Source organism: Pollachius pollachius, assembly GCF_949987615.1.
Source record: "Pollachius pollachius genome assembly, chromosome: 7".
NCBI classification, from domain to species: Eukaryota; Metazoa; Chordata; class Actinopteri; order Gadiformes; family Gadidae; genus Pollachius; species Pollachius pollachius.
Window position 1 is genome coordinate 17648238 of NC_136940.1, and position 72089 is coordinate 17720326.

A 72089-nucleotide genomic window follows, 5' to 3' on the forward strand; every position below is an offset into this window, starting at 1 on the left:
ATAAATAACGTGATCACCAGAGGCACTAGACAATACAGAACAACAATGCATTCCCAAGAAGATCACAATGAGCACAATGAGTTCCGTTGAACGAGGGGGGATCTATATATTTACATTTTCTGTCTGCTTGCCATGCTCCAATTAAAGATCACATGTGTTATTAACAGTATTATGTCCAATCTAACGTGAACTAGCATAGTTTGGCTCGCTGGGTGGTGGCAGTGGAAGGGATTTTTGGAGTGTCAACTTACGATTCTTAAAGGGGATATACATATTATGAAAACAACACTTTTCCTGGGATTCAGGGTGTTGTTCTGGGTCTCTGTTGCTTCTACACGCATACAAACTTTGAAATAAGTCTGTACCTCATTTTTTGAGTGAGATATGCATTTCTGAAAGCACCCCGCCTACAGTTACCAAACGAGCGAGTCAGTTTCGGCGCCCCCTCCTACGTAGGAAGGGGGCACAGTTGAATATTACCTCCCACTTCCCCACCCCCCTCCAATCAGAGCATAGCTTTTCAAGATTTTGTGGACCAGTGGACGAGCGCTGGGCGGAGATGTTCGCGCATTTCAGAAGCAGGGATATGCCGCCGGGGAAGCCCAGCAGCTTACCTCCGGGAGTACAATCCCTTTCTCCGCCGGAGCTGCCGGACTGCCACCGAAGCTTCGGCGCCAGTCCGGAGGAGGAGACATGGAGGAGAAAGGGATTGTACTCTGGGGGAGCTCGGCGGCAGTCCAGCAGTTCAGCTCCAAGAGCACAATCCGTTTCTCCTCCATGTTGCGGTTCAATATAGGTTCCAGAGAGTCAAGGCCAAAGTTCCTTTCCCCCAATTCCTCTCAACCATGGCCGAGATATCCCCCACTACAAGTCTTTACTTGAGTACCAGAGACGTCAGACGCAGTCTTTATGATTCATAATATCATCCGAGGCGCACATAGCTTTTTGCCGTGATATAAGATATTATATTATATAAACCCCTATGTATTACATTATATTATTATTATATATAACAGCTTCAAAAACATGTTTTCCAGAACTCAAATACTATGTTTACTTGTTTGGAAAACACCATAATATGCATCCTTTAAGAGAAATAAAGAGAGCTGCAGTCTGGCCAGCATCTTTAATATGTAGATCATTTTACTCTGTTACCCCTCTGCGGGGAACTTCAAACGTAAAGAATTTCCAATCTCTTTTGCAAGGGTGGCCTGGCCAACAAGTATGGGATAATGTAAAGAACGCCGGTCATTATGGGGAAAATTAGCCTCGACTGAAGGGGCTTATTTTCAATAATGACCGGCATGCTATACATTATCATGCTTATTCCACGGCTACTTGCCAAAACTAAAAAATACCTTCACACAGTGTTTTTACAATTTAATTTATTTTTCATAGTGTTCATCAGCAGAGTAATAGTTTGCCAAGGACATTGACGTCGCTTAGCAACCGAATATGCTGGGGTTGATAAGTTACTGGACTACTTATGGAGCGATACGAAAGACGCGAATCAGAGGCAAAATATCCACTTTCCTTGACGTATGCTAAGAAAGAGTAAATTATCACAAAATAATTGAACACCAGAAGTCGGGAAGGTCGATGCAAGTGAACGGAGCATTCTACAGCATTGAGAAGAGCCGTGTAATAAGGGTAATAAACAACCACAAAAAATATAACAGACCATAGCACATTTAGCGGTACAAGTAAGACATTGAACTCGTTGTCGTTGGTACACCAACAGCATTGGGGTTTCAAACCTGGGAAACCCTGACCCTCCTCCAAAGAGACCCAGGAATCCACCTCTCTCCTCTCCTTTTAGCCCTCAAAACCCACCTTTTTCTAATGTTGCTTTCAACAGCTACCTCCGCTCCCCTCTCTGGGTGACCACGGCCCAGTGGTTCAAGTCAAGAGGTTTCGACTCCTCCTGCACGATGGCTTGAATAGTACAGAGGAGGAGTCCAGCAAATCGAACTCAAACGATCCCCCGGCCCAAGGCTTGGCTGACCTAGCGTTTAAGTACGGAGAACACTGGTTTATATCCCTATATAATGTTTATCGACTTGCAATTTCCTCTCTCCTTAACCTGCGCGCCAATCGCCAGCAGAGATGTATCGAGTTCACGATCCGTGTGTGCATACCTGCCTGGGGGTGTAGGGGGATGGGGGTAGGGGGGTCCGCTGTTATATCACGTGCATATTTGACTCCTTTTGACCTGCTGGCAGCTCTGGGAGGCACGCAGCGCTAATCACATAATTGCAATATTTTTTGTATTTTTTTTGTATTTTCTTTGCTTCTTTTTATGACCTTGTCCCATCCGCACCAGCCTCAAATCTTGGAGGGAATTGGCCGAGGTCCAAGCGTACTCAATGACCCCTTTCCTAGGGGCTACACATTAGGACATTGTGGTTAGTGCTGCTGGGGCCCTCTGTCTCTGTCTTTGCATGGTTTTTATAGTCCCGGCGTGGCAGGAGTGTTTAATGTTGGGGGCAGGCATTGTGGGTACACAGTACAGCGACCCAATGTGAACAGGGGAAAAGGGGAAGTAAAAGTGCAAAGTCTGTCAGAGTTATTATGGAGCCATTGTGAAACATTGGTTAGTTAGTGGTTATTGGGTTGTTGCGATGCCCGTTTGCCGTGAAGACTGCACTACAGAAAAGTTTAACCAATTTAAAAAGGACATTTATTGATGCATTTATTTGAAATGATTAGCAAATTATTGACTTTAAATGTATTTATTCATTTTAAACATTCCCCACCACCGTTCTCATACATACAAGACCTGCATCCTGTACAAATACATACACCTGATCAGACATACATACCTAACATTCATGCATACATCAAACATACATCAGAGTTCTTTCAGAGGGACATTTCTGTCTTGTATTATATTCTAAACACATCAGGGGTCATGACATCTCCAAGAAAAGAGCATCTTTTGAGAAATCTTTACACACTGAGCTTATATGTGCCACACCAGGCAGGTACATCCCTGCATTTCTTTGCATGTTTTATTCAACATAGAAAGTGTGGTCTTCAAAGCAGTGATCGGTCTGTGCAATTATAAAAAATAAACATTCAAAGAGGTACATGAATGAAAGCACTCTGATATATGTCAAAAAACCTCATCTCAACAACCTTTCTCCCTCTCTCACTTTATATTTTGATTATACAGACATATATATGTATATGTATATATATATATATATATATATATATATATATATATATATATATATATATATATATATATATATGAGTCATATACAGTGGTCGAGTTGTAAAAAAAAGCCAGGGGGATAGTGGATTTTAACTTTTAGAGACAGATCATTTGTGCTGATGACAGCGCATATGGTGGGAGACCAACGGTGTGATTATTATTATTATTATTATTATTATTATTATTATTATTATTATTATTATTATTATTATTATTATTATTATATATTTTATCCCCAAAAACGCAGCTGATCAGACGCATCACACGATTCGGAGTCATGCAACCCATCGGCAGAGGAGGGAGACTAGCGTTGCTCACGGGTTGGAATGAAAGGGAGAAAAGGGGACAGAGTTGCCTGCGGAAGTGATGTCTGAGATGCAGAGACAGCTTCACGCTACCAGTGTCTGTCTCGTACGGTGTGGAATGAGAGCTCGTAAAGGCACTATTGCGCAAGCACGCAGGCGCGCAGCAAGCGTGCCTGCGTGCTTGTGCACTAGCATACTGCCCGAGAATGCAGTATCGCTGTCAAATCTGTCCCTGGGAAAAGTAATGTTGCGCCGAATTGAAAAAGGAAACCGCTATAATGAAATAGCGGTAATATTTCCACATTAATTGAGAAAATAACAGGGGATGGGAAGGGGGGATGGCTGTTTCAGAAGGGGGATGATTTTGATAATTTTAATTCCAAAGGGGGATGCCATCCCCCCTCATCCCCACTCATCTTGAGTGCTGGTCATATATATATATATATATATATATATATATATATATATATATATATATATGTATATATTCTTCTATAATATCACTTTGTCTGACAAGAGAGCCCTGCTGTAGCTGGCTTTCGTACCTTGCAGTGTTTCTTTTTTTTTTCACTTATTGTTGCTTGGAATGTTCCAGGAAAGCCTGATAAATGTCAGATTTCAGGAATCGAGGATAACAGTCATTTTCCATCAGTGCGTATATGAGCTTCTGCGCTCTGTCGAAGGAGTGCAATCCCGGCTCAGAGATATTCTCCCGTATGCTTTTTCTGGTCAGGTAGTCGATATTTATCTGCGTTTGACAACAGGAAAACAACATTTGAGTTCCACACATTCGTTTGGTATTGTGTAGTTCAAGTTATTGTTCGGTATGCCTCCATTTTTTAAATATACATCAGTCAGTTTTTCTTTTAAACGGAAAGGGAGAGAGAGAGAGAGCGAGAGAGAGCGAGAGAGAGAGAGAGAGAGAGAGAGAATGAAAGCAAGAATGAGAATGCACAGATATTCAGATAGTACACAACTCTGGATGCAGAGGGAAGAGGGCTTAGAGATAAAAATGCATAGGGAGATATAGAGAGTGAGTGACAGACAGATAGAGAGAGGGAAGGAAGTTCCCTCTCTGTGGGGAAGAAGAGAACAGGCGGAGCACCCACTCCATGAGGATCAAAGTGTGTCGACAGCACACCCGAGGCGACCATCGAGTCACACAGAGGCAGGAAGTTACAGGTCTTACAACACAGCCACCCGCATCTCAGTTCAAACCAATAAACAAACACACTGCCACAATAACTACCAGCCACGCTGTCTGTTTACTGCAATAGTTCCTTGAACAGATGGGAATAGAGCCTTTCTTGATCCATGCTCATCTAAAATATCATGAACATTGCTCCGCAGAGCACCGTCTCCCTTTAGCCCGTGGCTTGCCTGTCTGGGCGCATCGACCTGCACAAACTCAGCGAAGATCCTCCGTGCCGTGGCGGCCATTTTGTGGGGGCTGGGGCTCCTCTTGTAGTCCTCGCAGGCCAGCCAGAAGAGCAGGTTCTCCTCACTGTACTCGCTCCTCAGGAAGTCCTCAAATACCAAACGACCTGCTAGACACACAATCACACACACACACACACACACACACACACACACACACACACACACACACACACACACACACACACACACACACGCACGCACTCACACACACACACACACACACACACACACACACACACACACACACACACACACACACACACACACACACACACACACACACACAGTACCCATACACCCAGGACACACAAACACACAATGCAATATTTTTTTACTTCAGCCTTTCCTTTCTTCAAGAGGGTCAAAGGTATTCTTTCGAAAATAATTGGTTCTGTGTATAATAATAAGATATTTTGATATTTAAGAAAATAATTACATATTGTGCTGAGCAAACTCACAAAGTAGAAATCTTTGAGTAGCGGTACTGATGGGCATACATCTTAGACATTGTTCTGTTTTCTAAATGTAAAACCTAATTTCGAAGATCGTTCACTCTGTAAAGGTGTTATTGTCTATACAGACTCCAACACAGGTGAATACACATGAATCATACTGGAGACGGTTACAAAACATTTACATTTTGGTTTCCCCAAATAGATCCTTCAATAGAACCTGCACAACAACGCAAAATATAATGTAAATTAATATCCGTCTTCAATATATGCTTCAATTCAAACAGCATGTTTGTAATAATTGACATTTACATTTTTTTGCCTTTCTTTTCTGCCCCCATAAATGCTCTGCCTATTTATCAGACTACTCCTGGAGCACCCAACTGCGGTGCAGGTGCGAGGTGCTTTCCGCTGGCTTGTGTGTTTCTTTATGTTGAACTGCTGGATTCGCGCAGCATTGTTTTGTTTTTCCTCAAATTGCCTCACATGAATCACAGCTGGTGGGAGTGACAATAATGCAAAAAAGAAAAAAAGAAACAATGTCCTGTGGCAACAACTCTGTTTTGTTTTCTCCATTTGAACAATTCACAATTCACTGGCTTCATTTCCCTGTGTACAGTGACAGACAGGGCCAGCTGGTCGAAATCAGCTGAGATCATACTGCTTTTTAGGCGGCAAACACACACTAACACCCAAACACACACACACCGACACACGCACCCCATTGAACAAAAGCGTGCACGCACACAACCAAACACACAGTCTATTATTCAACCGATGCTCATCTATTTATCATTCATGTCGCCGCGTTTCCTGGAGGAAATATGGCAGGCGAGCAGAGAATTCGAGCGATTGCTTGAGACCTGAAAAAAGAAACAGCCATAAAAATTGGCAATCATCTCGATTCATTCCTGTAAAGTGATGACAGTAAAGAGGTGCATATGCAGGGCGAGGGACAGATCGGAGATACGAGGTGTCGCGGTAAAAAAAAAGAGAAAAGAGAGGGGATAGAGAGAGAGGGGGCCTTTCTAGCCTCTTTAATCATGTTCAAATGGGGCCCTGAGACTCGGTCAGGTGCAGCCATCAGTGAGCGGTGAGCTGGCCTTCTGTAAATGAGCCGGCAACGCCCGGAATCGCTCACTGGATCTATCGCCCTTGCAGCGCTCCTATTAGCCTGGTCCCCCCCATATCCTCCCCCCCCCCCCCCCCCCCCATCTCTCTCTCTACATCCTTCACATATATCTCTTCCCCTGGAATGGATTTTGATGAGGTTGACAGCTGGATACGTGGCCTCCATATCCACCGTTGAAGTGATGAGTCGGGGGCCCCGGAGCCAAGCTGCGCGCCGGGGAGGAAGGAGCTGTGGAGGATCACACGATGGATACCCAGAGGAGCAGGAGGAGGAGGTAGAGGGGAGCAGGGTTGGAGAGAATGGGGAGAAAGAAGGGATGAGAGAGAGGGAGAGAGAAGAGGAGAGAGGTGTAAATCCATTAGCTGCCTCACCTTTACTCTCCAGGAGACGGTCGAGGGACTCGCTCCACGACAGGGCTTCGCCGACCGCAGCCCTACGGAGGAGCAGTTCCATACCTCGCTCCGACGTCTTCGCCTCACGGACGCCAGCGTCTGCTTCACGTGAGGGGGAGCAGGGAGGTTAGAGTCAGTTTAGGGTTTGTTTAGGGCCAAGGGTTAGGGGGTTCAGGGTGAAGGGTCAAGGGGTGTAGGGTGAAGGGTTTGGGGTAAAGGGTTTGGGGGTTCAGGGTGAAGGGTAAAGGGGTGTAGGGTGAAGGGTTAAGGGATGTAGGGTGAAGGGTTAAGGGATGTAGGGTGAAGGGAAAAGGGGTGTAGGGTGAAGAATTTAGAGGTACCGGGTGAGGAGTTCTGGGTTAAAGGGTTAAGGAGTGTAGGGTGAAGGGGAGTAGGGTGAAGGGTTACGGGGTGTAGGGTTAAGGGGTGTAGAGTGAAGGTTTAGGAGTGTAGGGTGAAGTGTTAAGGGGTGTAGGGTGAAGGGTTAAGGGGTTCAGGGTAAAGGGTTTAGGAGTGTAGGGTGAAGGGTGTAGAGGTACAGGGTGAGGAGTACAGGATTGAAGGGTTAAGGGGTGTAGGGTGAACGGGTGTAGGGTGAAGGGTTAAGGGGTTTAGGGTGGAGAGTTACAAGGTGTAGAGTGAAGCATTTAGGGTGGAGAGTTACGGGGTGTAGAGTGAAGCATTTAGGGTGGAGAGTTACAGGGTGTATGGTTGAAGGGTTAAGGGGTTCAGGGTGAAGGGTTAAGGGGTGTAGGGTGAAGGGTTAAGGGGTGTATGGTGAAGGGTTTAGGGGTGCAGGGCGAAGAGTTAAGGTGGTGTAGGGTGAAGGGTTAAGGGGTTCAGATTGAAGGGGTGTAGGGATATTATGTAATGTATGTGTGTGTATATATATATATATATATATATATATATATTGTCTTGAAGTAATTTGAGAATTAATTGATAAGCATCACGTTTAAAAAACAATACCCCTTGCGTTTTACTTGAATGTATTGGAGGCCAATGGCCCAGATCTTAAACCTAACCACATTTTTTAAAAGATTGGCTCCGTTTTTATCAAAGCCAGTGCCAAGTGAACCGTGGTGCTAACAGTCTCAGGCATGACTCAGGTGTTCCATTGGGATCCCATTGTTGAGAACATAAAAGTGGTTCTCAGGCAGAGGTCTGCAGAAGAGGTATCTGGTTTTTCCAGACTCTGAGCTAATGGCAATGCTACTTGCATGTACATGTCTCGGAAGCTATATAAAAAAATCGTCCATGCACATTTGTGTAAGAGGGTAGGTTCTGGCCTCCTTGAATAGAGATGCCGGCTAATGCCAGTATTCTGGTCCAAAACACAAGACTCTTACTGGGGTTACTTCAACAAATCCATGTCTTTCAAATAGTGGAGAATTCATAAAAGAATAAGAACAAAACAAAGCCCTTAACAACGTGAACTTTTCAACAGTGCAGTGTGTGACTGCCAGTTTCTGTTTAAAGTGGTTTACTATAAAGAAGTCTGTTAGAAATATAAACACAATAAAAATAAATACACCCTAGAAGAAAGGGTGACATCCACTCGCATCTTCAATGTTTTTTTGGGGGATGGGGACGTTTTATCGTAAAAATCTCGGAGAGAATTCCAACCGTTTCATGTTAGAGACCTGTTTTGAAGAGAGAGAGAGAGAGAGAGAGAGAGAGAGAGAGAGAGAGAGAGAGAGAGAGCGGACATGCATTGAGACATACGGGGAAATAGAAGGGGCAAAAGCAAAGAAATATAGTAAGATCACAAGGTCCCCCATCAAACCTCTCCCTCAGCAACATGGAGACAAGGAACAGCCCTTAAAAATGAAAAAAAGAGAACATCTCTGGAACAAGGCGCCTGACTTGTAAGATCAGAGGGAATTGCAATGGAAAAGGCTGTAGTAATAAGGGGAAGTGGAACATTCGCAAAGTTTAGCAGCGCCAGCAAACTACTTTGTCCAAAGTCTTGTATGTGTGAATGGCAATTAGAGAGCTGTTACTTACAACATCGGTTTTCTTTAACCAAAAAAATGAAAGAATTAAAGTAAAAAGCTGGATAGGATGTATTCCCGTCTGATAGAACTAAGTTGCTGTGGAGATCCTAATGCGTGCTCAGCAACCCTTGATAGAACCGTGGATATTTTCTTGTTGTCAGCCTTGGCTTGTGCCTCTGTGCCTCTTCAACATACCGCTCCAGGCTGTATACAAGCCCATGCATGTTAACCGTTCCAGCTATGGGCAGGCCCTGTGTTTCGAAAGGTTTTCACCCTTCTTTGTGTGTGTGTGTGTGTGTGTGTGTGTGTGTGTATTCCAGACAACAATGGCTCCTACTTTCTGTCTGTAAACAACAAGGTTAGTTTGCTTAATTGTGTCTATCTCACAATGTCGAAGACATTAGCTTCTTTAACGTTACCTTCGATTCCCTTTCTAAACAAATTCTGGTCTCACATATTTCAGCTCAGATGAATGGGTATTTTTTCATGATTCAATGTTCCTGTGCAAGAAGGACATAAACCTTGGCAAAGCTTGAAACGTTATATATACTTTACACACACTTTATATATGTATATATATATATATATATATATATATATATATATATATATATATATATATATATATATATATGTATATATATATATATAAAGTGTGTGTAAAGTTTAACCGCGGCATAGGGGAGGCTGAGGTCACACAGTTTGTACACAATGGATTCTTCTTAATCTTTTGTTTGCCACAGTCCGAGCTGACGTTTATATCCTTGCGATGAAGCAATGGTATAATATTTTTTCTCTCTCTGTGTTGTTGTCTGTAATTTACAGACCCTAGGCCCCCCCAACCCCTATACTTAAAGACAGACGGCCGTGAGAAAATGGTGAAGCTTTGCGACCCAGTTCACTGCTACCAAAATGTAGACCTGTCTCGCTTTAGGGAGGCTACCACCAGAGGGGGGAAGGATAGAGCACGGCTGTCAAATGAGGGGGGAGGGAGAGAGTGTCCTTATCTGACACAGGGCCAGGCAGAGAGAGAGAGTGAGAGAGTGAGAGGGAGTGAGAGAGAGATAAGTTTGGGAGGGAGGGATAAAAAGATAGGGACAGAAATTATGTAAAAAAAAAGGTGAGAGAGAGATGGGGCTATGAAAATGATTGATGAGAGAGCTGAACATCGAAGCAGTGATTCAAGACAGAGAGGAGAGACAGAGCGAGAGAGAGAGAGAGAGAGAGAGAGAGAGAGAGAGAGAGAGCGAGAGAGAGAGAGAGAGAGAGAGAGAGAGAGACAGAGAGAGAGAGATTGAGAGAGAGAGGGAGGAAGGGAGAGAAGGAGAGGGGGAGAGAAGGAGAGAAAGACTCAGTTAGAGAGTCAGTTAGAGAGAGGGTTAGAGAGGGGAAGGGAGAGACAGACAGAGAGGTGGGGCAGGGTTATAAAGGGCAGTGCTGGGGGCAATCAGAATAGAAGAGGACTCGACTTTTGACTCCTGATTGGGAAGTCCTCCATAGGGGCACATCACTGAGGGCCCTGATGAAAAATACAAACAAAAGCAAAACAAGAACAGGTGTCTCGCAACAACAAACACACATAAAAAAAATAAAAGGAATAAGCGATTTGCATTTGTAATGACCTCAGTTGAGAAGCAGACGGTATGATTCAACATATAAATAAATAAATGAATGAAATGAAAAGCCTGTCTGTTGTGAACTCCTGCTAGTGTTTATCCCCCAACCTGGCGGGCCCCTAACCAATCAGCAGCCCCGCTGCTGGCCTGCCTGCTGTCATGGTGAAGCTCTCTGATCCCCGCTGGGCATGCTGATGAGCCCTTCTCCACCCGGCGCCGCCCGGCACACCACGCACACCACACCACCCGTCTGGGCTGTCTTTCACATGGAATAAGACATGGTTCTATGAAGCAAAATATCACATTATTTAAATGTTTTCCACCATTATTTTTGATACCGTAATTGTATTTGTGTTAATATCATCATTATGACCATGATCATTATTACTACAATACTGAGATTGATGCTAATTTTTCGCATATTAAAAATAATTATATAACTACCTGTGGTGCACTTTCCCAATATAAGTCATACACGATCTGATCATCACGAGTCATCGATGATCATTTTCACATTTAAAGCTTAAACTCAGTGAGGTCGGAGCACTGCTAAAATAGCTTTTTCAAACATCAAATACAGCCTAATGAATCAATTGTATTGTGAGCTATTTCATCTGACACCTTTGAATCACTACCATGTGTCTTCTAAAAAGAATTGTTCTGAATAGTAAGGTATTATCATAATTGGAATAGCTATGATGTCCAAGTTGTGGGAATACAGCTTGAGGGTCTTAGTTCTGAATATAAATGTTCACATTTATTTTTCCATATTGCTCATGCTTGCATGATGCGTGGGCCTCCTCTTCAGGGCTCTTATTTCAGAGCTCTAATGCATTAGGGAGAACAGCAGTTTGCACGCCAGTCCGATACGGGCAGCTTCATAGTTGCAATGAACCGCGATTTTGAGTTGGCAATAATATGATGAGTAGAGGGCCATGGGAGGGCAGACTTGGCACAAGTATTTATGAAACAGCTCTCTGTCAAAGAAGTGGCTGACACCCACACAAGCACACACACACACACGCACACACACACACACTTTGTCATTCCTCATAAAGCCGGTGACTTGACATTGGCCATGAATCACGCTTGACAGTGATTGAACCATATCGCATTTGTTGACCCTTTGCTCGTCTTAGATGCTTTGAGAAGCCAAACACGCTCCTACGCAGCTGTCCTTGTGCTTGTGTAGAAGGCATAGGGGTGGAGGAGGGCCCATCATTTGCTTGTTTGACTTTAATGACTGTACGCATTGTATTGAAAGCCCTGATGTTCATTGTTCACTCTTTCAAATAAAGCCACATAACCGCTATTTCCCATGTCTGACAAATCTGATTTGAGATTAATGTCTAGCTTGATTCGCTTCACATTTCACTTTCTTTCGGTTTATATTTGTTTCAACCAATCATGTGGGGGGGATCTATAAGAGCGTAATTGGAGAACAAAAACTGTGCCAGCAGAAGTAAACTGTAAAGAATTGTCTGTTAAGGTATCAAATTAACCTTGGTAGGAATACACTTTTTAAAATCCCTATCTGCAAACCTCATTCACTCACGAAAACTAGATTTCTTTAGCAGAATATCTCCATAACAAAACAGGAAACAAGGTATAACTCTGCCACTTGCTATTCTTGGTTTCTGGCCCAGGCTCTGTGTCATCACCCCCCTGGGGTTCTGTTGTAATAGAGTGGGAACTGCTGGATCCAAGATTACCTTTCTAACTAGTGTAATTCTTAACAGGTAAACTACACTCAATCTGTCTTTATGATGAATATGGTTGTTGATGTACATGCATCCTTCCTGATAGGTTTGTTAACAAAACAGAATAAAGGATTGTTATTTTGCAAAACACCATGACTAGCTCAAGAAATGTTACAGGGAATCATGAATGATCTAAAATGTTTAATGTATTCATTATTTGAGGCGTCTCTCCTACTCAGTAGTTACCTCCATATCATGCATTCGTGGCAGTTCCCCCACCATCTATACATATCCACAATATCCAACACAGCAAACGCTGTCATTCCATGTCAGATGCAACCGCTGGTCTATTGGTTTCTTGACTCCTTAATATTGTATGTCTTTCATATGTCTGTTCTCCACTGTGGATTGTCTTCTCGCTATTGTTCCCACTGCACCATCCAGTCTTGCACCCACTCCCACCCATGTCATATACACGTCTAGTTCCATCTCCCACCCACTGCATTTTCACATCCATACATGTTATTTTTATTTCTTCCTTTACAAACAAAAGAATGTGATGGATTGCTTTTTTTTTTCATCAATGCAACGCATTATCATGTTGCACTGTAAAGACAAGTTTGATTTTCAATTTGAGGCAACACTCGCATGGATTGACGCAGAACTAAGAACGTTACAGCCATTTTTCAATGGGTTGAAACTATCGACAGGTTGGCAAGTGACCATTTGCTGTTAGGGAGGGGTGAAAAACATGCTCTGGCTTACAATATACTCATAAATATCATTGACTTCTAATGGAAGAGAAACAAATTGAATACCACAGAGCATACTTATCCACAACCTCCTGGAACATCGCATGCCTTATTTTGTTAAATATTTACAGCACTCGGTTTGGAAACTAACATGTTGACATTGAGACATGTTAAGGTGTTTCATGACCTGAAATTGGATTTTCTCCTCATTAAATCCAACTAATTGCCTAAGGCACTTATACAAATCGGTGTAAATGCCAATTACAAGTACAATGTGAGTATGCACAATAAAGTAAAAAGTAAATTGTGTATGAATGCAAAATCAATATTACATTACCAGCTAACAACATTACGACCATGACATTACAACCTGAGCATTATTTTGCCGCAGTGATTACTGCAAAACAAATCTTTGTGTACACAGACAGCCACACACACACACACACACACACACACACACTTGTATACATCTCGTTATACGCTAAAAACTATTTGAGCGGAAAATGTGAATGATGATGTATGATGATTATAATTCCCCAACATCATATCTGTATTATTTGTTATTCCAAACCTTCGCCACTAATATTCCTATCACATAAATCTAATCCGATCCACCTCCCCTCCCGTCCCTCGCTGTCTCTGGCGCTGATTAGCAAGGCAGAGTGAGGAGGAGGAGGAGGAGGAGGAGGAGGAGGAGGAGGAGGAGGAAGAGGTTGAAGTTGATTAGCTTTTCCTCACCCACCCAATGACCTCCATTGACCCAGGCCCCATTAATGATGTTGCCTTGTACATAATTGCACACAATCCACTGCACTTTTTACACATTTTTGGTCCAACACATTGCCTGTATGTTCTGATCCCTCCGAAGACATTCGATACATTGCCAGTAAAACTAAAAGAGATGGAATAGGAGTAGCAAGTGTTTTAATGACAATGTGACAACATTGTGCGTGTTATGTGTGGTGCTTTTGCATACCGCGGTGTCTACAGGGGTCATGTGGATTTTCCGGGTTGTAAAGCAAATGCTCCATTTATTACAATGTAAAATTTAGTCCGGACTAAAATATATACTTTTTAAATATAAGATATTCAATACATTTAATAAATAAAATAAATGTACAATGATACAATGTTTCCCTGTGTCGTCTGTTTTCTTTCAGGTTGTCATGCTTTTAATTTTGCAATTCTAAAAAAACAACCATATAGCTTCTTTTTTTTTTACAGTATGTACTGTCTGTATCCACTAAGGGGAGCTGTGTCTCTGTGTCTGTTCTCTCTCTCTCCCACTCTCTGTTTGCCTCTCTCTCTCTCTGTTACTGGTCCTTTGCTCTCTGGCACACAGTATAATATGCGGGGGGCTTTTGGGCCGTTGTTGCTCGTGTTAAAAGCTCAGCTGGGAAGTCAGTGTCCCTTGGACTGGTGCTCCATAGCCTTAGTTTTTTTGGCTCAGGAGCTGAAGTTTGGACTAACCATCTGGGTTAGGCTCGGCCTGCTGAGGCTCTTGTTTTGGATGAGCATGTGTGGGGCTTGATGGGAGCTTGCGTAGAGTGTTCGCATGTGTGTGTGTGTGTATTTGTATGCTGTCGGTCTGTTTGAGTGTAAATGCCTGCCACACTTGTACGATGCAATTCTTAATTTGATGTGTATCAGGATATAGGCTTACATCCCATACCTATGTGTTTTTGTGTGTGTGTGCGAGGGCGTGTGTGTGAGCATGTGTGTGTGTGTGTGTGTGTGTGCTTGACCAGTGCCCTATATGCATCCATATAATAACTATGTATTTGTGTTTCCGGCCTTGTCATTTTCTGTGTACACAGCGTAAATGCGAGTGTCCCCTTTTAGAGCTGATGCACTCGGATGTTTATGTAAACATGGACATGATGCGGCACACATACATACATTTATAGTGAACCGATGGGTTAGTAATCTAATGGAACGGACGTAGGGGAGAAAGCCTGAAAAAAATTCACACAACACATACAAATAACGCATTGCAACATTCATTGTCAGAGGCATACTAACACAATGCAGTTAATAAGGGATGTATTAGCCGACTTAAGAACACGATAGCATCATGTGTCTTCGCCGGTCAATGCCGTGCCCTGCAGCCCACCCACTCTAAGACTCTAAACCACTGAAATGTCCATGCATTACTGCTGCATTGGGCAGCTGTTTCCCGTGTGACTTGTGCCAGTGGTGCTGCAGCAGCAGCAGCCCATCATTTATGTGGGCTTTAGAGGTTCCAGAGGCCAGGCAGACCTTTAGCCCGGTCTGCTCATAATTGACCGGGGCCGGGGTCATTACGGCAGCTGCTGTTGTAAATCCTCCCTACGGCAGCAGCAAGCGGACACTTAAAGCCCTCCTTAGTGCACCCGGGTGGGATGCGGCCGCATGGCTGGAAATACGTCTCGCAGCTTGCATTATGGGCAAACATAATGGGTGGCTGGTTCGGCAGCCTGCTATGTCTTCCTTTTGTTTTTTTGTTTTTTTCACGAGAGAATGGAGCTGTGTCTTTTTTTTCAACTTTGTTGAGAACTGGTGAAAATCAATCTATGGTTCTGTTTCTTTGCCTGAAAACCGCCAACCCCACCGTTGGGATTAAATCAATTCTGCCATCTTGGTTTTCCAGGTGAATAAAAAGGTAAACCTTGTTGTTGTTCTTGGAAGTCCATCAAGGCTTCTTGGGTCTTGCTGAGATGGGGTGCCAAATGTTTGTTTTTCATGGCAACAGCAAACAAGCTTCCTCTACTTCCTGTCTTCATGATGGCCAGACATCAGAAAGAACATCTGTTAGAACCTAGAAAAAAGCAAATATCTTGATTTTGCTATAAACCTTGCCTCACACTGCCTCAATGCTACCATAATATTACAACTGGAGGGAATATTTTGCTGAGCAACAAAGGAATAACAAATCCATACTGTCATGGCATCACATTTAAACAAGACCGAATCCATCCATTACGCAAAATGTTCCCCTAATAAATGTCTTTGTGTTGAGTGACAAAGGGCTTGGAGAATTTTCTTTAGAAAATATATTGTGTTGAAATCATTTGAAAGGATGAATTCTGAAGACCAAAAGAAACAGGACTACTCAGGAGCTTGTGCGAGCTGTTGAAAAAAGGTGAGGTCTACAGCACCAGTTGTAAACGTCTCCCTCTTAACTGACAATACTTGAGAGCAGGAGGAAAGTTTCCTTTGGTTCATTTGGGGCTGTCGGCAACAAGAAATAACAGGGAATTACACCTCGGCCTTGGGCTTTAGGTTGAGAAAAACGTCTTTCCAGCAAGTCGTCCGTTTTGGTTTATTAAAGACACGCGCACAAAATCATTCATGTGCACACACACACTCACAGACTGATGCACCAGCACACACGCACACATGCACGTAGACACACACACAAGCGCAGAGACACTTACATACACACACACACACACACACACACACACACACACATTCACACGCACACACACACACACACACACACACACACACACACACACACACACACCCCCCCCCCCCCCCATACACACACACAGCTCTGCTCATTACCTGTCTACAGCAGCTAATGATCTTTCACATTCTCAGCAACAAAGAGAGGGCCATTACTGCAGACAGAATGATGTAGACCTTGACACAAAACAAAGGGTTCGCATGGGTTGTGTACACCAATAACCCACCCACCCCCTTCTGCACACACAAACACACACGTACGCACGCACACACGCACACACACACACACACACACACACACACACACACACACACACACACACACACACACACACACACACGCTAACACACCATCTAACAAACCCATCAACTGATATAACCCAATGGCCGCTCGTCATTACGGAATAGAATTCTAACGCAGAGAGACGAAGAGAGAGAGACACAGTGAGAGTGAGAAAGAGAGAGGGAGAGGTAGAGAAAAACAGAGAGTGAGAGAGGCCGAGTAAGATGAAAAACAGAGGGAAAGAAAAAAACAGGGTTCTGGAGCGACAGACAAAGAGAAAGAGATAGCAGACATATGAAGGGACAAGGAGATAAAGAGACGTCGTTTGACATTTTGTCGTCAGACAAAAGGACAGGACGCCTTGTGATACCTTGTCCCTTCCTGCCCCCCCAACAGCCGCACCCCTCCACCCTTCACTACAACATGAAATCAAAAAAAGGTAAATACAATAAAGAAAACTGTCAGTTTGCTGAAGCATCCTAATGAGGATAGAGACAATGGGGAGACGATGGCGAGAGCAGAAAGAGAGAGTGAAGGTGAAAGGAAGAGAGAGCCTTGCCTGTTTTCGGTAAACAACTGAGGATCTCTTATTTTCTTCTTCCCAGCCTTGAAAATGCAGATCGAGAGTAGATAATTACCCCCTGATTGAGGATTCATAAACGATTATGCTTTTGTTTTCTCGTTAATGATGCAAATTACGACTAATTGCCTCACGTTAATTGATGCTGCTAGTTGTTCGGAGCTGTGCAGTGAATACAATTAATTGGGTGTTTATCTAGCCATGCCATGGGTAATAATAATATAGATGTAGTCTTATAGTTTATATGGGAAGTATATTAATTCACAACCCTATGACTTTGATCGACGTGCAGGAAAAATAGGCTTAATTGTGTGTCAGGGAGATTAATTTAATTACCAGGCACATGAGTAATATACGTTCCCAGTGGAAAAGCCCTAGTGGACACATGAGGGTCTCAAAGATCCTTCTCAGAAAGCACTTCTCTCAACACTTTTCCGGACAAGCCCACTTCACTTAAATAAATAAATATAAGTGTATTTCGAAAACAAAACACGCTGTCTTATCTGACATAAAATTTCCATCACAGACTCCAGTGAATCATGTCGCAATTTAGTGCTGGTCCCTCGGACGCTTCCCGAAACAATTTAACTTCATGACTTCATGAAGGCAATACAAAAAACCCTGTTATGCTAAAAGACACTTAAGACACACAGCAACTTTGTCGGTGCAGGAACCCTTAAGACAGTGATAGATGCCATCTGAAATGGCGGCCATGTTTTGGCTTGACGGCAGCAACATCTGCCTTCCGGTCTCCCGGGGCGTAGCCGACTGAAACCCCTGTGCAGCGCGGCTTCTGATGATCGTCATTACAATTTATAAGGTCAATGAAATAATCAGCTCAGTCAAATGACTTTGATTGCATTCTCTCACTCAGATGGCACGCTTGTTTCCATCCTCCACAGGCGTTATGGAGTGCAAATGGAGTTGTTTTGTATGTGGGAGGCATGATTGATTATACAGCGCCGTTATGTCTGAACCCATTCCGCCCCCCCCCCCCCACGCCCCCTATCCCTTCCCTGCCCCTCGCTTCATAGTGTAATTTCCAGCGAAGAGCTGCTACACAACCATCTGGAACCAGTACAGAGAGAACCAAAATGCCCCGACCCATCTGGTGTAGGCTGGAGCATTGTGGACCAGTGGTCATGGGAAGCAAACCAAGCGACCACATGACAAAGTCCAAACACCAGAGTGCTCCAACTTATCATCCTCCGAATGAGCTTGGACCCAAAGAAAATTCCAATTAGCTGTTCAATCAAACGTCAAGTTGCATGTGAGCCACGGACATACTTGCCGCGGGTAATGGCGTGGTGGGTGGTCCTCACTGCAAGAGGGAGTGCACATGACTAAACAGGCTTTAACTAATGTTGCGATATTCATGCCCTGCTCCTGCTGCCTCATCCGATGTGTGGACGATCCCCACCTGTCTCCCCTTGCATGACACTGACCGCGACCACGGTCCCAATATACTGTCATCAGTTTGTGCATTATAAACAAATCCACAAATATAATTTGAATAGTATTTTTTCATTCAAAGTTAATCCAGCAATACAATGTAACTAGTATTTTATTTTTTTTCGTTGTAAAATAAACCACTGAGAATACATTTGGCAGTTTTCACAAGTGGCCATTTATGACAAACCACAACTTGCACAAGCCTCAATCAGCTGAGCAAGAAAGCGCGCCCCACTCTGTGTTATCTGGGATTTTCGAAGCCATAATTAAAAACCAAGTGAAAGAAAACAAAAGACTAACTTTCTTTGGTATGAGTACAATGCAGTGGGGCCCATGGTAATGGAGGTCACGCTAAAGAATGCCAATCTCCCAATAGTGAAACATATTGAAAGTACAGATTGATGGCCATTAAAAAATTGAATGGCCTGACCTCCCATTAATTTGTAAAAATGTCTTTACTGATTTAGTTTTAAGAATGATTGGACTTGTTGATTAATGAAGGAGAAGCATGCATGCATAATTCAATTTGTATTTGGTATACTAGTAACGACAAACAACACATTTTCAAGAGTATTTTGTTTTGCAGACAGTAACCATGACAATCAAGTAAAATACACACCTTGTTATGTAATTGCTATAATCATATCATCGTCATATTCTTCTTCTATTCAGCAAAGAACGACAGAAAACCTCTGCAGCATATTATTTTCCTCTCCAAGATAATTTGCCCACACCGTAACATTATTATAGTAAGTCAGTTTGGTTAAAAAAGACTATGTGAATGTATTGGGTTTTACACTAGCCACTCAAATACCAAAACGCATGCATTGATTTTCTCCCACTTTCCTCTGAACTACTTCATATGACGGTGGTATGATCGACATTTTGTTAACTCTTGAGCAACGCATCTGTATGTTGTATCAGTGGGAAAACTGGTGCTGGTAGCGAGAAACGCACGTGGTTTAACAAATGCTAGCTGCACGCTGGCAACCCTAATGATGATCCCTTTTGGCTCAATAGGGACAGCACACAAGCAACGAGTCCCTGCAACCCACTGGGTTGAACTTATACTGTTAACTTATACTGAAACAAGTATGCTGAGCCAAGGGTCTCCGTCGCTCATCCAGACTAAACAGAAACAACACGAGACAACAGCAACAGAGCTGTTACCGTTTAGACCCTACTACGTTGGCGGTCCGAAGGCACACTTCAGCGTCACCTCCTTCATTGCACCACAGTTTCGTCAGCGGTCGCGTTGTTCTTCTGTTCGGTCGCTTCTTGATTTGTTTATTTGTCAGGGCATTATGTCTGTTTAAGCGTTTGAACCCCCAGGCAGGAAAGCATGAATATTTCAATGGGACTCGTCGCCTCCTTAATGTTTCCCCAGACATTTGAAGGGAACAGCTCTTTGTTGTTTTCTCTCTTCTGCTCTTCTGCTTTTCAAGGGTAAAGGACTTTTGTGGGGTTGTGTGGCACTATTTATAACCACAAGTGGGGGGAAGAAATACAGTGTCCTGTGTGTGTCCATGACATGCCTGGTATAGCCTGTGTATGTGTGTGTGTGTGTGTGTGTGTGTGTGTGTGTGTGTGTGTGTGTGTCTGTGTGTGTGTGTGTGTGTGTGTGTGTGTGTGTGTGTATGTGCGTGCGTGCGTGTGCATGTTGTGTGTGTGTGTGTGTGTGTGTGTGTGTGTGTGTGTGTGTGTGTGTGTGTGTGTGTGTGTGTGTGTGTGTGTGTGTGCGTGTGTGTGTGTGTGCGTGCGTGTGCGTGTGTGTGCACGCAATTGCAACAATGTTTGTGGCTGTACTTGTGTGCTGGAGCCAGAGACAGAAGGTCCGCATGTGTGGGTTTATATCTACATTTAAATGTGTCACAGTGTGTGTGTGTGTGTGTGTGTGTGTGTGTGTGTGTGTGTGTGTGTGTGTGTGTGTATTCACGTTTGTAATAGAGTAAGTGAAAGTGTGTGTGTGTGTGTGCATGCATGCGTGTGCTTGTGTGTGTGTATGTGTGTGTGAATGTAATTGCCCGTATTTGTGCATGCAAGTGTCAGAGTGCGCCTGGTATGTGTGTGCTGTGTGTGTGTGTGGGTGTGACTTTCGTCTTTCCTCTGTGGATCTACTGGGAGTTATGGGATGTTACACATGGCTAACAAGGCTCACATTGAGCACAATACATGCTCAAGCATGTCCTGTAGGAGATCCGACCGTGGGATTGATTCCTCATTTAGGCCATTCACAGCTAAATGGAAGGATAATTAAAGAGAAAGGAGAAATGAATCAAGGCCAATCATATTCCTGGAAAGGGAAAAGAGAAGGTGTGAGAAACAGAGAGAGGTAGAAACAGATACAGACAGAGATAGAGGCATAGAGACAGAGAGAGAGATATGCTACTGATGCAGCTGTGGACTATGGATTCTGGATTGGACTGTGCTCATATGTCAATACTGTACTCAAATGCCCTACGGCAAGGACGCAATCGTAGAATACAACGTGCAATAAACATTCTGTGTCAAACGTTGATTCATTGTTGTTTTTCATTATATTGTCCCTGCTTTACAAGACTGTGTCAATGCATTCTAGAAGAGCAAGCAATATGTGTGAATGTGTATGAGAGAGAGAGAGAGAGAGAGAGAGAGAGAGAGAGAGAGAGAGAGAGAGAGAGAGAGAGAGAGAGAGAGAGAGTGTGTGTGTGTGTGTGTGGGGGGGACACAAACAGACAGACAGATAGACAGACAGACAGACAGACAGACAGACTGAGTTGTTGGAGAAGCAGAGCCCCCCCTTCCTCCTCTCTGCCGGCTGGAGAATGTGTGGCACATCTCTCCTAATGGCATGCATCAATGGTGCGCCAGCAGGAGAGCGCGGCGGCAGGCTTACTTGCCTGCCAAGCGTCGCTCTGAACACAGCCCCTCTCACCCTAAATGACAGAGTAGGAGAATAAGTCCTCAGAACTAGGATTAGAAGGGGAGCTAGCTCAACACTATGGCACGGGGGGAACACATATAAACAAATGCATCCCACCGGAGTTGGTGTTATGCAAACACACCACAAAACACACGCACACGCACGCACGCACGAGCGCATACACACCCCAAGCGAAATGTCAATTATTCTCAAATGTGTTTTCTGATAGACTTAGCGTCGTCGAAACGAGTGTTAATGCTAATGTTATACTCTTGGCCTTCTCTATCGGCCATTGTTTGAACAGTAACGTGCCGGGTTAGATTCGCCAACCTTCTAGCAGAACCGTTGGGACTCCAAAGAAAAAAAAGACAACAGAGGAGGAAAACAGAGGCAAGCACTTGACACTTCTCACTCCTGGAATGGTCCAGGACCGCCAGCCTGAATCACGACTGACAGTCTTAGTTAGCCACTCCTTATTTTTCCAATCAGCAAAGCCATTATGGAGCGAAGTCTCGCAAACCCCACTCACACAACTACATGTACACGCATATACAAACACACATGCCCAGACACACACAGGCAAAAACAAACAAGCACACATACACAAACACACACACACACACACACACACACACACACACACACACACACACACACACACACACACACACACACACACACACACATACACACACACACAGATGCCAACATGCACATACACACACACACACACTCAAATACACACACAAAAACACACACACACACACAAGTGTTGTGTTCAGCCCTTCACTGGAAAGCGATTTCTTAGGTCCCTGGGCAACTCTTGCTTACACTTGCCATGCTGTCTTCAATTATCAAGCTCTCTCTCTCTCTCTCTCTCTCTCTCTCTCTCTCTGGTTTAGATCAGAGCAACTGTGAGTGTTTCAGATGCCAGATTGCCATATAGCCCACACCTACGTGCCCGTTAGATTGATCTTCTCTCTTCTCCATGTACACGGTTGAAATACAAATCATGGGATCACAGTATCAGGTTGTGATTAAGGTGCAGGTAATCATTTCCCTGTTTCTGTGTATGCCATTCAAAGTGAAAGAAGAAAAAAGGCTTCTATTGTCGTTGTTGTACTATGAATCTATCCAGGCCTAGCGCCAGCAAGGTTATAGCCCCAATAGTTGTTATTTATTTTAATTTGTTGGCCCTTCGGTTACAGCTTTATGAATAAAACAATAAGAGCAAAAACAACAAACTTATTGTCCGGGAAACATGTCACTATCGCTAAGGGCTCATTCACAACAAATCAGGCGTTGCGGCGATTACCGCAATCTGCTGCAGCAACGTGGGAAGGTCACTTCATGGCCCATTTGTGTGACGTCATGTTGTGAACTTAAACCGCTCCTTCACGGCGGGAAATTAACAGCTCTGGAAAAGACTACACGGCTGCCATCATTCTCTCTTCGATTTACACAGTTGCTTGTTTAACAGGGGACGGCTACAATGCTAACGTTACATGGTATACAAAGTTCTTCCTCTTCCCGTGGGTGTCTTCCAGCAACGCAAGCCGGCCATGTGTTTTTTTTTAAACCCCATGCGACCCCCACACCACAACTTAAATGCAATGTGAATCGGCACTTAGGCTGTCTAGCTGTTTGTTGTGTGTATGCGACGGTGAATCACTGTATCGCCGCTCCTATATTGCAATTATTACAGTAAACGACGCATCGATCATTCTATTTCCCAGACTTCCCACACCAAGGTTCTCAAGTCATCGTCGCTTCCCTCTGGAGGTCCTGAGACACCAGGCTTTTGGTTTGCCATCGGTGAGTGTCTGTGGCCGTAGTTATTATGGTGTGTCCCGCACTGTTAGCAATATTTGGCACTAGTCGGAACCTTGTCTGCGTTTTTTCGACCAATTCAGCATGTTGAATTGGGGACGAGGCCGTCGGTGGAGAGTTATTTCCTCTCACTCACATTATGTATGTGCTTGTTGGCCGTTGGCTGAAGTCTTTGCGTTGTGTACAAGTGCAATTTTTTGGTCTAGACACAGGTGACGCAAGACAACGCAACAGTCAGGCTTTGTAGCGGCTTGTTCTCTGACGTTGGTTTAGTGTGTCAGGGCCTTTTAAGTTGATTGGGGCAGGAAAACAGCAAAACGAAGAAGGACGAGAATACTCAAAGGCAACTTTCTTTACATGTTAACTTAGCATTTAACACAATAATTGCAGACTAAATGAGACATAGACGGACAGACATTGTAGTTCAGGTAGAGGTATTTGAAAAATATACTGCTATGCTAGTGTACTGAATAGAGGTGCATGAATAATATGTTTATGTTTTGTTTTATCACTCCACTAGTATGGTCTTTTGTCACATTTCTTTGATTTTGAAACAGTAGCCCTATGTTATTGTTATTAAAGAGCAATCAAACTGCTTTACACATGGTACTATATCCAATGAGTGTGAACATAGTAGTCTGTTGCATTTTATCACTGTCAAATAAGACCCTATTTTACAGAAAACAGGTGTGAAATCCAATGTGTTTGACGTTCTTCTCTCAATCGAAGGAAGGTAACGGTCTCTTTTTATGCAATAAAAATACTCCCCTTCAGTTACCTCATCCTGGCACTGGGCATGGCTCTGTCTGTCTGTCTGTCTGTCTGTCTGTCTGTCTGTCTGTCTGTCTGTCTGTCTGTCTGTCTGTCTGTCTGTCTGTCTGTCTGTCTGTCTGTCTGTCTGTCTATCTAACTGTCACTATCTATCTGTCTGTCACTATTTATCCTAACTCTATCTACCTCCCTATCTATATATCACTCTCTTTCACTTTCTAAAACCCTATGTATACACATCACTCCATCTATCTTTCCAGCTTTCTATCAATTAATCCATCACTATCTATCATTCAGTCTATCTACCTCTGTATCAATCTAAAGATCACTCTATCTATATATATCTCTCAAACTATCACTCACTCTCTCATTATCTATATAACACTATCTATCTATCTATCTATCTATCTATCTATCTATCTATCTATCTATCTATCTATCTATCTATCTATCTATCTATCTATCTCTCTCTCTCTCTCTCTCTCTCTCTCTCTCTCTCTCTCTCTCTCTCTCTCTCTCTCTCTCTCTCTCTCTCTCTCTCTCTCTATCATTGTAGAGATTCAGGATTGCAATGTCTGTAATCGTAACCACTGACTTTCGTGATGGATTTCTGTTACTCAAGGATATATCTAGATCAGTGGTTCCCAACCTTGGTGTACCACTAAATTCTCTCGCAGACCCGTATGCAAATGTTAAACATAGAAAATGACTACGCATGTAGTGTCTGGGAAAAGAGTGTCAGCACCCCCTCTATACACAATTATTATTGCAAAAAGGCAATGGCAAGTATATAACAGTGTAAGAAAATGTCAGTAACACTGCTTCAGTATTTATCTAGCAAACACAAATTAGCACAAATTAATGGAAAACATAACAAATCCCAATATGATGGGATTTGCAAAACCGTACTGTTAAATCTGTTAAATAGTAAACCATAATACTATTTAATTTACTGAAAACATTTATTAGTACCCCAACGCACCTCCAGTGGTACCCGCATGTACCTCCAGCCATACCCTTGCGTACCTCATGTGGTACCCCAACGTACCTCCAGCAGTACCCCAATGTACCTCAGCTGCTGTACCCCAACGTACGTCCAGTGGTACCCCAATGTACCCCAGCTGCTGTACCCTTACGTACCTCCAGCAGTACCCCAACGTAACTCCAGCCATACCCTCGCGTACCATATGCAGTATCCCAACGTACCCCAGCTGTAGTACCCCAACGTACGTCCAGCAGTACCCCAATGTACCCCAGCTGCTGTACCCTTGCGTACCTCCAGCAGTACCTTCATGTACCACCAGCAGTACCCTCGCCTACCTCCAGTGGTACCCTTGCCTACCTCCAGTGCTACCCTCTCCTACCTCCAGCGCAATCCTCTCCTACCTCCAGCAGTACCCTCACATACCAACGGGGGCATACGAACCACGGGTTGAAAACACTGAACTAGAAGGCTGCTGTCATCGCCATGGTGTCGAATCTGAAAATGAATTGGCCATCGATTTCACACCTGCTGTTTGAATTGGAGCAAATCTCTCTCTCTTAATGCCTTCCCCTAACGCACGCACACACTCACACAAATGCACGCACACGCAAAAAAGCATGCACACACATATTCCACTCACAGCCTCCTTCTTCTCCATTGACCCGGAGAAGGGGGCCGGAAGCAGTGGTTATCCATTACAACACGCTGAGCTCAGAAAGGCAGAACAAGAGCAGAGACCGACGAAATGAATGCCAATGTCAGAATTGTTACTTTATGTGTGTGTGTTTGCATTGGGGTGTGTTTGTGTGTGTGTGTGTGTGTGTGTGTGTGTGTGTGTCCATGCATATGCATGCATACATGTGTGTGGTTGTGCGAGTGTGTGTCCGTGTGGTAGCGTTTATGTGATGTGTGTGTGTGTGTGTGTTTGTCCGCCCATGCACGTGCACATGTGGAGCAGGCACCAGCAATAAACATTGAAATGCTCTGATATTTATCACAGCCGGCGCGTAATGAAGCCCTCCCTCTCGGGGCCATAGAAACACCAAATACTATATAATGTGATATTTCCCCATTTCGACACACCCACACACATTTCATTCATGACACTCCCTGCGTTGTGCCCTCAGAATCAACCAGTGCGCTCCCACGGGTTCCCAGGCCGTCCGCCACCAACCGGCACCACTGCTGCAACACCACACCACAACCAACACAACCAGCCCTATGGAAGCTAGGGACATGGCGGCTGGGCTGCACCTGAAACACACACACACACACACACACACACACACACACACACACACACACACACACACACACACACACACACACACACACACACACACAAACTCGCACACGTTGCCCAATCCTCAAGAGCTGACTTAGGGTAAACCCCCTTCATTCCTTGGTTGCTCGTATGGAAATTAAAGAGGTGCACAGGTTGCTCCTACCAATTATATCTAGCAGTCTCCGCAAAACTGTGGACGGAGCTAAGTGGGTGTCCTCCTGTTGCGTGGGGGGAAAATGAGTTGTGAAGACACTGGCCCATGTGCTCACTGAGCTACCGTGAATGATATCCCGAGGACGCGGTTTAATAAGGTTTCGCTTTCTTGTTCTTTGTCTTCCGTTTGCATCACACCTCATTAGAGGCCGAGTGCGGGCGCTGGCAGAGGGGCTCTTTGCTGCGTTGCGTGTATAAAGGGTTCCGTTTAAATACGTGAACTCTGTGATTCCGGAACACTCGCGATGTTCTGGCTGCCATTTCAGAGAACGATTGATCTCATAGACAGCCTTTGCGGAGCTCGATGCAGACACGTAAGGAAATGAGGCAACCTGTAGTGATTTTCTACGGTGCTTTCATCTTGGTGTACACCGGGTTAATCCGTGTGGGTGGGTGGGATACACAGGAAAGAACATCAAAGGCCGTCAAGTCAGCATTTTCAGGAATACCGGCATCATGTGTGACCTTGCAGTCAACAATGCATAATAACTGAAATATTAAATGTTGGTGGTTCATAACTTCTCATGATGGTGATACTGTGAACACTATCCCTGACGGTTGGATCAGAGGATGGTAAGCCCTGGTGATGATGTTCTTTGGCCAGGGATACCGGAGGACAGCTTGAATTATCTTTTGTTTCCCAGAGAGTCAAAAGTTTATGGTCATAACCATTAACTCATACAAAACATAGTAGTTGCTAGTAAGGCCCATATGCTACCGCCCTTACACAAAAGGAAGCAGGTTTTTGGGCAGCAAGAAATACTGCATCGTCAGTCACAGCCAATGGTTTGTTGTTGATGTCATCGGGGAAGCCAAAGCACAGCACCACTACGGTGCTACCTGAGTCCTGATTGGCTGCTTGCTCCTGCTGTCACAGCAGTGCTCAAGGCTGTGTCACATGACAGTTTGAAAAGTTGCACCAGCCAAGGCTTCGGTGCCTGTTACTCCGGCAGCAAAAATCGCCTAGAACTCTGGTTTAGACCACCTTCTCAAGATTTTCTCTCAGGGTAAAACTTAAACAACGTCTTGTTTAAAAACTCTGGCACTCTTTATCGATGTGCTCGAGTGGCGCTGTCTGTTTTCTGAAGTCGGACCTGGCTACACTACGTTGTATTTTGTTGCTTACTACTCACAGATCAACACTGTTGCAGCCCTGATAAACCATCTCCATTACTTCATGTATCGGTCAACGTCCTGTTTCAGCTCCATGTGTTTAGAAGACTAGGATTCATCTCACAACTTTAAATGTTGCCAAAGAAAAAGAGGGAAGGCACCTAGCTCCTCTTAAAGATGACTATTTCGCAGCACAGATGAGAACTTTGATTTGCTGGTACAACACATCATAGAATGCTCTAAGGAAAAACATTTAAGAGAAATGCCTCCAATTCCCATACAGGCAATCTTAGCTGATAACAAATTACGAAGGCACACACATACTTTCTATAACCCATAGGTGAAATTGACTCTTATGGAAAACTCTTATAAAATAATATAAACTAGAGGGAAATATTGTAATTCTTAAATGGTGTGCACTGGTTTTACACCTAATATATTGGAAGGACTGGACAGCGGAATAAAAGCTCTGTGCAATGTAAGGAAAGACGGAACACTGCTCAGTTTGAAGAGGCATACTTAATAGAAACCAAGACATTTACCGGTACAGGCAGATGAGGCATTATGTTAATAAAAAATGGGGAATATGAAACCGATGCCGTTTTATGCCTATTTACTCAATATTGGAGGTCACATTCCTTTTTGTGCCCTTTCTAGATGGGTAGAGATGCAAAATGCATACACACGTTCCCCTGGGTCCCAGGAATGACATTCAAAATGTGTATTTGTGGGGTTAGTTTTTTTGACAGAGCCTCTCAGAAGTGTGTCCTGCGAGACCTAGTTGATCAGCCTTTTACAGCTGTGTTTTGGAGATAGAAAGGTCCTATTTCTCTGAGAGTTGACAACCATGTTCCAGGGCCTGACTGGGAACCCGCGGGTAGAGGGATCCGAGGCTCAGGGTTGGGGTTAGGGTTAAGCCGCTGCGCACATCTCCCTTTTTTCACACTCAAGATTTTCCCAGAGCAATCCCACGGTGCCCCATTGTTGACAGGTCTAATGGCGAAGTTCCAATCTATTTCTAGCAACTTTAGATGCAATTATCATAATGCCTTTTATTTTGAATGTGTTTCAATGGTGCAATTTAGGGTTAGAGGCCCCAAATTGAATATTGTATATATCCTAGAGGCCCTCTTTCATATGAAACAGACTCCAGGTCACTTGCTCACTCCAAAGTAGTGATGGGTCGGTCGCGAACGATTCGGTCAGAACGAAAAAATTCCGAAGGTGAACGACGAGAACTGATTCCCAAAACAAGAGAACTGATTATTTTTTCTTTTTTAAACATATAACAAAAATATGGTCATGTAATAAAATATACAAACAAACAGCCCTGCAACCTTATATTGATTGATTCTAAAACGTACTTATGACTACCTATGACTACGATACTTACATATCTGAGGCAAAACTTAAATGGAGGAAATTACACTGCCCTCAAACTAATTCTAAGACAGGGCAGGGCAGCCTGAGACCAGGGCAGACATGAGAGGCCTGAGGAAAAATCTAGAAATATCTTTCTGCCTTAGACCAGGATACATTCACCTGCCCTCTGACAACATCAGTCTGGAACAAATGTAGCCCTGGGACCAGAAGAGAATAAACTGCCCCCAGACAAATAATGATATAGGCCACTCAGCCCTGAGGGCAGGAGAATGTTACTTCAGCCCTAGGACCAGAAGAGACTAAACTGCCCCCAGACAAATAAGGATTTAGGCCACTAAGCCCTGAGGGCAGGAGAATGTTACTTCAGCACTGGGACCAGAAGAGACAAAACTGCCCCCAGACAAATAATGATTAGGGTTAGCCAAGGGTTATCCTAACCCTAAATAACCATTTTTTTAAATATAAGTACATTAAAGCTTAATTAGCTTTACTAGCAGTCTAGCTATCTTAACATGTATCACACATTTAAACTAGCACACATGTGCTCAGCTTTCTCCATTTCACAAAAAATATGTAATCACACATAGCTGCACATACTATGCTCTATTTCACAGAAAATATGTAATCACACATAGCTGCACATACTATGCTCTATTTCACAGAAAATATGTAATCACACATAGCTGCACATACTATGCTCCATTTCACAGAAAATGTGCTCAACTATCTTAACATGTATCATGCATTTAAGCTAGCACACATGTGCTCAGCTATCTTAACATGTATCACACATTTAAAGGGAGCGTACCTATGTTCCCCGGGTCCTATGTACCCCGGGTCCTATGTTCCCCGCTTTGTATGTGACCAGGGAACATAGGATCCGGCGAGCGAATAATTTTTTCGTAGGACTGAAGGGACAAGTACCGCCTTTTTTGCCTCTGATTCGCCTGTGATTGGTTAGAATGGCTCTCCTCCGATTGGTTATGATTAGGGTTAGGGTTAGGTTTAGGGTTAACCCTCACCCTAACCCTTACCCTGACCATAGCCATAAACCTCAATTCAATACAATTTTATTTGTATTGCCCTTAATCACCATTACAGTCTCAAAGGGCTTAACAGGTCAAATATTTATGACACCCCCCTTTACCCAAGCCCCCACAAGGGCAAGAAAAAACTCCCTTGAAATTAGCAAGGAAGAAATCTTGAGAAGAAACGCATAGTGGGGGATCTCTTCTTCCAGGGATGGTCAGGAGTGCAATGGGTGCCATAATTGACATACAGGTAAATACATGCACATCATGTTAAAATGGTGATGTGGTGCTGGCCGGTTGACCATGATGAGAGTCCAGGCATCCAGTCCAGTCACCGCAACATGCTAGAACAGACAGAATAGTGAATTAGAACGGAACAGTACATAGTGGGAATGTATACTGCATTAACAAAGCACAAACAAACAGAGTGGTCTTCACTTCGCATCTGTCGTTTTCACACTCCTATGTTCCAAATGCAAGATCGTAGAGGTGCGTTTTGAGCTTTCCTTTGAATAGCTCCACAGAGTCAGCTTCCCTGATCACTTGTGGCAGCCTATTCCATAGGAAGGGGGCTCGATAGGTAAACGCTCTCTGTCCAGCCGATTTCTTTTTAACCTTTGGCAGTGAAAGAAGGCCAGCTGCCGAAGACCGGAGGGACCGAGAAGGACTATAAGGAATGATAAGGTCCTTCAGGTAGGATGGGAAAGATCCATGCACGGCATTATAGGTTAGCAGTAGCACCTTAAAGTCCGATCTGAAAGCTATCCTCCCTCTCCTCCTCTTTGGACTCCCTCTGTCCCTTCCACTCCAGACCGGCGCGATCTTCACCCCCCCCTCCTTGGCTGTCTGAATCTCTGCGGACCTATAGAGCAGAGTTGCGGGCAGCTGAGAGGAAATGGAAGAGATCAGACTGTCCTAATGATCTATCTCACTATCTCTTTCTTCTCTGTGATTTCACCTCCACTGTGTCAACAGCCAAATCTGCCTTCTACCGGACCAAAATTAACTCCTCCGCCTCAAACCCCAGGAAACTGTTTTCCTTGTTCTCTTCCCTCTTCAACCCTCCCACCCCTCCTCCTCCTTCCTGCCTCACTGCTAATGACTTTGTTACCTACTTTACCCAGAAAGTAAATGACATTAGCTCCTCTTTTATCACTGCCACCATCCTCCCTCCCCCCACCCCCATCTCTGTCTTTACCCAATTTATCCCTCTCACCTCAGACAAGGTCAACAGAATTATAACATCTAACCATGCCACCACCTGCCCCCTTGACACTATCCCTTCCTCCCTTCTCCAGGCTGTGTCAAACAACACCCCTGCCATTTCTCACTACACTTATTAACTCCTCCCTCACTTCTGGCATTGTTCCAACGTCTTTCAAGACTGCCAGAATAAAGCCTCTCCTCAAAAAACCAACCCTTGATACCACTGACATCCAGAATTACAGACCGGTATCTCTTCTTTCATTCCTCTCTAAAACATTGGAACGTGCTGTCGCTAACCAACTGTCCTCCTATCTCTCATCTAACAACCTGCTTGACCCTCACCAATCAGGCTTCAAAAAAGCACACTCCACTGAGACGGCTCTCCTCGCGGTGACTGAGTCCCTCCGTGCGGCCAGAGCCTTGTCCCTCTCATCGGTTCTCATTCTCCTTGACCTGTCTGCAGCATTTGACACTGTGAACCACCAGATCCTCCTCGCCACTCTCGCCGAACTTGGCATAGCTGAATCTGCCCTTTCCTGGTTCACATCCTACCTGATGAATCGCACTTATCGGGTAACATGGAATGGCTCCTTGTCCAAACCTTGCACACTTGATACTGGTGTCCCTCAAGGCTCTGTACTGGCGCCTCTTCTGTTCTCCCTCTATACTAGATCTCTGGGCTCTGTTATTACATCCCACGGCTTTTTCTATCACTGCTATGCTGACGACACTCAGCTATTTCTCTCTTTTCCCTCATCTGACAAAGCCCTGATTGCAACACGCATATCTGAATGTCTGGCAGAAGTCAGCACCTGGACAACTGCCCATCACCTGAGGCTTAACCTCAACAAGACTGAGCTCCTCCTAATACCAGGGAAAGATTGCCCACACATGGACTTACTCGTCACTGTTGAGAACATCACTGTATCTCCTTCTCCAACTGCCAAAAACCTTGGTGTAGTGTTGGACAATCAGTTATGCTGCACCGCAAACATCACTGCGGCGGCCCGATCCTGCAGATTTGCACTTTACAACATCCGCAGGATCCGGCCCTTCCTCACAAGGGAAGCAGCTCAGCTTCTAGTCCAATCACTGGTCATCTCCCGCCTCGACTACTGCAACTCGCTCCTGGCTGGACTCCCTGCCTCTGCGATTAAACCCTTGCAGTGCATCCAGAATGCGGCAGCGCGCCTCGTGTAAAACCTACCAAAGTTCTCACATGTAACCCCCCTCTTCCGAGACCTCCACTGGCTCCCTGTAATAGCTCGCATCAGATTCAAGGTGATGGTACTAGCATACAAGGCAGTCGATGGAACTGCCCCTGCCTACCTCCAAGCATTAGTAAAGCCACTCTTCGATCCCTCCGCTCAACTACCTCAGCTGGACGTCTGGTACCGCCATCACTAAGAGCAAGCAAAGGTCGATCAGCAAAGTCACAACTTTTCTCTGTTTTGGGACCACAGTGGTGGAACGAGCTCCCTACCGATGTCAGGATCGCAGAGTCGCTCACCAGCTTCCGCAAAAGACTCAAAACTCACCTGTTCAGAGTTCACCTCGACTCTGCATAGAAACCAATGCACAGCCACCATTGAATGTTGTACGTCCTGACACTTGTACATTGCACTTATTCAAGGTACTTAATTGTGTAGCATCTACAGTAGCTGCTATCATTGCTTTACACGGGGAATGGGTTAGCCTAGCGATTGTAATACTTGCACTTGGTTCTATGAACATCTTTACTGTACCGACAGCGATATATTGTTTCACTTCTTATGACAAATGTACTTATTGTAACAAATGCACTTATTGTAAGTCGCTTTGGATAAAAGCATCTGCTAAATGCCCTAAATGTAAATGTAAATGGTCAGCTGGCCAACTGTTTTGTGATTGGTCAACGGCTTAGCGTATGAGCATGAAATCGTACACCCCTGAGTGATAATACGGCTGTGGTTCAGCCGTACCTGATTTGAGCACGAATCTGACACGAAACAAAATGTCAAGGCAAACCATCCATTCGACCTGAATCACCTTCGCAGCCAAGACTGGAGCGGGAGGTCCCGGGTTGGAAAGTAGTTGTTTAGTAGCCATCTTATATCTCAGAGGTAAGTTTCTGACTCTACATACATAGTTTTCCTCATCCGTTACTGATAGCGTGTACGACGTGTATATTTTATGTTTTTTTGTCCACTGTACAATATCCTCAATGTTTTGTATTATCTTAATCTATTCCAAACATCATTTTATTAGAAATAAAGTTTGACAGTGAAACACATCAATATTGGCCCGATGCAGTGATTTGCATGCTGAGCTATTTTTTGCTTGTATCTGGGGGGATTGAATCAGGTGTCAATCCCCCTAGATACATGTCGCACCATCCTGGTCTAGAGCCTAGCTGTTTAAATCACTTCACCCTGCTTTAGAACATCAACAACATTTATAGAGCCGAATCAGGACCTTGGGAGGCGTAGAACAGAGGAAGAGAAATTATGTTTTACATCAAATGAAGTCTAAAAATATATCTGAACTGTAATGTTTCAATATATCAAAGGACAGAAATAACTGATAAAAAAATAATAAAAAATGTTTTCCTGAAAATATCATATTTCTTGTAAATGCAAATCCACTTTGTTGGATGGTTCTTCTGGGTCTACTTCACAATAAATGGTGTCATCGTCAGCGGTACTCCTGATACACCAGGAGTGTGCTGTTATGGCTGGACGGTAGTTGGCCTCCTACCGCCCCTTGACCCGTAGTGGGAGGCATGGCGGGCAACCACGACTTCCTTTGAGGGTCCCTCCTACTGGGATGAAAGGGCCTAGGGGTAGGGGATTGTCTTTAACTGCTCAACAAATGAGATTGGGTCCTCAAATACCTCATCAAAGCTGGCCTCACCAGGTCATCCACAAAATGTGTTAAATATTGGATTCCAATAATCACTGTTTTATTAAATAAAGCATTATTTTCTGAATCCACCTTCTTTGTTCATGTGTACATCAGTGGCAATGAATTTTACACTTTTTTTTAATATGTATGTATAAAATGAGTTTTTTTTTTTATTGCGGTGCATTCACCCTTCTTGGACTCGGGGAACACTACTTGGAAGACGACATATCCTGCAAATTTTGCTTGATTGCGGTCATTTTCATTGTAATGCATGACTGCTAAATACAACCTACACTAATAGAAGAAAATCTACTATCTATAATCTATAATCTAATAGAAAAATTCAAGACCCATAACTTTTTGTCATTATACTAAGTAGCCACTAATCAGTAACTTTGTTATAAAATGTTACAGAATCCCTTATAAAGTGAGTGGAAAACTACAATTATTGGGTGGGAACCCAGGATGGAACCGTGGAAGGCCTAGAGCGATGATTTCTGATAGTGGTGACTCAGCTTCTCCATATCTCTGATTGTTGTTCAGGAATTTGTCCACTTTGTAGATGGTTATTGACCCTTGAGTATAACAAAACCATTGTGTAAAATAGTTGCCCATTGGTTACTGATGAGGTATTGAAGTGTTGAAGATGGAAAATAAGTTATTAATACAGTCAACATTTAAAAAGCTAATCAGTCTTGTCCCCTGTAAAATCAGTAGAACAAACAATACCCTTGGATTACATAAATTCAGCCCCAGCTGTGTAGAGCGGGAAGAACTGTGTTGGGTATATAGAGAATGGTATTGAAAGTAAAAGGCATTAAACAAAAGGAAAACGGTTACTCAAAGCATTCTAAGTAATGGTCCACAAAGCAAACAGTGTATAGCCCAATAACATTACAGCTTACATAATCATGAACCCAACTCAACATTTAAATTATGTCCAATATTGTTCATATTTCAACAAATGGCTTATCAGCAGGGCAACAGTTGGCCTACTGATAAGCAAAACCATCTAAAACAATAACGTTAGCTAGCAAGTTAGCCGATACCTACATCTGATTAACCAAATCATTTGAACACAATAACGTTAAGTAGCTTTCACACTGGATGTGCAGCTTAGCTACAACCCACATCTCTGTACTTGAACACTTGGTAGGAGCTAGATAGATAGATAATAGCTAGACTAGCTGCCAAGGAACACATGTGTGTGTGGCAGTTCAGGAGACGTGTTTTCCTTTGGAGCTTTGTAACTTGAGCTTTGTGACTAAAGATACCTTTAACATGCTAGATAAAGCACTGAAGGAAATTGGATGAAACCAAGAATTATAGTATGAACCCTTTAAAGACAAATATCACAATGTATCATGTTAAGGGATGGAATTTGTACCATTATAATTTTTTATCTTTTGTTCCTGCGCAGGTAGGCTTATACACCATAAAGTCTTGGTCACATCTCATTTTTACAGAACCCAGAGTTAGCCCTGTTACACTTCAAACCCAAGACCTCCATCCTGTGACACATAATTTTCACAATTTCCTCAATATGCATTGCATTGTGATGGCTTGTACTGTATTGTAGGCCTAGTGTTATATGCTGCATAGTACTTCATTGTATTATGCATATACATAATTTGTTAGTTCTGTAAAATAAACAAAAAAAAAAGAATTACAGTGAACTTATTCTCTCGGCTATTAGAGACCCCATCTTCCTGCTGGTGTGATTTCTGAAATTGTAGGAGGGAGACTATACAGCACACATGCTTCTTCTCAAAATGATGGCCATCAACATACAATTCCTACCAAGATCAATTTACTCCCTGGTGCTACTACAGCTTTATTTTGTTTTTTAGCATTACATTACACTGACTGCCAACAGCCTAGAATAATGAAATCCAATTTGTCCCGCACACAGGGGAGAGACACAAGCTGCGGTGTCTGTGTTCATCCGTCACTGTGTTTCTGTTGTGTGGATGTACCAAGCTCTCACTTGCTTACTGACTACGGACCAAAATAAAATGCTGTGTTTTCCATCCATTACCAGCAATGCCATTGGCGACAGGCAGAATGTTTGTTTGTTTGTGTGTGTGTGTGTGTGTGTGTGTGTGTGTGTGTGTGTGTGTGTGTGTGTGTGTGTGTGTGTGTGTGTGCATGTTTATCACTATAGTTTATCATGCGTGTACGGAAACCTTTGTATCATCAATTCCAAATCCATCTAATTGGACATAGAGTTAGGTCACATATCAGAGCATATTAATCCCAGCCTACCGCAGAAGGTGGTGGTATTTGGAGGTTATTGCATTTATGTAACTGTTACGTATTTTAAACACATAAGCTGTAATTACTATACATAGCCACAGGGGGTAGAACACATAAGCTGTAATTACTATACATAGCCACAAGGGGCAGGCACATAAGCTGCAATAGCTATTTCAGCCATAGAGGGCAGCACCTTTAGAAAGGTGAGAATAGCGAAACCGGTGCGTTTTATAGGCCACGCATACTCAGTATAAAAGCAAGAATTGAAGCCCGAGGAATTTGAGAAACATCCGGCAAGCCATAGAGAGAGATAGGTAGAGAGGATTGCTGTTTGTCGCTCCGCACGTGCGTAATACAATTCCCCTCCTTCTGCTTCGTAGTTACCTTACCGAAATACTTAAGTAAATAAAGTGAGTTCAAAGCGATCCTGATTAGACTACTTTCCTTGAAGAAGAACGCAACATAACAGCTGCTTTGCTGTGGTTGCTCTCCATGGTTCTCTACGAAGCTAGTTATGTGGACATGTTAAATCTTGCTGCGGACACTGTAAACAACTACTTTACTGTAAGGATATGTAGATGTTTGTAATGATGGCTAGTGAAAATATTTGCAAGCATTTTATGGGTTTTGCTTTATCGTCACTAAAGGATTCCGTTTTTGCGACGTGTTTCATTAGCTGCTTTATTACATATTCAACCCTTTTTTTACGTTCTTAGTATTTGTAACTTGCTTTTGATTGTGTAACATGCTGCCCAATATGACTTGTATCGATGTTGAAATCATTAGAAGAAGATGTACTATCACCCCTTTCAAACAGTGAAATATACAAAATCGCCTTCAACAATAACATACCTCAAATAACTAGATAAACGAAAATTGACCATCTTGTCGTCCTGCCGGATGTAATGGGCAGTGTTGTGCCTGAACGCGTTCATTGAACGATAGTTCCTGAACTCCATATTTTGGGCGAACGTGAACTGAACGTACTGTATTACTCTCTGATGAACGTTACTGCGAACTCGTTCATTCTGGTGTCTGTGAACGGCACGCTCACTCGGTTTAACTTCGTTCAATAGGGGGATTATTTGTTTAGCAACACGGTGGATGCGCGCGCAGAACGCCGTGTTGTTTGACCGGTTGCCATGGTTATCTCCGTGTGGTTAATTTGCAGTTGCGGTGATGCCCGCTAATAACAACAAATAAACCTTCGGTCTCGGGGGCTATTCCCCACTATTCACTGCGCCTTCGGCGAATAATTGTTGATAAATAGCCTAGATAGATAGATAGCCCAGTCAAGTCTTCATTAATACCAAACTACAAAAAATCGTTGGGAATTCATTTAGGTGATTCGGCTCACACAGTATAGCCTACAAGACTACACAGAACAAGGGAGAGAACAAGTCTGACTGGACATACACAAAATACATCACATTAAAACTCATGCGTTTTAATGACACATGCGTAGATAGATAGATAGATAGATAGATGGATGGATGGATGGATGGATGGATGGATGGATAGATGGATGGATAGAAAGATAGATAGATAGAAAGATAGATAGATAGATAGATAGATAGATAGATAGATAGATAGATAGATAGATAGATAGATAGATATGTTATATTATTTGTCTTGCGGAGCCAACCAATCCTGTGCGCGTATGCAAATTAGCCATGTGCGCCTAACACAAGAAAGACGTTATGTTGAGAAGTCATACTAAAAACGGATAGCAAGCGAAAGTAAACCAGCCTGTTTCAATCGCATACTTTGGGTCCATTTTAACCTATGGTAAGAGGCTAGTCTTTAAATCTTTGCAGTGACTGAATGTTGATGATAAAACGGATTGTTTTGCATAAAATGAGTGTGCGACTGTGCGTGTGTCCTTTCCGGTTTCGGCATGCTGCATGGTTATGAAGGCCTTGTGGTTAGTTGTGGTCTTAGTGAAGCAGCCTAGCCTTGGAGTTGGATAAGTTGGAGTGATTGTGTACGGGCGTGCGAGAGTGAGAGAGAGCACACCCGCCGTGGTGATGTTTGGCTTGTTGTGGGCTGTCTGTCAGCATCCGCCGGGTTGGACGATGTGCTTTGTGTTTGTGTTCAATGTACATCTGTCTGGTCGTATTTGCGGTAGATTGATGGTTAAATAATGTCACACCACGATCGGTTATACTTGGAGGCACTCATTTGCAGTGTTTGTAATAACGCCGTTATTTTTCAGCAACGGGGTAATCTAACTAATTACTGTTTCCGTCGTTACAACGCCGTTACCGTTACTGTACGTTAAATGCGGTGCGTTACTATGAATTGATTGAATAAACTGCGTAATCCGAACGCACCCCTGACTCCAAACACAAACTGCTAGTGAGGAGACCGGGTGGGTTAACAACGAGATAAGCGATTATGATTGGCTAAGGCAGAGTCATGTTTCATGGTAGCCAATCGGAGCCAGTGTTTTTACACACAAGCCAGGACACGCGCGCCACACACACGCAAACGCACACACCAAACAGATTCGATGAAGCAACATAAATGGCGAGACCGGAGCAATCCGGTGAAAAGTTGCCATTTTCTGTAGTATTCGGCAGATGTTCAGCAGCCTTTGCAACTAAACAAATTTAAATTCAGTTGGAAGTATATCAGGGCCTTGAATGGGCAGTTCAACCATTTAACACATTAAGGCCAAGTGAAAAATGCTCAGAAAAATCCAAATTCTGACATACTTTCTTTTTTTACAGTAACGCAAATAGTTACTTTCCCTGGTAACTGGTTACTTTTATTATAGAGTAATTCAGTTACTAACTCAGTTACTTTTTGGAACAAGTAGTAAGTAACTATAACTAATTACTTTTTTAAAGTATCGTTCCCAACACTGCTCATTTGCAAGTGCACTGATTGCGTGTCCGATTGGCTAAGTTAGCCCATAGCTAGCATTATGCCTTCTATTTCTAGATCTTCTGACTAAGTTTACCGGTAGCCTACTTACGACATAATCGCTGTCACTAGATATAAAGAAAACGTTGACTTTCACTCGTGCTATTCACTGACAGTAAAAATAAATAAAAGTGTCGTTATTGTATGCACTGCTGTTCATTGACTAGCTCCAGCGCTCGTTGCTAAATGATAGCAACTCTCCACTCATTCTCCCCTGACCATGCATTTAGTTGGCTTTGACCGCCATCAGTTCTCGGCAATTCCTCATTCGCCCTCTCACATCTGACAGGTTCGAAATGATACTGCAGTGGGTCATCATACATGTTATTTGTGGTTCTAGTACTAGGCTGAGGCTACCTTCCACCACTCTCCCCAACATGACGTCATCACCGAATGGCATTAGAAAACACTCTTTACTGCCAAAAAAAACAAAAACTGGACTTTTACACTATTTTGGAGACATTTTATAAATGATGCACATATTTTGAGTGCTTTATGTACCCATTTATCAAAACTTCCGGTTAACCCGCCTTTAAACTGTGATCAGAAAACGCGGTTATATGCTATAGACCCTATATTATCTGTCGTATAAAGGCTGGGACGAATTTCAAATTATAAATACAGTATGTACGCTTTATGTTGAAAGTATAGACCGTCGCGATTCCCATTGAAACGAATGGTGCGTTGATTATTCTTCAAAACGAGAGCTGTTAAATTGTGAAAAATGAATTAAACTGTAATAAGACAACGCGATAATATGCTATAGACCCTAGAGTATCTGTGGTATAAAGGCTGAGACGAATTCCGAATTACAAATATGTACAGTCCATAACATTAACTCTCTGGCTCATAGCTCAGCGGACTAGAATACCTCCTAGAATCATTGCTTGTTGGCCGGAAACGGAATGGGGGGCTGGTTACGTTTTGTTGTAGTCTTTTCGCTCGGTTCTCCATCCCAACAGTAGGGCTAGAACCGAGCGAAAAGACTACAACCAAACATGAACACCCCCTCTTTCCGTTTCCGGTCAACGAGCAATGAGTCTTCCAACAGAAATCAATGGGATTTACAAAATGCGCTAAATGTGCAGTAAAACACAATAGAAACTGTATTTCGCTACGATACTTGATTCAACCTCTATTTCATCCTAGAGAAACCACAAAGGGCGCTCAATGTTCAAAATACCGGAAAAAAAATAATAGCTCACAGCAACAAATTGAAAAAAAGAACTATGAATTAGTTCATTTTTTGGGACTGTGAACGTAGTTCAAAATTTTGAATTATGAATGTTTAACTGAACTAGGTCATTTTAAAATTTGTGAACTGAACTTTGAACTAGTTCACGTAGAAAGTGAACTTTCCCAACACTGGTAATGGGAATAGGTCCTCACCACTAGATTATTGGAAAAGTCCTAGTATATATTTTAGGCATTATATGAGTTTAAACTTAATGCCACCCATTAAAACACAAATCCCCCTAAACTCTTTCAAACCATGCCATTTGTTTTGTTCTCCAGGAAAGTATGAAATAACCAGCACTTCACTAGCAGTGATGTGTGAAGACCACTGACATTCCAAAGGGGATGAAATAAAATTAAATGAACAAATTAAAGAAAAGAGAGGGGTTTAAATAATCAAAAGTGACACTTTTGTTGATAGTTTTGATAGTGTTGAGATTTTCCTTTAGTGGTCTGTTTGGCCGCCACATGATTTTCCAGATAGAAATAATTATGTTCCCTGTCAGAAAAAAGGGTGTGCTGTATTTTGTATCATCTGTGCATTCGGCTAATATAGCTCTTAAACATGTACTAACTCTGCAAATAAAACAATTGAGACAACAAAGCAAAAATAGTTAATAAAATGCTACTCATTCTTTTGGGCAGATTGTTTTATTGAACTTGGTGTGCTTTCTCCAGGTTGCTCTACAGCACTATGTATGGATGGTTACTGTGGAGTGGAACAGGTTATTTTACAATGAAATGCAACATATTCAGGGTTCACAAAACATACAACATCAACGTATGCATTATGTAACCACTGGCATCCCTCACCGTTACCTGAAAGATGCCAAAGCCGCTGACATGTGACAAGTTTGTGTTGCATCAGTTCATTTCAGACGGTGATTAAGCTAAAGCATGATCTAGTTATTTCTTGCAAGATCCAGTTTATGTTTATAAAAAATGCATAATTCTGATGATTTTGTTCCAACTTGCACACAAACATGCTACTCAAAACTCTTTTGTTGATAACTTTATCCTATCAGACGCTATGTTCGAATCAATTAGCAAGGGAATGTACAATTTGTATCTTCTCTTCTAAAGCTACCTTATTTAAACATTCATCAAACCATCTAACCTTTGTCCCGCATCTGTCACATTTTTCCAAACAAGCAATTTATTATATTGGAAGAAAACCCAGCCACACACGAATCATTACATCCAGGATTATCTTATGCATCGCAACATCATTGTGATCTGTCGTGAAAAAGGTGTGAGAACATCTTGATGTGAGCTTCGTAGCAGAGATTGGGTAAAATTGGGGTGGAGAAAGTGCTACCTTTAAAATAAATTGATTCGGTTCTATTGTATCAAAAAGTTTTAAAAGACGAGGCTATGGTAAAATGGTGCTGGTACAGGTTTGTACCAGGTTTGGATGGGTGTCAGTAGCTCAGGAGATAGAAAGTTGCATTGTCTCTTAGCAAGACACCTAACCCAAACTGCTCGTGACAACCTTTCTGCTGCATTGCATTGTTGAATGTGTATATAAAAAACAAAAGTACCTTAAACTCGCCCTCTTCAACATAAGATCCCTCAACAATAAAAGCCTCATTCTCAACAAATTTATCACAGACAAGCAACTTGACCTCCTCTGTCTTAATGAAACTTGGCAAAAACCCCTGGACTACTTTGAACTCAACCAAACTACCCCTGTTGGATATTCTTACCTGGACAACCCACGCTCTGAGGGCAGAGGAGGGGATATTGCTTCTGTTTACCATCAAGACCTCCAACCCCACCCACTCTCCATCCCTGCTGCTCCATCATTTGAACACCTGGCCTTCAAACTACCCGGCCCCAAACCTTTCATCATTTCAATCATCTACCGCCCACCCAAACCCAACCCATCAATCCTACAAGATCTCTCTGAATTCATCACTGCACTATCTTCAATCTCGCCATCGTTTTTACTCCTTGGCGATTTCAACCTCCACATTGACTCTCCGGAATGTAAAAACGCTATGGACTTCCTGGACCTACTCAACTGCTTTAGCTTCACCCAACACATCATGTTTCCCACCCACAACCGTGGGCACATCCTAGACCTGGTTTGCTCCACTGGCCTCCACATCCACAATGTCTCCAGCACCGACCTCTCTATCTCTGACCACCTGGCCATCACACTTGTTATTGACATTCCCGCCCCGAACCCAAACAGGACCGCAAAATCACTTTCCGCAACCTTAAATCCATCTATCCAGTTTCTATCTCCACCTGCATATCAAACACTCTCTCCGGCCTCACCCTTCATGTAAATCCTGCCCCAATGGACCTTGTCAACATCTACAACAACACACTGTCTACCTCCCTCAACAAACTGGACCCCCTGAAAACTAAAACTGTCACGTTCACTCACTCAGCCCCCTGGTTCACCCCGGAACTTCACAATTAAAAAAACAACTTAGACAACTAGAATGACTACACAAGAAAACCCCAAAAACTTCAGACCCATCTCCAATCTCACATTCCTCTCAAAACTACTGGAAAGAGCTGTCGCAACACAACTCAAGCAATACCTCCTCTCCAATAATCTGTATGAAACATTCAAATCTGGCTTCCGAACCCACCACAGTACTGAAACAGCCCTACTTAAAGTCACCAACGACCTCCTACTCTCCCCTGACTCCGGCTCCCTCACCATTCTCCTCCTCCTCGACCTCAGTGCTGCCTTCGACACGTCAATCACTCCATCCTCCTCAGCCGTCTGCAATCCATTGGCATCAATGACTCCGCCCTCTCCTGGTTCACCTTCTACCTGTCTGAAAGATTCCAATACATCTCCATCAACAACCATAAATCCTACACCATCCCTGTCTCACACGGAGTCCCCCAAGGCTCAGTGCTTGGCCCCATCCTCTTCATCCTCTACAAGCTCCCACTAGGTCATATCATCCGCCACCATGGTCTTCAATTTCACTGTTACGCTGACGATACCCAACTATACATCACCACCACTGTCTCACTGACATCAAAACCTGGATGGACCACAACTTCCTCAACCTCAACGGCAATAAAACTAAAATTATCATCTTCGGCCCAAAAACCATCATCCCCACCTCCCAGAACTTCTCACTCTGCATCAATGGTCACTCTGCCACTCCGTCCCCCCTGGTCAGAAACCTCGGCATCATCATGGACCCCAAGCTCTCCTTCAAGTCACCCATAAACAGCGTCAGAAAAACATCCTTCTTCCACCTCCGCAACATTGCACGCCTTCGACCCACTCTTTCATCCTCAGCTGCCGAAACACTAGTCCACGCCTTCATCACTTGCAGACGTGACTATTGCAATAGCATTCTGTATGGCCTCCCCTCCACTATTCTTCAAAAATTGCAATATGTTCAAAACTCTGCTGCCCAACTGCTTACTAACTCCCCCTCCAGAGAACACATTACTCCCATCCTCCGTCAACTTCATTGGCTTCTAATAAAACAACGCATCAATTTCAAGATCCTCCTCATCACCTACAAAGCGCTAAACAACTTTGCACCCTCGTACATAACAGATCTCCTCCATCGCCACTCCCCCACTCGCCGCCTATGCTCAGCTGATGCCAACCTTCTCACCTCCGTCACCAAGACCAAGTATCGCACCCTGGGGACAGAGCCTTCGCCATTGCCGCCCCTACCCTCTGGAACTCCCTCCCTTTGGCCATCCGAAACTCTGATTCAAAAGTCAACTTATAACCTATCTCTTCAGGACCACCTACAACATTTGACCAATCATCCTCCGCCATCTTCCACTCTCTCCTCCGTTCTCTTAATGTGTTGCCTATTGTTGTGGTGTTGTTTATTTTTTCCCTTTTGTTTGAGTGTCTGTACTGTCTGTATGTATTCCTTTCTTATTTGTAAAGCGTCTTTGAGTATTTAGAAAACTGCTATAAAAAACTGATCAATTATTATTATTATTATTATTATTATATGAAAAATTATTATATTATTATATGGTAAATCTGAGCCACTAATTGTAAAGTGCTTTGAGTGGCCACTGGTTAGAAAAGTGTCATATAAATGCATTCTATTTACCATTTACATAGAGCTACCGCTCCCCCTCCCCTCCCACACACATGTTTCCATCAATGCAGTAACTGTACATTAGTGGGGAAGGTTTGAATGGAGAATAGTATGACATCTCCAGGGGTTATCATGAGGAATGTGTCACTTTGTGAAGGATGGTGGGGAGAATGGGGAACAGTGGTGGTCCCAGGGTACAAAAAACGATCAAGTGGTCCCCATGATGTAAGCAATGTGTGTTTGTGTGTACGTGTGTGTCTAAAGGTCATTTCAAAGACACCAATCTGATAAAAATGAATAAAAACATTAAAATAAATGTGCTTTTTAAAGAATGTCTTCAACTTTCCACTCGCCACCTTGATTGTCCTCTCTGCATAATGAGATCCTTGTATGGTACATTGTCTGCACACATAATTACATATTTTCTTCTGGTATTTTATGCACGTATCTTTGGCCTGTGACTCATTTACACATCCCAGGTGAGCCTGTTTAGTTGGTTTCCATGTAAACCAGGAAGACTTATTCACTCCCATTGCTTTGATGCAAGATTCTAGAGACAAAATCGCCTTGTGTTACTCCCCCATTCATACCCACAGTTTAAATTAAACAGGAATAATATAAATACAAGTGAAACAAAATAGAAAAACATTGGGTGGGACAAAGATAAGAAAATTATACAATAAATAAACATTTTCTCCTTTAAGCATTTCAAGTAATTATGGATTCCTGATATGTGTTTGTGTTATTGAATTGAATAAATAAGGTTTAAACTGTTTACTGGTGTTTTGTGTCACGGTGGTGGCTTTGGTTTAAATGTTGGAAGAAACCGTTTCCATCTTTGTGAGAGGTTTCAGCCTAGCGTAGGGAAGTTTATTCTGACTTTATAGGTGACCATCAACCACCATTAAGCCTTAATCTATAACAATAAATATGCTACAAGCTGACGAAAGTCTTTGACCCGTACAAGAACTTCCGGTATGCTTAGTTCACCAAAGGTATATTTGAATAGTTGACCACCTAAACCTGTTAAATCCAGTGTGGTCCGAGTATTTTTATGTGCCGACTTGCAACGTGTGTGAGCCTTTGTGAGCAGGGCTTGGAAAGAAATGGCCCTGGCATTTTGGCCCAGACCAGCCAACCACAATCTTCAGATAATAAATTGTGTGCGCCGCAAAGCGCGCCCTGCTTGGGAGCTTTCTATGCTTGCGGTCGAATATTCCTTTTTGCTGAGGAAGGTTCCTTACCGAATGAAATGACCCGGAAGTATGTACTTGGCAGCCATGATAACACGTGTCTGAATTCTCAAAATGCTCAGGAAATGTTCCTTTCTTATTTCTTTTAGTGCAGGGTATACTGGACCATCCTTTATGAAAGGAAATGAGATATTGCCGACCCACAATACCTTGTAGCAGGAATATTTAAAACGCACCAATCGGCCGTTCACAGGTACAAAACAATAGAACAATGACCATTTAATTCATGCAATCATAGTATTTCGGATCTATGACCATAAATATGAGTGGACAGGCATGAGCAACCTTTATCAACGTGAACACTATTTTGTTTCCCTTTTGTGACTGGAACCTGTTTTTAATTTTTCTTTTTTTTTCGTTTCAACCTTGGTAATAAAGATATTTGGTATTTGGGTTCTCCCCGTTTATGCAGCTTGCATGAAACACAGTAAGAATGCACAAGGGAAAGTATCTAAGATAAGCTTTTAGAAGTCTATCTTCAGAGTGTTGTAGTTTCATCACAGCAGACCCCTGTTTATAGCATCCGCCGTTGCATAATTATGTAGCCTACAGGAAGTGCAGTCTGATCTCCTAGTATTGCCGTTGCCTTTCCTTAGTCCTTATGAATCCTCCTTCACATCTTTCCTTGACCTTATGACGTATTCCATCGAGGTCATGGAAAAGTGGTCAGGAAAGGACAGAAGACGTACATTTAAGTATTCGGCCGCAGCCTTTGTGTCGGCACACACCAGAAAACACTTGTGTACTTCCACTGTATCGATCTTCCTTACCTTGAAGCACAACTTACTAGAATAGGCTACCAGATAATTCAGCCTGAATTATCTGGTATTTGGACACACAAGCCCTTCTACAGGATGATCAGAAAGAGCCCAAACCACCTCAAAAGCTACTAAGCTATGTGAATGGGATTAAAGTTGGCTTGAAAGTAGCTGCAGAGTTTGCATAATACAAACTTGCATGCACACAAAAGAAAAGGAAGCGTCTTTACCGCTGTGCTGAGAAACGTATATTTTGCATCATACAGTAAACAGTGTAAAAAAATCAAATCTAGTTCCACGTATGGAAGACTGTATTGACCAAGTTGCTTCTGCCAAATTCTTTGCCAGGCGCCAAAGAGTCCGCAAAATGTCTACTTTTATTACAACATCTGGTCTTTATTCACACAATGCAATGCCGTTTGGGTTTAGAAATGCTCCAGTGACCTTTTAACAGTTAATGCACATGGTGGTTGGCGACTTTGAAGTTTGTGCAGTATATTTAGATGGAGTCATCTATACCCCTGGGCAACTCATCTTCAGCGCTCTGTTCTCCTGCTTGCAAGTGCGATGGGAACAAACCACGGTCGAGTAGTCGGACAAGTGCAACCCTCCCTGGTGCGCCGGTTCAAAGTTGAAATAATTTAAACAACGATGCCAGTCCCCTCTGTAGTAATGTGTAGCAAGGTTGTGTGCCGCTTTTCCATATAGTAACAATGGAGTGGGTTGCGCACACTGTCTTAATTGATCTAAATTGAACCCACTTTAACCTTTTTACAAGAATTGATCAGATGATGAAGAGAGTAGAGAGACAGACACAAGCCGATTATGGAGAGTGAGTAGAGACAGCAGCAGATGATGGAGAAAGAGACAGCAGCAGAATGGAGAGCGAGAAGAGGCGACAGCAGATGATGGAGAGAGAGACAGCAGCATAATGGAGAGCGAGAAGAGAGACAGCAGCAGATGATTGAGAAAGAGACAGCAACAGATGAAAGAGAGAGACAGCGGCAGATGATGAAAGAGAGACAGCAACAGACGATAGAGAGAAAGAAGCAGATGATGAAAGAGATAGACAACAACAGATAATGGAGGGAGAGAGAGAGACAGAGGCAGATGATGAAAGAGAGAGACAACAAAAGATAATTAAGAGAGAGAAAAGAGCAGTACTAAAGCAAATTAACTGTACGATAGTGTGTGTGTGTGTGTGTGTGTGTGTGTGTGTGTGTGTGTGTGTGTGTGTGTGTATGTGTGTGTGTGTGTGTGTGTGTGTGTGTGTGTGCGTGTGTGTGTGTGTGTGTGTGTGTGTGCAAGCAAATCTATTCTTCAAATAAACATAAATGTATTTAACTGTTTTTGTCTGTAGAATGTCAATACAAAATAATGAAAGAATTTGTGGAACATTCTGTTAGTACTATATTATATTAGTACTAAAATCTTGTTTTTTTTAAATAACCTGTTGGGGACCAGATTAACATATCAAATGTGTGTAAATTGTGGTTAATTTAACCATTTGTTACACTCATAGAAGTTGGCAGAGCACTGGGCTGGACATACCACAATCCAGCGCACTCAATTTAAGAATATGGTATAAAATGAGGGAAGCACATTTCAAGAGAATCATCAATGTGTGTTAATGTTTGGCCATGCATAATAAAAGCTCTAATATTTTTTTGCAATATATTCATGATGACAGTGATTCTGAAGGACACCAAAGGCACTTCATAAGGATTTGACTTGGTTATTAAAGGTGACATATTATACCAATATCCTGAGAGTGTGATTATCCATTACACGCCGTTTTTGGAAGTGTGCCTCTTCTGACGTCACAGGTCCAGCACACCTAAATGTGTGCTGGATACACAGTGTACTGTAGCAAACGCAGATCATTATCTGTCATACATCTAGGTGGACACGCCCACATGTGATGTTAGAAGAGGCAGATTTTCAAATGGCTTGTAATGGCTAATCCCACCTGGTGGTATAACTTGTCACCTTTAAGCATGAGTTAGGAACGTCCGTGCCCTTTGCGCTCTTTTTAAGGGAGATTGCAACCATTGGTTGGGATTTATAAAGGAGTCATGCGGGACACGTGACAGGTTAAACCAATTTTTTCATACATATTATGTATACACAGCGTTGTCAATGACCAGCATGTTCATTGTTGTGTATAGGCAAAATTATGGTGATTCTGCATGTTGATATAAACATAATTTACAGTATATTCTGTGGCTGTGGAAGCTGTATTGGTACATCGTATATGAATGGTATTGCCATGTGGGCGGGGCTAGTTGAAGCTGGTCTATATATACCCTGCATGACAAGCATTTAGGGAGTTAGGGTAAGGCTTCCTGGATGGTAGACGTAAGGCTCTGTAAGAGCAGAGGGAATGTTTAGAGGTCGATATAGGCAATACATGTCATGCTGTTTGTTTTTTGTTTGTTTTTATTAAATTATCAAGAGCTCTATAAGTTGGTCTCACAGAGGCTTTTATTGGCCTGGGCCTTGTTTCTCGATAACGATGGATCTTCGCTTATACGATCATTCTCCCGATGGATCTTGCGAACCATCGTGAAATTCTTTAGAGCGTTTTCCGAAACTCCTCTTAACATGAACGTGCGTTCACTGCACTCAAGACGTTCGTAGGATTGTAACTGTCTACTGGCACGGTGCTGAAATGGGCTCCGTACTGAGGGAGACGCAGCAATGCCGCAGGAAAATGGGGTTAAAAGGCGTTAAAATATCTCCCCATCAAGGCCAGCACTAGAATAGCCTACAAAAAGAATAGACTGCAATAATATGAATGCTAAAGATATTAAAACACAATTGAATAGGCCTAGGCCGACATATGTAACGGTCCTAATCCTGAATGCACTGTGCGTACATTTTTTCATGGCATTTTCCTCCCTTCCATATTCCAAATATCTAAAATAGCTTGTGTGACAACTAGGTGCTGATTTCTGAAACATGCTTTGCGCAGCAAAGAGAGCCGACTTTATCTGATTCCGCATAAGATTTCATTGATTGGCGTACACTCTCTAGTCTAGAATATTTGTAGACATTAAAAATGCAACGTTCCATTCATTCATTATCATTCAAACTCAGAGGCTAGGCATTGACACACGGCTATTGCTGACCCGATTAGGAGAGCTTGGTCTAGATCCTCCCCATATTGTTGGGCAGGATGATGTAGGCTATAGGTCTTTTTACGCTGCCAAGCCGGTTCGGTCACAGCTTGGCACACCCGGCGATTTCACCTTCTTATCTCAAGTTTCCTGTGTAAAACCGAGGGGGTCAACCCCCGGTCATCACGGCACAGGCTTTCTTGGTTCACTGGAGAAGGCGGCCCTGCGCACGGAGTCTAGACCTCTTTAGAATAATTTGTATTATTGCATACTCCCGAATGTTTTAATTTTTTTATGAATGAAGACACCCGCATGCAATAATGAATGACTACAAACGTGATTAACTATGGTCAGGGATGTTCGTTATTGTGTAGACACGGTTCAATAAATAGCGAACTTCATCACAGCCTCACCGAAGCGCCTACAGTGCTTAATGCAAACAATCGCAACAAAAAACGCCTGCAGAAATGATCCGACATCCGCTGGTCTCAGCATGATTCATGTCTACAGTAGCCTATGTCTTCTGTCATTAATCAATATGAGGACATTTTAACCACGTTGGTTGAATTAAAATCTTAGGGAGAAAGCGCTCGAAAGCGACCTCCCACACAATAGCAATGGAATCATTTGATTTTATTATATGCCTTGGGACGTGGCGTTTGATCGGTACATTTCGGCTGCGCATGGATTTTTGGAATTTTAATTGCTGCAATAAATTATGTTGTTGACTTCTAACGTGTCTCTATCTTTGCTGTTTAAATCTAACAGTAGTCTATGAGTAATATATCGGCTGTCCGCTGGTGACGCCACTAAATAAGAACAACTTTCCATTTGTTCACTTGCTTTAATTAACGACAGCAGTGAAATGACAATAAACAAACATGTCATGAGCAGCTGAACGTGCCGGTAGGTTTACATCTAAACAGAGTCATTAACTTCCTGTTCCGCTATGTGCAACAACATAGAGGACCGTAGTGCAACAACATAGAGGACCGTAGTGCAATATTCCCTATCTCCCCCTGAGCCTTTAACACTCCGACACAAAGGCTGATAGAAATAAAAGAAAAACAGCATCAAACGAACGGTCGTATGCACTTTGTGCCATAAAAACGAGCGGAAAGTCCAACATGAACACAACGCCCACAGAACCCATTAAAGATTACCCCACAGAAAAGTCCTTATGCCAGGCAGGCACACTGGTCTTCCTGGTGGACCGGCGCAGGCCTGCCGCCGGCGACACGTCGGGTGGTGGTGGGAGAGGGGCCACAGCGGCCACAGAGGCCGGCGGCGGCGTAGGAAGCACGCCCTGGGCCGGTACCACTTGCACGATAGAGGAGGGCTGCGTCCCACACCGGGGAGAGCCTGCAGGTGGCAGCGCCGGTGGTGGAGTGGGCCCTGACTCGTCATGGGCCTTACTTGGCCGCTCGCAAGACCAGGCAGCTGCGGCATTGCATTAAGTGCTGGTACAGCGACACGAGGCGCCAGATCATCAAAGATCGAACGAGGTGGGGGCCGGTCGCTGTGGACCGGGTAGAACTTGCGCAGGAATCTTCGGTTCCGAGCTGAGACCCTGCCCGACCCGTCAATCTTGACCACGTACTGATCGTGCTGGCGCACCTCAACGACACTGCCCGTCCTGTCCCACTTGTTAGGGTGATGCCCTGTCTGGTTCTGCACGCGCACAGAGTCCCCCACCTCGAGAGGTAGGAGGCGTTTGGTGTGCTCCGCCCAAGTGCCAGCTGTGCGGAAGTGGCGTTTGCGGAGGGCCTCCTCCCTCGCCGTCAGCGTCTCACGCCACGTTACGTGCGGCCTGTACCTCCCGGGGGGAATCGAGATGAAGTCGTGGATGGGCCGGCCGAAGACACACATCGCCGGGGATAGCTTCGTGTCAGGGTCCGGCGTATTACGGTATTGGAGTATCGACCCTCTGCACAGCGTCAGTGTCGAGTTCGCCCTTCGGGCCTGTATTGTCAGTGATGAGCCGCTTCATTGTCTTCACCCCGATCTCTGCGCGGCAGTTGCTGTGGGGGAAGGCCACCGAGGAGAGGCGGTGGTGCACGCCCCATCTGCGAAGGAAAGACCTGGTCTCGGCGGAGGTGAACTCTGGGCCCCCGTCCGATGCAAGCTCTTCCGGAGTCCCGTACGTGGCAAAGGCACGGCGTAGTTGGCATATGAGGTCCGCAGCGCCACCCGTCGACCTCGAGATGATCGGCCAATTCGAGTAGCGGTCAACTCTACTTGGGTTTTTGATTGTCAGTGCCGTAAGTAGTAAACGATTATAAATGCTACTTTAACGGCACCGACAATCCAAAACCCAAGTGAAATCTAGATGTAAAGAGTGTGTAGTTCAAAACGTGAGCAGCTTTTACTTCTTCGCCACCTACAGAGTTTGTTATGTACGATCATTCAAAAAACCCATGTTATTTCCCATAGACATTTAACCGATGGAACCAGGAGCCTCGGAGGCGGGACTTATTCTTAAGAGGTCTATGGACATTGCTACACCCTGTAAAAATGGGGGGAAACACTTAATAAAACCTTCCTATTTATTTCTCCCATTCTGCAAGAATGAGGACCTAAAACGCATGAGACCAACAGATGTCATTATGGCGAGATGAATCCCAGTGTAGAGTCAATATTCTGATTGTTTGGCAACTGAGCTCCTGGGGGGTATACCACGAACCTCGCTGAAAATACCCAGGCTTTCTTTGGAAAACCTGGCTCGACAGAGACTCAACTCGCAATCAGAGTTAAATGGTACCACGACGCTCACTTTAGATTCAATTAGTCGAACCAGGTTTTCCGCTTTAGGTTCAATGCGCGTTCACATAAAAGGGGCGTTTATCGCGTCATTTGACTCACCCTTATGCAAAATTAATCGAGCGAGAGTGGTGTATTTCACCCAAGATGAGCAGTGTATTATTATGAATTCCTACGAAGAATTCAAAGTCGAAATCACAGCCGAGGGGAACACGGTTGCCCATAATAAGGCTAGGGTGGCGTGCTGGCAAAAAATAGCACACCGTGTTAATTCGTAAGTGAAAAGATTCTGCATATTGTCTATGAAACATCTATCATGTATCATCATGCCTTTTACCCCCATAGATGTGGTGCCAGCACGCTCCTACGAGCATGGGGCCAAGTCAAAAATAAATATAAAAATATTATTCAATGTGGTAAGTTGTAAGCATCAATTTGAATAATTTCACGTGAATCTAGCCTATGATTTGCAATGGCCTAGGCTCCAACCTTTAATCTCATGTTGATTACCTGTAGCAAATAAAAAGAGAAACCAGATTAATACGACTGGGAGGGGGACCGCTCCACCGCCCTTCACCACTTCGGAGGAGCTGGCTCTCACCAATAATGAAGGTCGGCCGATGATGGTAGGAGTGGAAGGGGGGATGTCCTCTGACCCCACTGCCTCGACATCCAAGGCGTTTGTAATGAGTATGTATTCATGTATTGGCAATGGACATAAATAATTGTCTTGCTAATCAAATGTGAAATGATTGAGTGTAAATTAATTGTGTCAGTTTTAGTTGAAAGTACAAACATTATTTTAGAGGAGCCTCCGACAATCAATCTCCAATCAGAGCTATATAACTATCAAAGCAAAGTCACTTTGCTTTTCAAAAACTTTTCAAAAGAATGTCCTATAATAGGTTTCCCTGATTCTTTCAGGAGACTCTGTCGGCCTGTGACTCCAGGGCGACTGTGGAGGTGATTTTTCTTAACAATTCTCACAGCTATAATATGAATTTGTAGAATAAAAAATGCCTGGGCCTAATTGTGTCACTGACATAGCGGTTATGTAAGGGATAATGGACAACAAGGCACTTAACTATCCAAGGTTAATGTAGGCCTACGTTGAACGTGGGGCCACCTTTGAATTTTCTAAAGAGCCATCACAATGGGAAACTCAACCGAGCAGTGCTGTAACTGTTTTACATGACTCTTCCTTTTGATCATTTATTCTATAGAGGGAAATGGCATTGGATGGGCCATCCACCTCAACCTCAACCTCCTCAAGGCCTTCTCAAGGGACAGACAAGGTTTTTATTTAGGTTATTCCTTTCGTAAGGTGCGCCACAAGGCTTTGACCATGGTAACTGAATTACGATTTTAACCCATGATTTCTTTAGATTGGAACAGACACTATAAGGGCGCTGTACAAGTGCAACTTGGAGCTGGACAACGATATTAAAGTCTTGGTGAAAAAAAAATTGAAGATCGAGATCCAGCTCCTCGAGAGGGTAGGCTATTATTTTTATTACCTAGATTTTCTTCGGTTAAGCTCGACTGATTACTGAAATAATGTTATTTTTTCTACTTTCAAAGCAACTGCATGGCGATGCGACGGCTAATAAGTAAAATAATTGAACACAAGCAAATGTTTTTCTGTCCATTGTATTTATTGAACAAAAGTCACAATCAAGTTAAATGAGATTATCAAATGGAATGACACATTATCATTCATACCAAATGTAGCCTACCAAATAAGCCAAAACTAGACCAAATTATCTAAAGAGTTTTATTGACTCACTCAGTGTGTGGGTTGAATATGAAATTTACGGAACACCACAGATTAGGGAATTGTAAACAGGCTTTCACTTAGGACCCTACAAGTGTAATTGAATGTAAAGTAAGTGGAACTAAACTAAAATCATTTCTGATATGAATGTTGACATTCTGTGGGCAAGACCTTGCAAAATCGAAATGAAAAAAAATAGGCTACAAAAGAGAACATTTGTCAATTTGGATTAATCCTGTTAAATAAATCACGTAATTAACGCGTTGACTTGCCCAGCCCTAAAAAAAAAAAAAACGCATCCTTCCAAGAGGAAAACTAAATGAAACAAAAAAACTAACCAAAAAACTGGTTAGAGATGGCCCGTCTGACCGCCGTTCCTGTGGGATGATCCACCGTGATGGGGTCCACCACATCATCTGCCACCAATGGCACATGTGGGGCTCTCTCTTTACGAATTGTTGCAATATTGTGGAGCACCACACATGCCGTGATGATTTTGCTTGCCCTCACCGGCTTGACCCTCAAACCACAGAGGCAGTTCCAGTGGGCCTTGATTACCCCAAAGGTCATCTCTATCCTCACCCGGCATGTGCTTAAGGCCCTGTTGAACCGGGCCTCCGATTGACTCTGTGAGTCGCCCTACGGTGTCATTAGGAACGGCATGCAGGCATACCCTTTATCCCCAACAAGAATTCCATCATAACGGCCTATTAGCAAGAACATAATGTGATCAGTGCCTTAATCAACATTTACAGTTAGTGATCTTGTGTATTGCGCAACACCTTGCTGAAGCAGTCGGCAAAGACTTGACTCCTGAAAAATACGGGAGTCATGGATCGAGCTAGGCCATTTGGCATCCACACTGGTAACCATAAGTTGATGGTCACAAGTCATCTGAAAACTGCACTTCTCTTACAATAGTTGGGCCATTATGAAGCATATAACAAAGTTTTAGTAGGCTACCTGCATGCAATTTCACTTCCCACATGATATAGCCCAGATAACAGGCCTACATTACCTGCACATTGATGCTATGGGTTGACTTTCTGTTGACAAAGTCTGCCTCATGTTCCCCTAAAGGTCCAGTGATGGGGACATGAGTGCAGTCAATTGCTCCAATCAGTTTGGGGAATCCTATAAAGGGATTCTGTAGAATGTTACAAATGCAAACGTGTACACACTGGGCATTATTCCGTAACCTTTAGTGAATAAGTCCTATTCCATATGACATAAGAATTGGGACATTTTAAGCTACACATAATTGCACATCACTTGGGAGACGAATCCCGCAGGCAGAAATTCAAGACTGATGCGCTACCTCCACTCAGGAGGTTTTATTTTACCTGAAAGTGTGTAAAATCCTTCCTTGACAATTTGACTGGGCAAGAAGCTGGGAAACGACACAAACATATTAAGCAAAGTATTGAGCGCAGCTACAACCTTGCGAATAGCACGGCACACCGTATTTTTGCCAATATGTTCTGCATCACCAACTGCATGTAAATATGTGCCTGTGGCAAAAAATTACAGTGAAACACAGACACACTGCGCAACAGTAAGTGCACGGCTTCTTTGTGTAGCATCGCCTACATACGGTCCAACAAGGACGATGAAATAACGAATACCCTCTGATGAGAATCTGTATCTCTCATAAAGAATATCTTCAGACAATGCCAAGGGATCGGTTCTGTCCCGAAAAACCCTCCGTCTCCGGAGAGACGCCTGTACGATAAGTGCGCTGAGGTCCACGGGAACACCCACAAATGGTGACGCCATTGTCGGAGGAGGGGCTAGGAAGCTGCGCACGCCGATTTAAGTAGCCGATCTCCGGGTAGACTAAGCTGAAAACCTGCTCCCGACCAGGTTTGGTTGTGAGCATAAGTCACCATGGTGATACAGCGACGCTAAAAGAGATAGACTTTCGTGGTCCAGCTAACCCAGGCTTTGAGCTCAACATACCTCCGTAGTACAGGCCCCTGATACAAAGCCTTCACCACAAAGCAGCTATGGCTGACATCAATTATTTCTTCTGGGGTCAAAAAAAAGGAATAATTACAAATACACAACTGATTTCGGGAGCATTTAAATGGAGGAAAATAATTTAGGTATGCATGTGTTTTTCTGAAGCTTGTGTGTGCAGGCCCCTGAGCAGCTTTGTTCCAGAAACCCCAACGTAGGGTTTCCCAATAATTTGTGAATTGTGACAATGTTTCTGCCACCAAATGAAATTCTCTGCTGCCACAATGGCATAGTCTCCATGACGGGACAAAACCAGCACCCATTAACTCAACGCCAAAGTAACTTGACGCAAAGGAAATCTTCACGTTCAGCTGTGTTTTCCTTTTTACACTTACATACATGTGTGAAAAGTTCCCCATTATGAATAAAGGTTGATCTATTTACCTCTACTGTGCAGGAATTTCCAACAAACGTTATCTGCCAGTGGTCTGCCAAACCACTTCAAATACAAAAAAAAAACAGGCCAGGCCAGAGGACCTCAAACAGACACTACAGCCAAGCGCTGTCTTCAAGCCGCAGAAGGCATTACAAAACAGCTCTGTCCAGGTTGATGACAGTTCCGACAGTGTGCCAGCCTGTTGTTGTACAGACAGCTTTGCCGAAGAGAACTTTTCCAGCCGTTGTATGGTCTGCACAATGTGTGAAGATAGTGAAAGGGGCTGAACCTTTACACGCCTGTCAATGAGTTTGAGGAGTGTCTTTGGGGTTCATGCAAACCATCGAAGCACTTTTGCGAGACCCCATCTGATAATGGACACACACACACACACATACACACACCACACACACACACACACACACACACACACACACACACACACACACACATACACACACTCACATACATACACATACACAATTGACTTGTTTTGTGATCATCTTACTCTTCTTATGTAGACAACAAGGGTGTAAGTTAAGAGGGGTTGCTCAGGATGGGGTCACGATATATTGACAGATTTCAACCCCCTTTACAGCTGTGGTAAACAGCATTAACCTCATTAGCAGAATCTGGAGCACATTTCTGGATCATTTGGCTTCAAGTTGTTTAACACATCATTTGCCTCCTGGAGACAAGCTCGTGATCGGACCATACGAAACAGGAAAATTAACTACAGCAGGGTTGCCAAATCTATCGCATCTGATTTGACACGCTTTGAGTGTCCATCTCACTGTCACATAAGAGTTCTCATAGAAGATTAAACAAATGTTTATATAATCCAAGAATCCCTTAACTGATCCCACAATGACTTTCCCCACTGCAGAATGTAACTCAAACATTCTAGTTCAAGTTTCTCCCTGTGCAGAATTTCTACTTGAAAATGTGATTTCAACACTGCACAATCTTGAAATGGCGTAAGGCGTAAAACGAGCAATAGGTATCCTGGTCCGCCTTTGAAAAAAATAAAAGCTCAGACGGGCCGATTTGGAATTTGGTTACCTCCACTTTCCCTGCTTTGCCCGACCAGAGACCGTGCGAGCGCCACGTGTGTGTGTGGATAACCGTTCTGCTGTTGGTGTTATGGTGCATAACAGGCAACACAATAGTGCAAGCTTGCATAAAGCTCAGATTTGGTGAAAAGACTAGACTGCGACGGGTTCTCTGACGTCTCTGGTACTTCCACTATGAGACTCGTAGGGGGGGTGTTATCTCGGCCATGGTTGAGAAGGAATTGGGGGAAAGGAACTTTAGGCCCTATTTTAACGGTCTGAAATGCAAGTTCGAAGCGCCAAACGCAAGTAGCTTTGTGGGTGGTTCTATGGCGATGTTGCTATTTTACCGGCGGATAAATGACTCTTGCACCCGACCCAAATCTAAAAAGGGTTGGCCTGAAGTAGCCTGATTACCCGTAGGTGTGGTTTGGGTGTAACTTGCAATAAACCAATGAGAGTGCCATCTCCCATCCCCTGTAAGAGCCATGAGCGAATTTCAATCTGACGAGTTGATATTTTGACAGCGCGTTTGCAGTCTCCGATGAGACAGATGCATGACCACATGAATTTCAACCTTCAAATGTTTATGTCCAAATTATATGGCCTAATTCACACATGGAATAATGTTTTCTTCCACAACTTCAGAAATACTGAGTCCTCAATTAAATTTCGGCAAAGAAAACTTGACACACATATGATATGCGGTGGTTCTATTTAATGATATACGCAATACATTAACAAACATCGTTTCTTACCAGTATTGTGTGCATTATCGACTTGTTTTCCTAATATGCATGTGTCCTCCCGTTAATATACATTGCCATGGACTGTATTATACGTTACATGTTTAGTTTGCTTGTGTTTAAACTGATGGACGCAAACACGCCCGCATTCATTCATTCTTTTTAACACTCACTCGCAGTAAAACAATGATTTCTCAGGATCAAATACTCGTCAATTCCTAAAAGTTATGGGCTTCTACACGATGTCTGTGTTAAGAAAATATGTGTTTACTGTACGGTATTTGCAGATGCATTGGTATGAAAGTACAACTTATTACCGCTGTATCAGCTGTTCTTTCCCAAATAATTTACCAAGAATGTGTGGCTAGGTAGATGAGAGAAGCAAAGTGTATGCGCGAGGTGCACAAGCAACATTATGCGTGCCCCCTTAAAATAGCATCTGAACAACGCGCCACTGCTTTAAACCAGGTACTTCCTGGTTTGTGGCGGAATTGTTTCCTGAAACTGCAAAATAGCACCGGGGAACGTTTGCGCCAGAACACGCCTCCTCCTTTCGCCGAACCACCCCTTGGGGCACAAGACCATTCCCTAATTTACCGACGAGCGGCAGTGGAGGGAAAAGAACGCTCTATGCCAGTTGCAAACTAGCAACGATACATGCGTCAGTGTAGAAAGTCAATTGCGCTGGATGCAAGATAGGGCCTTTTGGCATTGACTCCCTGAAGGCCAGATTGAACCGCGACATCGAGGAGAAAGGGATTGTTGCCCGGGATGTCTCTAGCCGCCACCGCCGCGGTGGGTGATGGTGCTCCGATGGCAGTGTCCCAGCAGCGGGGCTCCGGCGGGAGACAATCGTGAACAAAAATTGCGAGAAACAATCCCTTTCTCCTCCATGTCGCGGTTCAATCTGGACTTTAGGGAGTCAAAGCCAAAGTTCCTTTCCCCCGATTCCTTCTAAACCATGGCCGAGATAACCCCCACTACGAGTCTCATTGTGGAAGTACCGGGAGTCCGCAAACAGCAACAATCCCTTTCTCCTCCATGTCGTGGTTCAGATTGACGTGGAAGAACCAGAGACGTTGGAGAACGCGGCACAGTCGTATGAGATTCAAAACGTCATCCGGAGGCGCACACAGCTTTTGGCCGTGATAATATATATTATATTGTATAGATATCTATACATTATATTTATTAGATATAGAGCTCCAGGACTCCTGCTGGAGTACCCGGAGTGTTCTACAATATTTACAAAAGATGGCCAAAAGCTGTGTGCGCCTCCGGATGATATTATGAATCAGAGCCATTGCGATTTATCCAAAGTGCATGGTACTGTGGCCGCAAGCTTCTCAGGGCCACATCCCCACCCTCCTCCTTGACCCGCCTCTCTCCATCTCATTATCATTTAAAGATACAGACACAGAAACAGCACGTTTGTGGAAAGCTCATTGTGGGATTGGCTCATAGTGGCTGTAATTCTGCACCATGGTTGAACTTTTTCAAATACTGTATTAGGGGCCCACTAACGCCTATATAAAAGCATCCATAAAGTAGCATGCCATGGGACCTTTAAGACAACATGATACAAAACAGACCGTTTCTGAAAGACACTGAAAAACGGTTTTGTAGAAATGAACAGTGTGAGAATAATAAGGGGTTTATTTGAATAGGGACGGATAGAGAAACATAGACAAGCTTGAGACAGTCATCTGATGTTTGAATCATAGTTTTCCTATCCAAAGGTCATTTACGCACTTGTACCTAGTGGGGCTTTTGGTTAAAAATTATACAGATTACCTTTATCAAATTAATAAAATGGAAATGATTTCAAATGAAAAAGAAAGGACATACAAAGAGAGCAGATTGTTAGCAATTATGCAAGCAAGATTGTTATTGAATTAGCCACAATTGTTTATTTTGAAAGTGTCAAATGCAGGGATGAATTTCAAGAGGTCTGGCAGTAAGTTCCTTAATTTTATCCCTTTTACTGAAAAGGCAGTTTGAGCAAAAGATGTTTAGCAGAAGGAGGGATACTACAGTTGTTTTGACGGTGGATCTGCTACCACTTTGCAATCTATTGTCTTGCAGAGCGGTTGGGGAGCAGTGTTAGTTGGACATTTGAAGACGAATGTAACTAAATGTAAGGAAATAAAATTAGCAAAACTTCTGTACCTAAGACTGAAATCCTCCCTCCCGTCTACTCCTTTGCCGCCACACTCTTCTCCCTACAAGCCGAGGGCATGAATCCATTTTTTTTGCAAATGGATATTTTGGCCTCAATGTTAAAATAAAATCAGTTTGATATCATAATTTCATAAACAGATTTGCTATCAGAAAAGGTAAAACAAAGTCAGGGATTTGAAAATGGTTAAGGCTTAAAGGCTAATTCCGGTGTAAAATGGATTTGGGATATGTTTTGTATGATAACGAGTTGAAATGTTTTTTTTGGAGCACAAAATCCGCATATAGACGCATTCTTCAGCTGGCTGTTTTTAGCCGAATCTATCAAAACGCTACTAACTTGGAACGATGGGGGCACTGGTTATGGTAAAAACTAAATCGCTATTTTAAACCACTTAAAAGGCTAAAAGTAGCCCGACACTCCTTTGGTAGTATAATAACGGTCTTAACATATAAAACAAGGCATTGAGAACTTTGTAAGTGTACATATTGTTTATTAAAACGGACATTTTATACACACAATACCATCAGTAGATCACCCGTGGACGCCATTTTGTTTTTAAGACTCGATAGGTAGATTGACGAAAACAGAGATTGTGACATCCGGCAGCAACACGCAAACTCTGTGTTCGCCAATCTACTTATCGAGTAGATTGGCGAACCCTAACCCTAACCCTAAGCATCATGCAATAAATAGGCTTATAAACATTATTAAAGAAAATTCTGTTCATCCAGCCACTTCACTATAGATTGAGGAACCAGGATAGGATGATGAAGTGAAATACAGGAAAAGGACAACATGCAGTTGTACATTTAACAGCATGTGGAGCAACCAATGGCCCTTTGTTGAAGCAAGAACAAAGCCATAACATTTCTGCTGTGACATCTGCAAGCATGTGTTGGAATGCCTACATCAAGGGAGGACAGATGTACAGAGACACGGGATGGGGGAGCCATTTAATAAAGAGTCTTGGACCATTTACAAAGAATAGACAGTTAATTTGCCCACAGATTGGGGAAATGTCCCAGCTTGACACTAGGTAATAAATAATGTTTGACGTTCTTAGAAACTCATTTTAACGCTGATGTAAATCCATTGGTTATTCTTCTGCCTATTTGACGATGAGAAGAGCTGAGGTGAAAGTGGCAGTCCCAATTTGCCCCAGTTCTAAGATACAGTCAATAATTTTGAAGGTTAATGAGAGAAATGGTTAGTTCACGGGTAAGAACTATTGATATGATGATGTCCAGATGAGCCCCTATTCAGGCGCAAATGAGGCATTTTTATAAAAACACATGATGGCTGACGCTGATCTGTCACACGTTTCATTTCATTGGAAAGATTCTAAATACTGGTCTTCTGTTACCCTTAGTAATACTGTCGTGAATTATTTTGTGGTTAATCAAAATACTCAGTCTTTCGGGATTGTGGCTTTTTAGACATGCTCGCTCCTTTGATTCCAAAAATAAAAGTCAGGGATCGTCCGTTAGCTTAACGGTATTTATTTCATAGAAAACATTAAACATGAAGGATAAACATAAACCTTTTCTAACATATGTATCAAAAGGGGCTGTCACTGAGCGGTTAAAAAAACTGTACCGCTTCCCTTCTACCTATTCTCCTGTGGCTCCTCTCCTAAATACACACAGGTGCGCTTCATTAACCCGAATACGGCATCCCCAGTATGTCAAATGCAAAATATGTTTTTGGTTCTAACAAATACTTTTTCTTTAAGATGTTGCCTATAACAGCCACAGCTGTGCATTTACTTTAAAATAACCACTTGTAATAGACTTCAAGAAGGTGGGGGTTTCTCACCAGACTCAGGGCTGTGAATGAATTGACACCATACCTACTCACAGCTAAGGGGTGATATCCGCCACTTGCAAGTCAGGAAAAAGGTCAAACTTATCCTGGCCTTTTCATCTGTTGCCTCCACTCAGACTTAACACATATCGGCCTTGGGCTCTATGGGCTATCGTGACCGGGCTGCTTGCTCGTCATAATAATAATTCATTATATTTATATAGCGCTTTTCATTGACCCAAAGACGCTTAGAGTGAAGGGGGGGACCTAACTCACCACCACCAGTGTGTAGCACAGGCCCATTTCCAGAACAGAATGCCTTGGGGTGCATTTGAGATTACAGGGGGTGCACCAGTACTATACTAAAACCAGCTACCCTGCTTCAGTTCAGACTTCGCTTTTTACACAGGCCTTCCTACCAGTAGATAGACAAGCACTTCTGGGTAGTTCTACTGACATGTTGGGACAAAAAACATTTACTGTGCTTAAAACACAGTGGGGCAAAAAAGTATTTAGTCAGCCACCAATTGTGCAAGTTCTCCCACTTAAAAAGACGAGAGAGGCCTGTAATTTTCATCATATATACCTCAGCTATGAGAGACAAAATTAAAAAAAACAAACTAGAAAATCACTGTCTGATTTTTAAAGAATTTATTTGCAAATTATGGTGGAAAATTAGTATTTGGTCACCTACAAACCAGCAAGATTGCTGGCTGTCACAGACCTGTAACTTCTTCTTTAAGAGGCTCCTCTGTCCTCCACTCGTTACCTGTATTAATGGCACCTGTTTGAACTCCTTATCAGTATAAAAGACACCTGTCCGCAACCTCAAACAGTCACACTCCAAACTCCACTATGGCCAAGACCAAAGAGCTGTCAATGGACACCAGAAACTAAATTTTAGACCTGCACCAGGCTGGGAAGTCTGAATCTGCAATAGGTAAGCAGCTTGGTGTGAAGAAATCAACTGTGGGAGCAATTATTAGGAAATGGAATACATACAAGACCACTGATAATCTCCCTCGATCTGGGGCTCCACGCAAGATCTCACCCTGTGGGGTCAAAATGATCACAAGAACGGTGAACAAAAATCCCAGAACCACACGGGGGGACCTAGTGAATGACCTCCAGAGAGCTGGGACCAAAGTAACAAAGGCTACCATCACTAACACACTACGCCGCCAGGGACTCAAATCCTGCAGTGCCAGACGTGTCCCCCTGCTAAAGCCAGTGCATGTCCGGGCCCGTTTGAAGTTTGCTAGAGAGCATTTGGATGATCCAGAACAGGATTGGGAGAATTGTCAGATGAAACCAAAATAGAACTTTTTGGTAAAAACTCAACTCGTCGTGTTTGGAGGAGAAAGAATGCTGAGTTGCATCCAAAGAACACCATACCTACAGCGAAGCATGGGGGGTGGAAACATCATGCTTTGGGGCTGTTTTTCTGCCAAGGGACCAGGACGTCTGATCCGTGTGACGGAAAGAATGAATGGGGCCATGTATCGTGAGATTTTGAGTGAAAACCTCCTTCTATCAGCAAGGGCACTGAAGATGAAACGTGGCTGGGTCTTTCAGCATGACAATGACCCCAAACACACCGCCCGGGCAACGAAGGAGTGGCTTCGTAAGAAGCATTTCAAGGTCCTGGAGTGGCCTAGCCAGTCTCCAGATCTCAACCCCATAGAAAATCTTTGGAGGGAGTTGAAAGTCTGTGTTGCCCAGCGAAGGCCCAAAAACATCACTGCTCTAGAGGAGATCTGCATGGAGGAATGGGCCAAAATCCCAGCAGCAGTGTGTGAAAACCTTGTAAAGACTTACAGAAAACTTTTGACCTGTCATTGCCAACAAAGGGCATGTAACAAAGTATTGAGATGACCTTTTGTTATTGACCAAATACTTATTTTCCACCATAATTTGCAAATAAATTCTTTAAAAATCAGACAATGTGATTTTCTAGATTTTTCTTTTGTCATTTTGTCTCTCATAGCTGAGGTATATCTATGATGAAAATGACAGGCCTCTCTCATCTTTTTAAGTGGGAGAATTTGCACAATTGGTGGCTGACTAAATACTTTTTTGCCCCACTGTATATAGTATCACATTACGTCTTTTGATGTGGAGAACATTTCAGCTGCAACATTAGCTTATTGATATCCAAGCTTTGGATATTGGTCATGTGTGATGTGTAAGGTGTAAAAAAGAACAGAATTCTACTCAACAAAAAAAAAACATGTGACTGCAATGCAAAAATAACCAATTTTTTACTAAATTGTGGAATGATATTTGACATAGCATAATTGTACATTGTCATTCACATTGTAACTTAAAAATAAAACAGATTTTAGCTGAACAAGGAAAGAACACTTTCAAACTTTAAACTTTTTTCTGTATTTACCAAAGTGAACCACTAAATTTCCTGGCTTCTTGTAGTGACTTTCTCTATCTTGCATTTAACAATAAAACCCAATTAGTAATGTTACTTTCACAAAAAGTATTATACAATTGTAAATAAATATAATCAAAACACAACTGGCAAATATGGGTTATTATGAACATAATACATAACTACAATAAGCTGTTGACATACAGTGCTGCTTGAAAGTATGTCAACCTCTTGAGCCTAATTTGAATTTTATTTAACCATTATTAATTATTTTTTATCAATACCAGTTTTACATCAAATAACAGGTGTGTGTTTATCAATTAAAAAAAAAAATCTCCAGAAATCAATTGTGTAGTTAAAGATTCAAATAAAACAATTATTTGGTTACTTGTGTGCAAAAGTTTGTGAACCCTGAGCTGCATTGCTTAAATCGAGTAGGTAAACACAATCCGGTGGGACACATTTATGGATTAACCTGAATGGGTTCACTTTGGTGAGCCTAAACCTACCTGTTTTGATCTGTTTTATCTAGTGCCGCCCAATTTCTTCCCTAAAGATCTCTCATTACATTGGTCCATTTCATTACTACATTTGTCCCACCTGATTGTGTTTACCTGCTCGATTTAAGCAATGCAGCTCAGGGTTCACTTACTTTTGCACATACAAAAGTTGGCAAATAATTAGTTTCAACAATTGATTTTCAGAAAATAAAAATGTGGAATTTATAAACACACATCTGTTATTTCATATAAAAAATACTGGTCACATATGCCCTTACTTTCAAGCAGCACTGTAGCCTTATGAGACAAAATTATTTAACATTGTCATCCACATTGTAACTTAAAAATAAAACGTGCTCTGTATTTATATAAGTGTATCACTAAATATCACATAATAATCTTACATTATCATTCACAAGATAATGCTTGAAATATATCACTTTATGTCTAATACATCTAGATTATATGGAACTTTCACCTTTTGAATTAAATTACAAAAAAAATGCTTTTCCCTGATATTCTAATATTATGAGATGCACCTGCATGTGAACCACTTAATATCAATAAGTGCTTGTTCTGCTGCCCACAACTTTTAATGCTGACAGATAAAACCCAATTAGTAATGTTACTTTCACAAAAAGTAATCAGTAATACATAGTGCCTTTCTTAAAGTTCACACGATTGTAAATAATTACAATCAAAACACAACTGGCAAATATGGGTTCTTATGAACATAATACATTTAATACATTAATAAAATAAGCTGTTGTTGACATAGCTTTGTGAGAACAAATTATTTTACAATGTCATTCAAATTGTAACTTGTGCAGCGGCAGCCTACCAGTATGTAGACAACAGGCTGTCAGCAGCCATTTTCTCAAGCTGTCCATTTTCTCATGTTGTCCAGTATTCATGAACAACAAGCTGGAGAGTGGAGACTCCTCCTCCCTGGTCTGGTTAATTTCTGATGTAGTTGATTCTTTTGCGGTGTTCTTTTTGAGCCATTTTCGGATATCCATTGCTAAATGCTTAATTGTTGCAGCCGAAGAAGTTTGATGTCACTGCCGTGCGAGCCATAGATATACTATATACATCGGTGTGCGCATTTTGCACAAAACGCTGGCCGCCGGCCGGGGCGCAGTTCACGCGCACCTGTCATAATAATAACGTTCTTATCGGTTTAGTGAACAAAATAAATGCAGCAAACAACGGTATTTTATAGAAATTGTCACAAGTTTAATCACAATTTGTTTTGTGAGCAAGTATTTTATTATTTTTTATCATATTTCTAAAAAAAAATTCACTCCCTCCTTTTTTCAATTGAGGGTGCAAACATTTTTTGGGGGGGTGCAATGCATGCTTATGTAGAAACGGGCCTGGTGTAGCACCCACTTGGGTGATGCACGGCAACCAATCTGCGCCAGAACGCTGACCACACACCAGCTTGAGGTGGAGAGTGAGTGAAATAATGAGTCAGCCAATTGTATAGGAGGATTATTAGGGGGGCCAGATTGAATTAGCCTGGTTGGGCCAGGACACTGGGGAAACCCCTGCTCTTGTGATAAGTGTCCTGGGATCTTTTATGACCACAGTGAGTCAGGTGTGCCCCTAGCTGCCCTTAGCTAAGAATATTGAGGTGCGCTCCCGAATTGTTTAGTGTGCGAGAGATCACTCTCTCTGATATTAACTATTGAAATGTTAATTAATCTTAATTAACTGTTAATTAATGAGTTAATATCTTTCGCTCAATGCAGTATTAATGTGTGTTCCTTTAATTAATTTTAACTTTTAATTAAATTACTATTTTTACCCCTTAACCATTTGCTTACTCACTAATAGTGTTATCAATATCAAAACACCCAAATAACATTCACATATTCAAGATCATTCAGTTTAGAAAATTTATATAGAAATATATTAATTACCAACCATACATTCACCACACACACGACACATAAAATATTAACTCTTAATTGAAAGTTCAATTTCAAGGGAAATGAAACACGGTTCAATACAATATTAACCAGTTTTCAGACCTAAAACTAAGCCGGCATGAAACTGAATGAATCCCACGAAATGGAATAAACCAGGGGTTTTCAAAGTATGAGAGAATGAGCCCCCCCTCAGAGAACAAATTTCAGCTGAGCCCCCCCTCAATTTTTTTTTTCTAAATCCCTGTGTTTTGAAAGATCTTTTAATTATTTTACACATTTTAAACATCTCTGATCATATTTTAACACATTTTAAAATCTTTATCTAAGCATGTTTTTGCTTACATTTTTGAAATAAATTTGAACATCTTAATCTGTAAACTGCCAGTTTAGCCTCCTTTTTAGCTCACCTCAACATTAGTGGGAGCAATGAGTTTGCGTAGCTGTGTTCGAAATCGTTCCCTATCACGGATATAGTGCACTATATAGGGTGCTTGCCATTTTGTAGTGGTGTTCGAATTCTCAGTGGTAAATTTCACGCACTATTAAGTGGACTTTAAATACCCAAAATTTGAGTGAACATACAATGTTCCCTACATGTAACTCCCGTATACCACAATGCAATGCGGTCGTGTTTTTCCGGAGGAGAAGAAGAAGCTGCATAATAACGAAAACAAATACATTTAATGATGGAGTCTCCGGCTTTCGTTTAGAAATGTCAACAATTTATTTGGAATTTAACATAGAAAATGTAACATTCTAAATTAATAAAACCTTGATCAACGTCAATTCAACATCAATACAACCTCCAGCTTTCCTCGTGAGTGCCCGGTTTGTTTACATGATGTGGGCGCATCTGTCTGCGTCACACAAATACCCGACGCTTTTACTGACGCAAATGATGTTTAGAAATGTTCAGCGTAGAATCCGAATTCTCGTTTGTTCGTTCCCTATATAGTGCACTATATCATAAACACTACATAGGGAATAGTGAGTGAGTGAATAGGGAACGATTTCGAACACAGCGCGTCTTCGTCTTTGTGTTTTTTCTGTTACTTTTTCTGGTTTCTTTTATTCTCACGTCGCGCCCCCCCTGAAGAACTCTGGCGCCCCCCAGGGGAGGCGCGCCTCACAGTTTGAAAACCACTGGAATAAACAACAAACCTACATCAGAGTCAGAGGCAACGTTGCAGGCCCGTAGCGTCGCTTGGGAGCGGTGAGGCCTAAAACACAACGGCCGCTTCACGTCAATGCGCAACAAAGAAAACTCATTGCTAGCGCTGGTCATCGTCCTCGTCCACGCCGTGGCAGCGTGGTCCTAGCGCTGCTGGTGAACGAGACCGTCGTCGCAGCTCAGCAGAGAAATCCAGGAGAAACTGAACTCGTAGAAGAAGTGCCCTGGTGTCAGCTGAGCAGGCTGCTCACTGGCAACAGGTCTGCAAGCTCGGGCTATTGCGCTGATCAGCCGTTCTCTCGTCGGTGAAAACTCTAGCCGAGTCCTCCACCACCGAAGCACATAAATGCTTCCAAAGTCACTCAGGAATACTTGTCTAAACCACTCAAAAGCAACACGCATTAAAATGTGGTGTTCTACCAAACTCTTAACGTGATTCATGTGTCCAGCATTATCCTCCATCTCTCATCACAAGTTTGCCAACCCCCCTCTTCATCAGAAGCATCTCTGGGTGTAGATCTTTGTTGCTAGGCCAGACTCCCTGTTTCACTGCCTCAATCACACGTTGGATCACCTTATCCTTCTTCTGGGCAACCATCAAGTCAGCTTTTGACAGTTGCTCCAGTGAGTTCAGGTGTATCTGAGATGGTAAGGCATTCACATTGGGAATACAGGCTGGCGAAGCTCCTAATTGTTCCACATATCTGGGGGAAGTATACAAGGATTCCTCAACTTGTATCCGCTGACATATGGACTTCACCACGTTTGGAGACATGCTATCCCACTCCTCACCATCTTCGGGAAAGTTGTGAGAGAGCAGGCATCTATGTTTGCTTTACCAATCCTATACTTTACGTCAAAGTCATAGGTGGCCAGGGCTGCAAGCCAACGATGACCTGTCACACTGAGCTTGGCTGTGGTAAGTACAGTACGTACGTCAAAGGGTTATTGTCGGTGCATACCGTGAACTTGGCTCCATAGAGGTAGTCGTGGAATTTATCCACGACAGCCCATTTAAGTGCAAGGAACTCGAGCTGATGTACAGGATACCGTTGTTCAGGAGAGCTCAACTTTCTGCTGGCAAACGCCACTGGTCTTAACCCTTTGGGGCATTCTTGATAGAGAACGGCACCAAGCCCTTTAAAGCTTGCGTCTGTGTGTAGGACATATGGCTTATTGGCATCAGCAAATGCCAACACAGGCGCGTTAATCAGACATTGAATAATTTGATTGAAAGCGTCCGTGCAGGATTGCTCCCATCGGTCATTGAATAGTTCTGAATCCTTAAAGTAGGTCTTGGTCTTGTCCAGGACTTGCTTCTTTCCATGCCGGGTAGGTGCATATCCCTTGGTCAGTTCCGTGAGGGGCCTAACGACTGCTGAGCAGTTCTCTATAAAGCGTCTATAGCAGCGGTCCCCAACCACCGGGCCGTGGCCGGGTACCGGGCCGCCGGACATTCCTAACCGGGTCGTAGGTTCGTAGGCTACGACATGAGTAAAAAAGAAAAAAAAAAGAAAAAAAAAATTCATGCAAAATGCATGCATACTTAATAAACTCAATTTACTTCGCAATACTGTCACTCTTTTACATGCCATAAGTCTATATGCAGTTGTTAGATTGCATATAACATGTTTGCATTTTTGGCAAGGTCTTAACTTCTTTTCTTAGGCATAACTGTCTGTCTGTCCCTCCCTCAACACATATTGGCTTCAGCGGCTGCGCAGCCTAAGCTCACTTCACTTGTTCAGTTCAACAGTAGTGTCACACTAAGTTAGCTAAACTGCGAAAATGAGCAACTCAAAACAGACGTGTTTAGAAAGTTTCTTTGGAAGGGGTAGCGGGGGAAAAAGACCCACTGACGATAATGAGCAAGAAACCGCAAAGAAAAAGAAAGGGTCTTTCAATCTAAAGTATGACGAGTCGTACCTAAAATATGGGTTTATAGAGACCGGTGAGTCACATGCAACAAGTCCGTTATGTGTGGTATGTGGCGATACGTTGAAACCGTCAAAGCATATTCGACATTTAGAATCCAAGAATCCTACACTTAAAGACAAACCCCTTAACTTCTTCGAGTGTAAAAAACGTGAGCAAGAATCACAAAAAATAGTGCTTAAAACAACCACATCTGTGAACGTGGCTGCGCTAAAAGCTTCATACTTTGTGGCTAGTCACATTGCTAAGTGTAAGAAGCCCTTTACTATTGGGGAAGAGCTAATTCTGCCTGCTGCAAAAGACATGTGCAATGAAATCCTTGGGGAGGCTGCAGCAAAAAAGATAGGCTCGGTATCTCTTTCAGCCAGCACCATCCATTGGCGAATTGATGATACAGCGATATATCATCTATATGATATTGGATATTGGATATAGGATATTGAAGCACAGTTGTTGGAGAGGGTAAATCGATCACTGTGTTATGCGATCCAGGTCGATGAGTTCACTAATGTGGAAAACAGGGCAATTCTGCTTGTTTTTGTACGGTACAGTTTTGAGGACGATGTGCAGGAGGATTTGTTTTGTGTGCTGTCACTTCCAACGAACACCACAGCTGCAGAATTATTCCAGGCTTTGGATGGTTATGTGTCAGGAAAATTAGTCCGGTCTTTCTGTATTGGCGTTTGCACTGATGGGGCTGTAGCCATGACTGGACAGATGTCCGGTTTCACTGCAAGGGTTAGAGAGGTTGCACCTGACTGCGAGCCCACACACTGTGGCATTCACAGGGAAATGCTGGCTAGCAGAAAAATGTAGCCCGAGTTAAATGGGGTATTAAATGATGTAGTTAAAATAATCAACCACATAAAAGCACACGCACTCAACTCTCGTTTATTTGAACAGCTCTGTGAAGAAATGGACGCAGAGCACAAACGCCTTCTCTTGCACGCAGATGTCAGATGGCTGTCAAGGGGCAGGTCATTGGCCACAGTGTTTGAGTTGCGAGAGCCGCTGCAGAGGTTTATTACAGAAAAAAAGTCACCATTGGCAGCACATTTTAGTGATGAGCACTGGGTGTCCAAACTGGCTTACCTGTGTGACATATTCGGATTGCTTAATGAGCTCAACCTGACACTCCAGGGGAGAATGACGACAGTCTTTAAACTGGCAGATAAAGTTGCTGCATTCAAAGCCAAGCTTGATTTGTGGGGACGACGAGTGGATAGGGGAGTATTCGATATGTTCCAAACATTAGTGGGGATTTTGGGAGAGACTGAGGCAGGGCCCATTCTGTCGCAGCTGGTGCGCGATCACCTTGTTGCGCTTTCAAATGAATTTGAACGTTACTTCCCATCCTCCAAAGATCCACGGCGAACAAATGAGTGGATCCGCAACCCATTTGTCAATGTCCCGAATCACTTGTCAGTGCAGGAGGAAGATCAATTGAACGAAATAGCTAATGATGGTGGTCTTAAAAGT

At 43.0% G+C, this 72089-nt stretch overlaps 1 protein-coding gene and 1 pseudogene across 2 annotated transcripts; both read right to left on the reverse strand.

Moving 5' to 3' along the window:
- Positions 1–2696: 2696 nt before the first annotated feature.
- Positions 2697–49420, reverse strand: LOC307078293 (regulator of G-protein signaling 21-like; the record flags this gene model as incomplete). Its single annotated transcript, XM_079740036.1, has 5 exons — positions 2697–4273; positions 4906–5072; positions 6921–7043; positions 8949–8996; positions 49333–49420. 5 exons carry the CDS (start codon positions 49418–49420, stop codon positions 4097–4099), a joined length of 603 nt encoding a protein of 200 aa, XP_079596162.1. The 3' UTR covers positions 2697–4096.
- A 5422-nt stretch (positions 49421–54842) lies between these two features.
- Positions 54843–56285, reverse strand: LOC307078699 (putative nuclease HARBI1; annotated as a pseudogene). The gene is made up of 4 exons: positions 55853–56285; positions 55528–55643; positions 55292–55403; positions 54843–55216 (listed from the first exon to the last, which is right to left on the reverse strand). The product of its transcript is annotated as a putative nuclease HARBI1 (transcript).
- Positions 56286–72089: the final 15804 nt, after the last annotated feature.